Consider the following 72,089-nt stretch of genomic DNA (forward strand, 5'->3'; position numbering starts at 1 on the left):
CTGTATGAAATATATGTATATGTGCTATTCTGGATCTGCATGAACGAAACCTGTTGTGCTGTTTGAATATGTCTTCTGTTGGTTGAAATGCATGTTGAATTGGATTCGTATGAAAGGTGTATGACTATAGTATAGTTGGATTTATTAATGTAATGAAATCTGTATAGTATGTAAATTAATGTGGATATGAATTTATAAAGTATGAATCGTATGAAAAATGTTAAAGTTAAGAAAGTTGGAAAATCTGGATATGATAAACTCTCCCTATGATAAATTACGTTCGTCAATCTTACGGTCTTATACCGTTCGGTTTTTCCCCGAAAAAGACTTAGAGTAGAATTCTTTCATTTGGGAAGAATTCGGTTTGAGAACGAGCGTCCTTATTTGAATTACTATGTTTGAGCGTTCGGCTCAGCATAAAGTTATCGCACGCCTTAAATTAAACAATACTAAAATAAGTAACGTTCGGTCTGATACCGAACGTTCGTCCTAAATAGCGTTCGGTCTGATACCGAACGTTCGTCCTTAATAGCGTTCGGTCTGATACCGAACGTTCGTCTTAAATAGCGTTCGGTCTTATATCGAACGTTCATCCTGAGTAGCGCTCGGTCTTCTACCAAGCGTTCGTCTCAATTGATGCTCGGTCATCTACCTAGCGTTCGTCATAGTCAGTGCTCGGTCACATACTAAGCGCTCGTATTATTGAATAACCACTTGGATAAAATAGCGTTCGTTCAAGTATTTGAATATTCACATTCTTACGTTCGTTCTAATACTAGTATCGGTCTTCCATGTGCAAATTTCTTCAAAGAAAATTTCTAAGTATTATTAACCATCCTTCTTATATTGAATCTGGTTCAAGATCTTTATTATGAAATTTTCTAAGTATCAGTACTCCTTCAAATTGAGTCGTTTCATTTAACTGACCAAACAGATAGTCACGTTCGTCCATCCAGTGCCTTATTTGAACGTTCGTCCTAATCCTTCAAAGGACTGAACGTTCGTCCTTTTATACTCTTAAAGTTAAAGATGAGAATGATGATAAATGATAATAAATTACAGAGCGAACACTATATTGAGTGATTTTATGATGATGGAATTTGAACGAGCGTTCCATGGAGGAACGTCTCTTATATATATATTTGAATATTAAATTTGGTAAAGTATGACTGTGGATAAGCTACGCCAGGCTTGGTCCATCCTGATATTCCGTGACACTCATCTTCACGTAGAGGGGAGTAGTTCATGTGTGGGAATGGCAGGAGGTCCTTAGTCCATAAGTTAACATGGGCGACGTAAGAACGGACTAACCTCGAGTGACAGCTGATTAGGTATATCCCGGCTATTACATCACTCGAGTGCGAGGACGCCTGTAGCTACACGGTTTCATACAGTCCGGACGGTCGTCTTATATATATATATATATATATATATATATATATATATATATATATATATATATATATACAATGTTACATGATGTTATATGTTAAACTATGTGATTGTGTGGAATGACATGTTCATTGTATGTGTTGATGTATATCTTAAATTATATAAGCTTACCCTTTCGTTTTCCTTGTGTTGTCCATTGTACCTGTACGTTTGTCCTGTCTTGCAATGATCATCCGTGTGGATGTGAGCAGAAGGCGAGGCCACTCTAGAGGACGTTATTGATGAAGAAAACTTAGTCGAAGTTGAAGTGAAATCAGAGCAGTAGGACGTCCGTCCTTTATAGTTTTTGTTATTTCGCTTTTGAAGTAGACGTTCGGTTATTTCTTTTTGTAAAACCGTTCGTCCTAGATCTGTACTGTTTTCGTTTAATGCTTGATATTTCTGTATTAAAGCCGTTCGGCTTTTGAACCTCGTTTCTATTAATGTAAAGACTGCCTTATCTTACTGTTAATGGTAATTAATTCTGAATTATGGTAATTACCGTATTTTTGGGATGTTACATTAGTGGTATCAGAGCAGTTTTGTTCCTTAAGGAACGCTGTAGGTTATGAGCATACTATGTTTGTGCTGTGTACTCAACATTCGTTTGATGAGTGTATCAAACCGTCAAAATTTAACTAATAATTATTTTGTCTGCTTATCAGAGAGAACAAATGACACCAAGAGCACATCCTCAGCCTGCCGAACGTGATGCGTCTGACCACATCATTTTTTAAATTTTATATTAAACTGGGCAAAAAAGTGAGTGAGAGTTGTTTCAAGTTATGAATTCGGCTTCTAGTGACTAGTAAATATATCTATCTTAAGAATTAAAATAGAAATATTTGAGTAATTTATTTTAAATGAGTTTTTTGTAGGAGAAAATTATTAAAATTGAGTCCACATCATCCCTGTATTATGTTACTCTACGTCAATGTTGGCATGCTACCAAAAGGAATTTAAAATATTTTTACATGCTCAGCAAAATATTTTATATAATTTACTATTTATTATACTATTTTTTTTTGTGTTTTTCCAATTCTCTTCTTTTATATTTTAAAATTTTTGCCGTGTTTTTGGTGACAATTTTGTTTTTTCCCCTGGAATGTATGCACCAAGAGGGAATTAAATAAAAAAAAAAAAAAAACGCCATAGCAGTTATACTGGGTGGGGGAAAAAAGAAAAACCAAGAGAAAGTAGTATGAACAACAAGAACGGAAAATGATTTGAAAATGATGATTCAATTTAAAAATAACGACTTTGACTTTTGAAAGCACCCTTATATGATCGATTGAAGACATGAACCAAAAACCAAAGCATTTTGCGAGTTTCGTTATTATGGCTCAAAAACAAGCACCTTCTTCTGCTTCTTTTATGTCAAAATACAGTTATGATGTTTTTCTTAGTTTTCGTGGTGCAGATACACGTTTTGGTTTCACTGGTAATCTTTACAGTGCTTTGAGTCAAAGAGGAATCTTTACCTTCATCGACGACGAAGCTCTCAGAAAGGGAGAAGAGATCACACCTTCTCTTCGCAAGGCAATCCAAGAATCCATGATATCCATCATCGTTTTCTCCAAAAACTATGCTTTCTCAGCATTTTGTTTGGACGAACTTCTCCATATCATTGAGTGCCACAAAAATCAGAACATGTGGATTTTGCCAGTGTTTTATGACGTAGAGCCATCACAAGTGCGACATCAAACAGGGAGTTACCAAGAAGCATTTGCAAAGCATGGTGAAAGATTCAAAGATGACATTCAGAAGCTTCAACAATGGAGGCTGGCTTTGCGTCATGCTGCCGATTTGGCTGGTTTTCCTTTCAAAACTGGGTAAGTCATCTCTGTTACAAATTATCAGTATATAGCAATAGTCTCTCTGATTTGCCAAAATGAATGTGACAGTGGTTTGATTGCTCTTGTATGAATTGTAGTAAAGAGTATGAGTCTGAGATAGTGAAAAAGATCACAGAAGAGATCTCCACTAAGCTTAATCGACCTCCCTTGCATATTGCTGATTATCCTGTTGGTTTGAAAGTTCGGATGCAACAGATACAAAAACTCATGGGTGGTGAGTTTGATAAGAAAGTGACTATGCTTGGGATTCATGGAATGGGAGGAATAGGAAAATCAACTCTTTCACGTGCGATGTACAACTTGATGGCACATCAATTTGAAGCTTCGCACTTTCTTGCTAATGTAAGGGAAAAATCAGATAAGGATGGTCTGGTGCATATCCAAGAGACAATGCTGTCTGAGTTGGTGGGGGAAAGAAATATCAAGCTAGGAGATGTGCATCGTGGAATTCCAATACTACAACACAGACTTTGTGGGAAAAAGGTCCTCCTTGTGCTTGATGATATTAGCAAAAAAGAACAATTGCATGCAACTGCTGGAGGACTTGATTGGTTTGGCCCTGGTAGCATCATCATCATAACAACAAGGGATAAGCATTTGTTAGATGTTCATGGAGTTCAAAAACAGTACATGGTTGGTGGAATTAACTTTATGGAAGCCCTTGAATTGTTTAAGTGGAATGCTTTCAAAAACAAAGAAGTTGATCCATGTTACAAGGAAGTCACAGAGCGTGCAATGTATTATGCCAATGGCCTTCCATTGGCTTTGGAAACGATAGGCTCGAACTTGTTTGGCAAAACCTTGGATGAATGGGAATCTGCGTTAGAAACTTATGAGAGAATTCCAAATAGAGATGTTCAGGAAGTTCTTAAAGTTAGCTATGATAGTTTGGATGCTTATGAGAAAGAAATATTCCTTGACATAGCTTGCTTCTTTAGAAGATGCTCTCTTGGATACGTTACAGATAAGCTTGAAGCAAGAGGATTTCCTCCAAAATTTGGTCTGAGAGTGCTAGAAGAAAAATCTCTCATTAAAATTCGGGAATGTCCACATGAAACTGTGACAATGCATGACATGATTCGGTGTATGGGAAAAGAAATAGTTAGACAACAAAAACCTCTGCCTCACAAACGGAATAGGATATGGTTTTACGAGGACGTTGTTTGTGTGTTGGAGAAAAACATGGTAAGAGTCCTATTCCTTTCCGTTTCTTGTATTACATCATGAGTTGAATCTGTACACATTTCATGATTCTTAACTCTCGATAGTAAGAGCCAACAAAGCATTTACATTTTGTGAATTCTAAATTTTATGGCTCCTTTTCTGCTTTTGGCCTGAAAGGAAAATGATAAAATTGAAGCGGTGATGTTGGAGATGCCAGAACACCAAGAAGAAATGCAATGCACTCCAAAGTTTGGAAAAATGAAAAGCTTACGGATGCTTATTATAGAAAAGAAGGTTAGCTTTCTTGGAAGCCCTGCTACTCTGCCAAACAGTTTGAGAGTGCTGGAATGGCGTGGATATCCTGCAACTTCTTTACCGAGCAATTTTCATTTCAAGAATCTTGTCATACTCAACTTGTCACACAGTTACTTTGGATGGTACAAACCACTACAGGCATGTACAATTTTATTCGTCATCTAAAATTAATTTTAGGTTTTGGATTAACACTTGATTCTTCAAAAAAACCAAACTAATAACCGTAGACTTGTTATTTTGCAGAATTCAAAGGTTTTGAGACACTTGATTGTCGTAGGTTGTAAGAATATTAGACGAATACCTGACATCTCTGGTTTCCCCAATTTGACAAAACTTTGTGTTCGTGAATGCACAAATCTGTTTGAGATTCATGATTCAGTTGGATCTTTACTTCATCTTAAAGAGTTTTGTGCTGAAGGATGTACCAAGCTCACAATTGGTCCAAGTCGCATAAAGTTGATATCTTTGGAGCATCTGTGCTTTCGGGGCTGCAGCAGTCTTGTCATGTTTCCAGAAGTATTGGCTCCAATGCACAAACTAAAGTACGTTGACTTGGGAGGAACTGGCATAAGAAATCTGCCACCATCAATGCAAAATCTTAAGGGTATTAAAGTATTGTCCATGGGGAAAGGCCAAATGCTTGAAATTAATGAATCGTCCAATTTCTTTCAAAACCTGCCAATGTTCTTTCCTAATTTAGAAACATTATATTTACAAAACTTAGACATTACAATCCTTCCTGCCAGCATTGAAGAATGTCACTCTTTGAAATTTCTGCACGTCACCAACTGCAAGAAGCTTCAAGAAATTAGAGGACTTCCATTGAATATTAATCAGTTCTACGCAGCAAACTGTTCTGTTAAAGCCAACTCTTTGATATTAAAACTCAGGCAGGTGGGTGTGTCTATCTTCTTTGAGTGATTCCATTAACTAGCTATGACTTTCTTTTTCCAAACTCACGATGCATATAACATGACCCGTTTCACAGGCCATTGATTGTGGTGCAATGGGAATCTGTGTTCTTCCAGGTCGGAAAATCCCAGAATTGTTTGACCACTCTAGCAGGGGAAACTCTGTAAGTTTTTGGTTTCGTAAAGAATTGCCCACTCTGGCTGTGTGTGCTATTATTGGAGTCTGGGATAATGTCAAGCCTCCTTTCGTTGCCTTCTTTAGGTTCGTTGTTGGAGTAGAAAAGAATATTTATAAGTGTGTTTGTTGTTTCCGTTGTCGTAATATACGTTGGACAACTGAGGATAGTCACATAATTATACTCAACTCTCGAAATGATTTTCAACATACGTTGAATACGGATATTCAGACAGTGCTTCTGACGAATGAGTGGATTCCTGGGAAAATACTGTTGACGATACGTCCAAAAAGTGATTTAGGTAAGTCGGGAGAAATCAGAAGGACAGGAGTTTATGTAAATCGAACACTTAGTAGCATGGAGGATGTTCGATTCGAAGATCCTTATGATCTCAATAAAGCAAGCACTATGGAAAATAAACTTGTGTTGCTTGGTGAGGCATCTGATACACAACAACAAGCACAATCCTCTGCTTTATTCAACCTCACAACCTCATTAGAATCTCTTATTGGTGAACAACCTTTGAATTATGAGTACAACAATTCATATTCAAAAGAATCGGCATCCACTGTTGACTCCAATAACCAAGGTAAAATGTACTTTGTCCTTCCTTTCTTACTCTTTGATCAAATTACTTCTGCTTCTATTGATATTATCCTTTGGTTCTGAAGGAGTACTTGTAGATGATCAACCAATATTAGCTCCAAGTTCTGCAGAGACGCAAAATGCTGAGGCCAAAAGAGAAATGGCACAACTGATATCGGAAGTTTCAAGTGAGTTCACAGCTCAAGTAAGTATGAAAATTGAGTCAACAGCATCCCAATCACCTAAAGTTGATGAAGTAGAAGCAGGTTTGGAAACTCAGAATCAGTTCAGAAATACTATGGTTTTGGAAAACCAGATACACCAAAGGCTGACCAGGATTAAGAAAATGAAAGAAGAATTAGGAGAGAAATTCAGTGCTATTAAAGCCGACATCTCTGCCATTGAAGCTAACAACTCTTCCATTAAAGCTAACATCTCAGACATTAAAGCTATATTTTTGCAGATTGATCAGAGGTACAACAATTGAAATAGAATTTCTATGTAGCATGTGATGGATGAAAATAATATTTTTCCAATTTTTCAGAATCTAAAATTTTAAGGTTTGATGTGAGTTTTGGATGTATCTAAGTATAATAAAGATGTTATTTTGACAATATGGAATATCGAAATGCTTATGGTACAGGTATGATGATGATACACTTGATTCAGTAGTTTTTTTGTTTTCAACCCGTTCTCAAATTTTATTTGGAAAGTTTCAGTGTGTTGAAAAATTGAAAGGTGGTTAATGTTCGGTAAAACTGAAACACAGATATTGTTTGTTTTTGGTCACTACAAAAGGCCTCTTATCAATGAAGGTATGTTATGTGTATATAAACTTATGTCCATCTCTTATTTTATCTGATGTGAGACTTTGTTTGTATCCAATATCCTCCCCTCAAACAAAGGACTATGGTTCTCTACCTCCCCTACAGCAGAAGTCTTTTTCTTATTCTCAAGTACACCATGATCAATACTGAGCATCTCTTGTCCTCTTTCACTATCCAAGCACTCAAGCTTTATTAACTCTAATATTTTATATTTTTTAATGCGCTGTACCATTTTATATGTGATAGTTGGGGAGGCTGGTAGTGTGCTTTAAGTATTGCACTTGTTTCAGAAATTTTTTTAATATATATGTTCATACTTTCTTTCTATAGGTTCATACGGTGAGGTATACAATGCAGACATGAATGACACAGTGAGTTCTTTAATTCCTTTTCATATTTGCTGGGAATATTATTGTTATAGATTGAATTGGAAAATTCTTTTATTGTCATGTTCTTAATTATGGTTATTATGTACTTCTGTATGCATGATTCAGAAATATGTACTCAAATAAAAAAAGTTTTTTTTTCAGTCAAACTGAGGCATACAAGGCAGCATCACATCTAGCAAGTGCCACACCACCTCCTGTTGTGCTGAGTCGTGGTATTGGTTGGCAGGTACTTGAAATTTTGCTGAATGATCTTTTTGGAATACTCACTAGTTCTACAGTTTCTGTGTAAGTGGTATTCTGCATGAAGTGAATCATGCTTTTCTTTCACTTTTATGGGGCACAAATTGATTCTTGTAGGACTGATAGAGAGAATGTGGAGCTTCTAGGAAAAACATGTATTTTCTGAAAGTAGAAGTGGTTCTTGCGCTTTCGGTTTATTTATTTTTAGTATAGTTGAATTGGGTTAGTTAAGTTCAGTTTTTTTCATATTTAATACAAGAGAAACTTTATTTTTTCATTCATTCTTTCACATATTTCTCGTTACTCTTCTGAAATTTAGTTATTATTGATACTTATTATCCATGGAAAAATAGCTCACGCTATTATTATCAGAAGATTAATAACAAAGGTTAAGTGATATAGTCTTTTCTTTAAGTAAAAGAAAAAATGAATGTGTAGTTGTAGAAAAGTTGAGTGAGAGAGTATGAATTTGGTTTGGGAGATTTGGCACATTATACTTAGGTGCTACATTTTGTATTATCCTCTTTGGTTGGCTACTGTTTGGTACCACATAGAAATAACACTACAAAAGTTTATGTAATGTATATTTAATTAATTTTTTACTTTATTTCTTTTTCTCTCGTGGTGTTCCCTTCCTTTCAGGACGATGCCCTTCAAGTGCTTTAATTTTGACCAAAACAAAATATTAAATTCCTCTTACAATTTTAAACTCGAAATTGTATTCACTAGTTCACACCTTTAATTCTTGAAACTTTTATTGATTACATAATCATGTGGATCTTAAATATTTTAACATAAATATGAATAAATATTTAAATTGATTCTTAAAAGATAAATAAAAAGTGTTTAATTAAACATATCATAAATAAGTTGTTAAAATTTCACAAGTTTGTCTTTTTTTTTCATGTAAGTCATAATAGAAATTTAATTCAACTAAAAGAAATATTTATACCATTATTTTACTTAATAATTAAACAATATTTTTAATTTATTAAGATATACATTTTTTATTTTAAATATAAAAATTTATTAAATTCACAGTGCAAACTTTAAAAAGTGAGTTTCATGTCCAGACAACTTTAATCTTAACAAGGATGGTATATGATCAACAAAACATACACCCTAAGTCACAAAATAAAGTTGGAAAGCTTTATGTACAGGACAATCTACCCTGATGTGTAGAACCCATAACATAACTCCCCACTTATTTGAACTATGCTCCCTTAACTGTATTGAAGTTATATTTATTATTTTTGAACATCATTTTGTGACTTAGGGTGTATGTTTTGTTCATGATAGATCATCCTTGTTCAAATTAAAGGTGTTAAGACATGATAATCAATATTTGAAGTTGGAAAGCTTTATGTATAGGGTAGTCTACCCTGGTGCGCATAACCCATAACGTAATTCCCCACTTATTTGAACTATGCTCCCTTACGTGTATTGAAGTTATACTTCTTGTTTTTCAACATCATTTTGTGACTTAAGGTGTATGTTTTGTTCATCATAGACAATCCTTGTTCAAATTAAAGGTGTTAGGAAATGATAATCAATATTTGAAGTTGGAAAACTTTATGTACATGGTAGAGCTGTCAAAATGGGTCACAACTTGCTGGCCAACCCGGCCCACCACATGTTTGAGCCGGGTTGGGTTTGAAAAAATTATATTTTTTTATGCGGATCAAATTTAAACCCGGCTCATTTAAACTCGGCTCATTTAAATCTGACTCATGCGGGTTGAACCCGTGGTGGGCCGGGTTGGCCCACCAATCCACCTACCAAATTTTATTTTATTAAAATTTAATTTTAATTTTATAAAAAAATGTTTATTATTTTGTTTTTGCTTGAAAAAATTATTTAAGTTCCTTATTTTCAAAATTAATTAAACACCCATGTTGGGAGTGAAATTTGTTTAGATTTAAATTATAGAAAGTTTGTAATTTTTTTATTTTAAAAAAATTGTAATTAAGTGAGCTAGTGAGTCAACATGTTTACCCACTAACCCGTGGTGGGTCGGGCCGGGTTCGGATTTTTCTGGCTCGCTAATAAATGAGCCGGGGTTGGGTTGGCTCACTAAGTGACCAACCCGTGGTGGGCCGGACCGGGTCAATGGTGGTTTCGGCTTGAACAGTGCTTCGAAATGGTGGAACGTTCGGGCAGAACGATGGCGGACACAACTCCGGTGAAAGGCAGCAGTTCGGTGAACGTTCCTTTGTCGGTGGATGATCAGTTGTAGTCAAGAAAGGTTTATGGGTGTGAGGACATTCTCTCTCGTGAGTTCTCTCTCCCAAATGAGATCTGCAAGGTTTGAAACCCTTAGAAAAATGAAACCAACGAAAACTCCTGCAGCTCCAAACCTTGCATTTCCATGTCATTTAAAATTATTTTAATTTTTTTCACATGAACCAATCAGAACGCAACACTAAGTGGAGTCAAAATGTTGTTAAAAAATGTTGTCAAAGTATCATTATCCTTATGAAAGAACCCAAATTTTGGAGAAAAAGAAAGTAGAATTTTGGAAGGGAATGCTTAAAAAAAGAAAGTGAGGAAAATGGAGAAAAAGGTATTATAATCTATTAAGGTAACCAATCTCTTTAAAAAGAAATCAAAACCTTTGTTGGCTTGCAAATAATTTATCCATAATTATTTTAGATAATGTTTATTTAAGGGAGTTTTAATAACCTCCCAAAATAATCCCTACTAAATATAATTTTTTTAGTGTAATAATTAATTGATCAGATTACTATATATATCTCATTTTTTCTTTAGTGGATAAACGAGAATGAAAAAAAAACTACAAATTTTAAAATATCATTAGAGTCAAATAAATACATCCACTTTAGTAAATAAATAAAAAAATTATTCCTTCTAGAAGCTGTTTTTCCTAAACAGCCCGTGGGAAAAAAATATTTGAAGGTCAACTATGGTTATATTTCTTAATCTCCACCAAATCAAAATCATTAATTTATTTCAATAATTGGCCCTAAAAATTTAAATAATAATCCACAAAAGACATAAATAAAATAAGGAAATGATACCTTTTCTTTCTGGAGACATGGAAATTCTCTTAAAGGGTAAAATGTGATGTCTATCAAAAGAAAAATGAAGCATAATTTTATAGGTCAATAAGCTACATTAAATAATTTTTTGGGATCCACCCACCAGCAATTATAATGCTAAATTAATTATATTTTAAAACCACATACAACCATCTTCCTTTGGTAGATAAATACTTGTTAACTATAGTGTTTATCTCTAATCACTACACACTAATCACTCTAATCTCCAAATTTATAGTGTCACAAATATGAGTGACGATGAAAATGCAGTGCGTTTTGGCATTCTTGGCTGTGCTAACATCTCCATCAAGCTATGCAAAGCCATAAACAAAGCACCAAACTCCAAGCTCCATGCCATAGCCAGTCGTTCGGTTGAAAAGGCTGAATCTTTCGCGACCGAGCACAACCTACCTAAGACGGTTAAGGTTTATGGAAATTACGAGAATGTGCTGGAAGATGATGAAGTGGATGCCGTTTATATTCCTCTTCCGACAGGTTTGCATGTGACATGGGCGGTGAAGGCGGCGGAGAGACGGAAGCATGTACTGCTGGAGAAGCCGGCGGCGATGAGCGTGGCGGAGCTTGACCGGATTCTGGAGGCTTGTGAGGCTCATGGGGTGCAGTTCATGGATGGCACCATGTGGATGCACCACCCTCGAACGGCTAAAATGAAGGAGGCTTTATCTGATGCTCAACGCTTTGGTCAACTCAAATGGGTATGTGCATATTAATAAATTCATATTATATTATATATTATATATATATATATATATATATATATATATATATATATATATATATATATATATATATATATATATATATATATATATATATATTTATTTATTTATTTTGGTGTTCTTCATTTTTGTTTCTTTTTGTTGTGAAGAATATAGTTTGAATTGGGATTATATATTCTTTCATCCACGAGTATATATTTTTATATATCACGATTGATTTATTTAATAATAAATTTTGTTAAAATATATTATGTTTTATGGTTTTGATATTTATGTTAAGAATTAAAATATAAATTTAATTTAATTTTATAAAATTGTTTATAAGATGATATTTGTATTTATTTATATGTTATAAATCTTTCTTATTTCTAAATAATATGAGATATTTTATAACTAAATTTAATAAATATAACATTTTTCTTTTTTATTTGTTTTTTTTTTTGAAGTAATTGGTGGTATTTTAAGGTTTATTGAAATGATTTGTGAATTGGACTAGTCAGATGAAAGGATTTGAAGTTTTTTTTTTTCTATTTTGAGGATTTATTTAATTAGTTTGCATATATTTATCAAAGCTTAGCACAAAAATCTCACCGTATATTAACAAAACTTTTATACATGGTAGGCTCTTTCTATTTTATTTTGTCAATTTTAGAATATCCTTTATGTTCTTTTTATTTCTTTAAAATAAAAGAAGAAATTTTATGCTTTCCTTATTTACTTTCTTTAAAGTTTTCTACATTTTAAAACACTGAATACTTTCTTTCACGTCTTTTATTTATTCTAAAAACTTTTACACACGCGTAGATGTTGGTCCTTTGTAGAGCTAGCTTTCTACGAAAAACACAAATACACTTAATTGTGATGCTCGAAGTTAAGAGAAAGGTAAATCTAGTAAGTATAGGTTCATATTATTTAATTAATTAATTAATTAATTTTGGTTTTGTTTACGAAGTAAACTGAACACGATTAAACTTGTCTTTTGGTGTGAAAAGTTTGCCACCACTTTACTCGACACAATGTTATAGAACTTTAGTAGATCGATAAGAATGCTCCATATTTAACTATTTCTTCCTAATTTTTACACGTGACCACACTTTCACATTTTGTTAAATAAAATACCTTTTTTTCTTTCTTGGTAGCAAAGGTAGGTTTGGTTCCAAAAATAAACATGTATCTAAAATAGATTAATCACATGTCTCATTTATAAGTTTTAAGCTTTTTACTTCGTGCATTTCCACCATTTTTTCATACACTCTTCAAATTTTTAAAATGATAAAAGTGACTTTCAAATTACATATTTTAAACATTTTCTAAAATAAAATTTTCAGAATAAAATTTTTAGAATGTATGAAAAATATATTTCAGACATATTTTTTAAAGCACGTGTAATAATGCCTTCTCAAACCAATTTTCTAAAACACCCCCTACGAAATGCATTCTATAAAGAGTTAACGCAACAATGGCGGAGGATAGTTTAGTCTTTTTTTGTTACCATGGAGTGCTGTTAGTAATTGTGAGGTGCAGAAAGCAATAGCTTAAGTTTTAACATCATTTTGGGCCATCAGAGGGTTACTCCCTACACCACCCCACATTATTTCCTGCACCACCATATTTTTTTTAAATTTCAAAACTATCCTTTATATTTTAAAATATTCTACTCTCTCACCTCTTTTCTTCGACGAATGTTAATATCCGTTGAAGAAAAAATTCTTCAACGAATGTGCCACATCCTTCTTGAAACAATTATTATTAATTTAATTTATATATTATTATTATTTAAATAATAATTAAAATATTTTTTATAAATGTATTAAAATTTTGTTTTAAGTTTTTGTTTTTTAAATTAATATAATTTAATTATTTTAAAATTATTACTTAATTATTTATAAATTTATTTTATTTTATTTAATAAATTAATATAAATATTTTTTTACAACTTTTTGATAGTTTATGATTACAAACCAATAAAACAGTGATTAATAATTTATTGACAAAAAATTATTAAAAAAGTTGTTACCATGTATCATAGTAGTCCGTGATTAATACTGTGTTTTGCACGTGTTGTTGTTGTTCAGATACACAGTTGTCTGACGTACAACCCTGGTCCTGAATTTCTGAAAAGTAGCATTCGCGTGAAGGCAGATTTAGATGGTCTTGGTGCCTTAGGAGACTGTGGTTGGTATTGCATCAGAGCCATCTTATGGGCTGTGGACTATGAGCTTCCAAAATCAGTGGTTGCATTCCCAGGAGCCATTCTCAACGAAGAAGGTGTCATAATCTCTTGTGGTTCTTCCATGCATTGGGAAGATGGAAGATCTGCCACCTTTCACTGTTCCTTCTTATCCCACCTAACCTTCGACGTAACAGTTTTGGGAACAAAAGGGTGCCTTCGTCTGCATGATTTTCCCCTTCCCTTTGAAGACAACTTAGGGTATGCCACCTTTTTGGAGGCCTCAGAGTTGGATTATGCCAACATCCAACCAGGAATGTGGTGCCCTAAGCCCAATCAGCATGTTGTTGAGACACAGTTTTCTCAAGAAGCTTGCATGGTTATGGAGTTTGCTGATTTGGTTCAGAAGGTTAAGAGATGTGAAATGAAGCCTCAGAAGACTTGGCCAGTTTTTACCAGAAAGACTCAACTTGTGTTGGATGCAGTCAAAGACTCCATTCACAAAGCTTACCAATCTGTTCAAATTGTGAGTTAAAAGATGAATCATATATAGCAATTTTTTCACAGCATTTGTCTAATTTTATCTCAGTAAAAATGGAGTTAAATAATATTAACCTTTTCATAAATCATTGGTGTGCAATTAATATTTCTTATCAACCGTCTTAAAATCTATATGAAAGAACTGCTCACTGATTATTTATGATGGTGTTGTTTAATCTCATTCCATTTTTTACTTTGAATAAGTTAGATAACTTCTTCCTGTATACCTACAAAAATGAGAATTAATGTTTTTAACAAATTGCAACTTCTGATTATTGAAATTGAATTATGTTATCTGTGAGCAATTTATTTATAGTTAATAGTTTCCCCCATATAATAGTAGATAAAACTGTTATGCATTTGCATACATAATAGTACAAAAAAGATAGAGATTTTAACATTTATGATGGTGCAAAACCAAAATATGGGGTGCCAAAAGAAGTCCATTAATATTTGGATCCAATCTCCATTGCTTGCGGTTGTCACTCACTCAAACGAGTGTTTCATCCTACACCTTTAACATATCATCCTGCACCTCCAAAAAGTTTATTTTTAACCTTTTAATATTTTAATCTACATCTCTAACTTTTTCAAAAAATATATTTTAACTATAATAAAAATATTTTTTTTCTTCTCTTTCATGTTAAAGACATTTTAATAAATATTTTTTTATTTTCTTCTCTTTCTTACCAAAGTTACCACCTTAATAATAATTTAATTTAATTTAAAATTTAAATTTTATTTAATATAATTTTATATTTTAATAATTATCAAATATGATTTATATTATAATAATAGTTATATTAAAAAATAAAAATAAAATATTAATAATAAAAATGAAAAATGAAATAATAATAATAATATAAAATTTGATTTGATAGGTTAAAATATATTAAAATATTAAAATAAATTAAACAATTATTAAATTTTAAATAAAAAAAATTTAAATATGCTAACGGTTTTGTTTTTTGTTTAAAATTTAATCAATATTTCATTTAAATGAAAATTATAATATTATTTATTATACTTTTATATTTTAATAATTATTAAAATATAATTTATATTTTTATAATAGTTTTGTTAAAAAATAAAAATAATTCAAATAATAATAAAAATAAAAATAATATTTAAAATCACATTTAATATATTTATTTGAATGTATTAAATTTTATTAAAATATTAAATTAAATTAAATAATTATTAAAATTAAATAAAAAACAAAATTTTGAGAAAATTTTTAGTGGGGTATCCATGTCCGAATAATATATTATCGGATTTCCTTATCCGATTAACAAATTTTAATTTTTTTTATTTAAAATTTAGTAATTATTTAATTTAATTTAATATTTTAATATAATATAATAGATTTAAATATTTTTAATGTGATTTTAAACACTATTTTTATTTTTATTTTTATTATTTTTATTTTAATTATTTTTATTTTTATTTTTACTTTTTTAATAAATTTATTATAAAAATATATATTATATTTTAATAATTATTAAATTATAAAAATATAATAAATATTATTAATTTTTAGTTAAATTAAATATTTATTAAATTTTAAATAAAAAACAAAACCGTTAGCATATTTAAAATTTTTGTTTCTATTTAAAATTTAATAATTTTTTAATTTATTTTAATATATTCTAACATATGAAATCAAATTTTATATTATTATTATTATTTCACTTTTTTTATTTTTTATTTTTATTGTTATTTTTATTTTAATTATTTTATTTTTATGTTTTAATATAACTTTTATTATAATATAAATCATATTTTAATAATTATTAAAATATTAAATTATATTAAATAATATTTAAATTTTGAATTAAATTAAATTATTATTAAGGTGGTGCAAAGTGACTTTAGTAAGGAAGACAAAAAAATAAAAAATATATTTATTAAGGTGCAGATTGAGATGTCAAAAAGTTAAAAGTGAAATTTTTGAAGATACAGATGAAATGTTGAAGGTGTAGGATAAAACCACTCTGAAATGAATTAGCTGATGGCCCATGCATATGTACAGTCATTTTAGCCACCGTAGATGTAATTTTAATTTAGTTGTACAAAAATTAATCAAAATTACTTTAAATATATTTTTTATTTTGATTATGTAAAAGTTAAATAAAACTACTTCTATTGTAAAAGTTAAGGATAATGATACTTTGACAATAATTTTTTGATAACATTTTGTGATTGGTTCAAAATTATTCCAAAATCAATAATAATAATCATAAACACTAATATAGACCAATACTAGAATGACACGATGATGTTAAATTATAAAAAAAAATATTGTGAAATCATCAGAAGTTAATAACAATCACTATCCACTTTTAATCTGGTAGTTATAAAAAATGTAAATACATTTTTTTAATTATTTTCTTTCAAAACAATTACTTTCTCTGCAGCCGGTTGTTTAATATTCTTTCAAAGAACCAATCAAATAAAAATACTTTGAAACTTTCATTTTGTTAACATACAATTTCCGAGAAAAAAATAAAAAATACAAATCACATAATAATAAAATATCTTTTTTTATTAAATTTCAGTTTACAATATATTTTTATTCAAATTTATATTTATAAACTTTAATCCAGGGACACATTTTGGACTAGAGTTACACATGATGTTAAATTGAAGTTCCACATCGGTTTGTTTATATTTTGAACTTCAAATTCCTATTATATAAGGGATTTAAATTATATTTATAAAATTAATTTAAAAGTTTAGTTTTAATATTGATATTATTTCATAAAAAAATCAAGAGAAAAAAGTTAAAGATTTTTTCTTTTTCCTTTAAGATTAGTTTCCTATTAATTTTTACTTAAACTTTAAAATATATAATAATTTTATTTAAATAATATATTTTCAATACTTAATTTTATTTATTTTTATTTTAAATAATAGTTTCTTATTATTTTTTTTTTACTTAAACTTTAAAATATATAATAATTTTATTTAAATAATACATTTTCAGTTTAATTTTTATTTATATTTTATACAGAATAACTTTAATATGTAAAATAACTATGATAGTAGCATTCAAAGAATTGATACTATTTAATTATATATCATGTTTGATTAGTTGAGAGGATAGAAAGAATAAAACAAGATAATAATAATAACATTATAATAATATATTCTACTATTGTAAATTGTAAAAAATTCTCTAGAATGAGATGAAAACTTTTCCTCAGTAGCTATATGTGCCCAACCACGTGGTGAACCGAAAAAACACTGAACCACCAATCAAAATTAGCTTAGCTTTTAAATGTCATACCATTGTCAATTCTTGGTTGCATTTTCCAAACCGAATAAATTCACCGAAAGCAGAGGATACCCATAAAGACATATGTGTTAGATTTTCTCATTAATATTTCAGAAAGTGTTTTTGACCTGATCCAGACATAATATGTTGAGAATGTTTTTCATGTCTTTTTATCAAACATTAATTATAAAACGTTCAGACGTTTTTAAGACATGTTAAGAAAGAAATATATTAACTACACATTTATTCGAAAATATGATCCGACATTTATTTATGTAATTTTATTATACATTTATTATAGAATAGGCTACTTCAGAATGGTCATATGTTTTTATTACACATATTTAGTCCAAAAAGCTATAATCAATTCCCATAAATTTAATTGATTGATTTTTTATTTTTTTTTAACTTTATTTAAGTAAAATGATCTTAAAATTACAATTATTCTACCAGAGCAAACAAGATTAAAGATATTTTTCATTTTATCTACCTTCAATTTAAAAATATTTTTGTCTTTTTATAATTTAATAAATATATAGTAGTTTCTAAACCATTTACATACAATTTATTATGTTAAATGAAAAGACAAAAAAAAAGAAAAAAATAATATTATAGTGAAAGATATCTAGAGGTACTTTGAGTTGTTTAGAACAACTCTTTTATTTAATACTACCACGTAACATTTCAAAAGTTTCTCCACATAATTACTGACAATTCAACTTTAAAAATAAGAAAAACACTGCTTTATTATTTGTTACAATAAATTTTATTTTAAATAATAATTAAATTCAAATTTAAAAATACAAAATTACAAATGTTTAATGTAACATCCCAAAATACAGTAATCACTGTAATTCAGAATTTTATCACAATTAACAGTAACAGTAAACAGTCTTTTCATAAATAACAGCTGCTCCCAAAAGAAAACAGCACGTAATATAAATAAACAGTACAGTACAGTAAATTACAGCAGAGTTTACAGTGTTCAGAATTTCAGCAAAATACAAAACAGATCTACAGGAACAAATCTGCAGAATTATATACAGACTGCCAAATACAGCACAGAAAAATTAACTAATGCTGCTACTACAGAACTAATCCCTACTGCTCCGATTTTACTTCAACGTCCACAAGGTTGACATCCTCCAAATTTTCTTCTTCCAGTATTTGCTCAAGGGATGCACCACCATCTGCTCACATCCACAACGGATGATCATTGCATTTTTACAAGACGGATTATACATGGACAGTAGACAACACAATGGAAAATGCAAGGGTAAGCTTATGATATTTAATTTATACCATCATCACATACATTTACATTTCAGTCCACGCATACAACATACAAGCTCATCAGTTAACAATCATATAGATACGTATATAAAAGACAGACCGTCCGGACTGTATGAACCGTGTAGCTACAGGCGTCCTTGCACCCGAGTGATGTAGTAACTGGGATACCCTCAACAGCTGCCACTCGAGGTTAATCCTTCGCCCCTGCTAAGTGAGGGATACGAAAGACCTCCTGCCATTCCCACATATGACTACTCCCTTCTACGTGAAGATGAGCATCACGGAATATCAGGATGGACCAAGCCAGCATTAGCATGCCCACAGTCATACTTTACAAAACTCAATAATCAATCATATCTGAGACGTTCCTCCTTGGAACGCTCGTTAAAATCCATTTCCAATAATTCGTTCACAACATCGTTCGACCATATTAAACGGTTCTCATATTCACATTTTCATTCTGTTTTCCACTCTCTTAAATTCATTAACGTTCATCACTTAATCAATAGAGACTATCGTTACAGTACTCCTACATCCTCGTTTCTGAACAAAAGAAACGAACCATTTATCCACTTAATACATTTCAACACTTCATAATTTGAAAATACTGATCTTTAAAAGATATGGATGATACTTAGAAATATTTTGAAGGTAAAGAATCCAGGTAGAATCCAAAGGATAAAACCCGTAAGAAAATGTTTAGATAAACAATCAATATAATTGATTTCAAAAAAAAACAACACTGCCAGTCAAAGAACGAACGTTCATTAACAATTTGGACGAACGTCAATTACGTTCGCTCAGAATTCAATGGTAAGGACGAGCGTTCAGTTATATAAAAAGTAACCGAACCCTCCTTGAACGAACGCTGGGTCAATGACCGAGCACAATCAGAACGAACGCTTGGTATAAACCGAGCTCAACTTAGAACGAGCACTTCAGTATAAGACCGAACACTCTGTAGAACGAACGTACAATATAAGGTCGAACGACAATAAGGACGAACGACAATAAGGACGAACGCTCAACATGAGGCCGAACGTCAATGAGAACGTACGCTCGACTTAAGGCCGAACGTCACTTATTTATAAAGTTTTAAATATTTATCTATACTGAGCAGAAACGAACGCTCATTCACTCAATTGGGGGACGCTCGTTCTCGAGCAGAATTCATTCCAAATGAATGAATTCCAATCTAAGTCATGTTAACCAAAAACCGAACGGTCTAAGACCGTACAGTGACGAGCGTCATTTAGCAACAGAGAATGATCAGAAATTCAGAGTTTTCACACTTAGTAGAAATTTTTCCAGATTTCCATTTTTCAACTTTATACTTTCATTTCCAGATTTAATTCCCTTCAGACACCATCATCATGCAAATTTCAACATTTAAATCATTCCAACCACACAATAACCATTCTCCATTTATCCATAATCAACTCAATCATGCATTTAAATCAAATTCATCATCAAATAAAATTCATATAAGCCGTATCAGTTCATGACAGATCCATCCAAACCAGAATACATATCAGATATCAGTAAACGTTCTAAATACTCAAACATCATGTTTTTCTTATATGAATCTCAGATCATAAATCAAACAGTATAAATTAAACATATAAGCTTCCCTTACCTGGTCTAGCAGTAAACTTTTAACAGTGTAACTTGATTCTGTCCAACTATGAATTTCTACCCAATCAGCTCTTTCTTACGCTCCTCAACTAGATTTAACCAAAGAGACTCAGAAACTCAGATTTTATTCTTTGCATGCAACTGAAACAGTGTTCCTAGAACTTCTAGAATTAGATTATGGTTTGGAACTTACCAGTTACAGGATCTAAAGAGGTTCGGATCAATTCGAAGCTTACTGCCCCGTGAACGTTTCTATGGTTTCAGAAAACTGATTGGAGTTGAATGAAGTGAGTAATGGTAGAAGGAAGATGAAGGTTCGTAGAGAGAAGTTTGGAGAAGATGAAAGGTGTGGTTTTCTGAGGAAGACGAAGTGTGCGTATGAGTGAGAGAGTTTCTCAAAACTCAGAATTTTGGGTGGATTCCACGTCAAACAGGAGAGCGTCTCCCAGTCTGCCACCTGCACATCAAACTCTGATTTGGAATTCTCTCCCGTGACACTTGGCGTGTGTGCATGCACAGATTGGTGCGTTTTTAATGCACTGAATGTGTGCAGTGGTGCGTGCTTCAGAGCGCGATGTGGCACTGTATTAGTGCACACCATAACAGTATATATTTCAGCAGATTTGAAATGGGATTTAATAGGATAAGCATTTGATTATACTTCATAAATCTGGTTTAACAAAGAATTATCATTGCTAATTTTATAGGGTCTTACATTCTCCCTAACTACAAAAATTTTCGTCCTCGAAAATTCAGAAATTATAAGCAAAATAAGTGCGGATATAAATCCTTCATTGCACTCTCCACTTCCCACGTTGAATCTCCAGTGTTAGCATCCCACACTACCTTCACCAAACGAATATCCTTTCCTTTATGCAGCTTGGTGCGTTCATCTTCAATGCGGATTGGTTGTAGCTCCAACGTTCGGTCTGGATGCAGTTGAATGTTTTCCAGTTCCAAGACATGGGAAGGATTAGCTATATACCTCCTAAGCTGAGACACATGGAAGACTGGATGCAGATTTGATAGTTGAGGAGGCAATGCGAGTTCATAGGCTACTGGTCCAACCTTCTTCAATATTTGATACGGCCCTATGAACTTGGGAGACAGTTTCTTTGGACGCACAACTCTTCCTACTCCAGTGATTGGATTTAGTCTCAGAAATACATGATCACCTGCAGCGAATTCCAGTGGTCTTCTCCTCCTATCAGCATAGGATTTCTGTCTGCTCAAAGACGTTTTCAACCTGTCTTGAATCAACTTAACCTTCTCGGTTGTTTGCTGGATGAGTTCAGGTCCAGTTAGCACGTTCTCTCCCTCTTGAAACCAGCAAAGTGGCGTTCTGCACTTCCTCCCATAGAGAGCTTCAAACGGTGCCATTCCAATGCTAGACTGGAAACTATTGTTGTACGTGAACTCCACCAGAGGCAAAATCTCATCCCATGCGCCCAAATGGTCTAGGACACACGTCCTCAATAAATCTTCTAGCGTCTGGATGGTGCGTTCGGACTGGCCGTCCGTTTGCGGATGATATGCTGAACTCATCTGCAATTTGCTCCCCAACTCGCCTTGCAGGGATTGCCAAAACCGAGATGTGAATCTCGTGTCTCGGTCAGAAATGATGCTTGAGGGCACTCCATGCAGACGAACGATCTCATTTATATACAACTTGGCCAAATTAGACATTGACATCTTCAGATTCACGGCCAAGAAGTGTGCGCTCTTCGTCAATCTATCCACGATCACCCATATTGAGTCATGATTCCTAACCGTTCGTGGTAGATGAGTCACGAAGTCCATGGAAATGCTATCCCACTTCCATTCAGGAATTTCCAGTGGCTGAAGCAAACCACCTGGTCGTTGGTGTTCGGCCTTAGCACGTTGACATGTCAGGCAGGAAGCTACAAAACGTGCTATATCACTTTTCATTCCAGGCCACCAAAACGATTTCCTAAGATCTTGATACATCTTAGTCATACCGGGGTGTATGCTAAGACGACTATGGTGTGCTTCCTCCAATATAATCCGTTTCAGTTCACCATCATTAGGAATGCACGTTCTGCCCATGTAACGTAACATACCATCCGTTCCAGCATTAAACTCTTTGGCTTTTTCTGTACCGAGTGCGCCAAAGATCTTCCCCAGCTCCTCATCCTCACGTTGCTTCATCCATATACGATCAAACACATTGCTTGATATTCTAAGGTTGCAGCACTTGATGCTGTTCGGTTCTAATTCGAACTGCAACCTTAGATCTCTGAAGCTCTCCACCAAATCCAGCTCCTTCACCATCATCAATGAGACATGTATCGCCTTCCTGCTTAGAGCGTCTGCCACCACATTTGCCTTCCCAGGATGATAGAGCAGCTCAAACTCATAGTCTTTCAAAAATTCTAGCCAACGCCTCTGCCTCATGTTCAACTCCTTCTGATCAAATAAATATTTGAGGCTCTTGTGATCACTGAAGACTTGGAACGTGGATCCGTATAGGTAGTGCCTCCAAATCTTCAATGCAAACACGACCGCTGCCAACTCTAGGTCGTGTGTGGGGTAATTTTGCTCATGAATCTTTAATTGGCGAGACGCGTACGCTACTGGACGTCTCTCCTGCATGAGCACACAGCCCAGACCCTGGTGAGAAGCGTCACAGTACACTTCATATGGCTTGGACGTGTCTGGAATAATCAAAACTGGCGCGCTCGTTAGTTTCACCTTCAGCTCCTGGAAACGTTCCTCACATAGATCAGTCCAAGCGAATGGTTGGTCCTTTCTAGTCAATCTAGTAAGAGGAGCCACTATCTTGGCAAACCCCTCTATGAAACGTCTGTAATAACCTGCCAGTCCCACAAAACTCCTCACTTCCGTGACTGAACGCGGGCTCTTCCAATCTAGCACTGCTCTCACTTTAGAGGGATCCACTGAAATACCTTCAGACGATATCACATGCCCCAAAAACTGCACCTCCTTTAACCAAAATTCACACTTGGACAGCTTTGCGTACAACTCTTTCTCCCTCAACACGGTTAGTACTGTTCTCATGTGTTCTTCATGTTCGGCATTGGTTTTGGAGTAGATGAGAATATCATCTATGAACACAACTACAAATTTATCCAAATAGGGTCTGAATATCCGGTTCATGTAATCCATGAAGATGGCTGGAGCGTTCGTCACTCCAAATGGCATTACCACGTACTCATAATGCCCATAACGTGATCGGAACGCTGTCTTCTGGATGTCGTCCTCCTTCACCCTGATCTGGTGATATCCTGAACGCAAATCAATCTTAGAAAACACTGTTGCCCCATGCAGTTGATCCAACAAATCATCAATCCTTGGCAAGGGGTACTTGTTCTTGATGGTCAGCTTGTTCAATTGTCTATAATCTATACACAGACGAGAGCTACCATCCTTCTTTTTCACCAAGAGCACAGGCGCTCCCCATGGTGACACACTCGGTCTGATAAACTGCTTCTCCATGAGTTCTTCAATTTGCTTCTTGAGTTCAACCAACTCTGCAGGCGCCATACGGTATGGTTGGACTGATATAGGGGCTGCCGTGGTCACCAAGTCTATGGTGAATTCAACTTCTCTAACAGGAGGCAACCCTGGTATCTCATCTGGAAAAACGTCCAGAAACTCCTCCACAACAGACGTTCGTTTTTGTTTCAAATTTCCCAGCTCTTGGTCCTCATGTGTCATGATGAGAAAACAAGCCGCGCCTTCCATAATGTCTTCCTTTAACTGACCGAGTGTCACTCCCAAGCATTCCTCATCTTCTTCAGGAAATACTAACTCCTTCTTGCCACAATCTATGAGAATGCGATTGGTATTGAGCCAATCCATTCCCAAAATTATTTCTAAATCTTTGAGAGGCAAACAGATAAGATTCACCTTGTACCTACGTCCTTCTACCTCAATAGGGCATCTAACACACATGGTAGACGTCCTAACTTCCCCCGCAGCCGGTGTTGACACCACCAAATCAAAATTCATCTCGCTCACAGCTATTCCCAACTTATCAACGCACGCCTTCGATATGAAGGAGTGTGTTGCCCCCGAATCAAACAGCACACAACAAGAGGTACCAAACACAAGGCAGGTACTGATGATGAGTGTACCTGAATTGGCTGCCTCTGCACCAGTAATCGCATATACGCGTCCAGCTGCTTGGGCTCGTCCTCCTCTAGCCTGATTTCTGCCAGCATTTGGTGGCCTCAACACAGCTCGTCCACCCATGTTGCACTCATTCTCCAAGTGCCCACTTCTTCTACATTTCGTGCAGAATTTTCCTCCCGTGAGTTGAGGGCAAGATGAACGATAGTGTGGCCCTCCACACTGGAAACAAGTGACGTTTCCTGGCTGTCCGGCAGTGATTAATGCTCGTGATCCACTTGCATTTGACTGACCTGGGCGAGCGTAAGGAGTACTTCTCGTGTTGGCAGTACCCCTGGATACAATCGACCCTCTAGTCACCTGTGTCTGCTTCTTTTGTCGTTCCACTTCTGCCATATTCTTCTCCAATACTTTGGCTCTTTCCACCATTGCAGGAAATGACCGAATGCATAAACTTGATATCAACACCTTCAGGTCGCTTCTTAATCCATTCTCAAATTTCCTACACTGCCACTCTTCACTAGTGGCCATCGTATTAAACCTCAACAACTGTTTGAAAGAATTTGTGTACTCGGATACAGATTTTCCCCCTTGCACCAGCTGAAGAAATTCTACTTCCTTGGCATAGCGAACGCTGTCTGGGAAATATTCTTCATAAAATTTGTTTCTAAAAACCTCCCAGGTGATAGGAGCATGAGTGTCGGCCAGGATAGCCCTCACACTCGTCCACCAGTGGTTGGCCTCACCAGTCAACAAGTACTCAGTAAACGCCAATCTGTTGTCGTCAGGACACCTCTTTGCATTATAAATCTTCTCAATGTCCCTCAGCCAATGATCTGCCTCATCAGGAAGACATTTGCCACTGAACTTGGCAGGGTGATGCTGAAGGAAACTTTCCAAACTCCATTCAGCATTTGGTTGAGCAGCGTTTGAAGAAGATGCTCCAGGCGCACCTCTAGTTGCAGCCAAGATTTCCATCAACTGCCTTTGCGTGTTTTCAGAATTGACACGCGAGGCCTCCAAACCTTGCATAGCAGCTTGGTTTTGCTGCATCAGGGTGGCGTTTTGCTCCAGTAACGTGGTATTCTGTTGATGCAGTCTCTCCACCACGGTTTCCAACAATCTAGTGTTGCTGGACGTTTCGGACTCATTCGGTTGAGGAGGAGGAGGAAGTCTAGGTGCCATTTGTTCTCTGGATGCAGAGAAAAACAAACGAGCATTAGTTATGTCCAAGAGTTAAAACAATAATAACTCATTAAACATGCAATAAGCACACAGCAAAAACACAGTGCACTCATAACCCTACAGTGTCCTTTAATAGAACAAAACTGCTCTGATACCACTAATGTAACATCCCAAAATACAGTAATCACTGTAATTCAGAATTTTATCACAATTAACAGTAACAGTAAACAGTCTTTTCATAAATAACAGCTGCTCCCAAAAGAAAACAGCACGTAATATAAATAAACAGTACAGTACAGTAAATTACAGCAGAGTTTACAGTGTTCAGAATTTCAGCAAAATACAAAACAGATCTACAGGAACAAATCTGCAGAATTATATACAGACTGCCAAATACAGCACAGAAAAATTAACTAATGCTGCTACTACAGAACTAATCCCTACTGCTCCGATTTTACTTCAACGTCCACAAGGTTGACATCCTCCAAATTTTCTTCTTCCAGTATTTGCTCAAGGGATGCACCACCATCTGCTCACATCCACAACGGATGATCATTGCATTTTTACAAGACGGATTATACATGGACAGTAGACAACACAATGGAAAATGCAAGGGTAAGCTTATGATATTTAATTTATACCATCATCACATACATTTACATTTCAGTCCACGCATACAACATACAAGCTCATCAGTTAACAATCATATAGATACGTATATAAAAGACAGACCGTCCGGACTGTATGAACCGTGTAGCTACAGGCGTCCTTGCACCCGAGTGATGTAGTAACTGGGATACCCTCAACAGCTGCCACTCGAGGTTAATCCTTCGCCCCTGCTAAGTGAGGGATACGAAAGACCTCCTGCCATTCCCACATATGACTACTCCCTTCTACGTGAAGATGAGCATCACGGAATATCAGGATGGACCAAGCCAGCATTAGCATGCCCACAGTCATACTTTACAAAACTCAATAATCAATCATATCTGAGACGTTCCTCCTTGGAACGCTCGTTAAAATCCATTTCCAATAATTCGTTCACAACATCGTTCGACCATATTAAACGGTTCTCATATTCACATTTTCATTCTGTTTTCCACTCTCTTAAATTCATTAACGTTCATCACTTAATCAATAGAGACTATCGTTACAGTACTCCTACATCCTCGTTTCTGAACAAAAGAAACGAACCATTTATCCACTTAATACATTTCAACACTTCATAATTTGAAAATACTGATCTTTAAAAGATATGGATGATACTTAGAAATATTTTGAAGGTAAAGAATCCAGGTAGAATCCAAAGGATAAAACCCGTAAGAAAATGTTTAGATAAACAATCAATATAATTGATTTCAAAAAAAACAACACTGCCAGTCAAAGAACGAACGTTCATTAACAATTTGGACGAACGTCAATTACGTTCGCTCAGAATTCAATGGTAAGGACGAGCGTTCAGTTATATAAAAAGTAACCGAACCCTCCTTGAACGAACGCTGGGTCAATGACCGAGCACAATCAGAACGAACGCTTGGTATAAACCGAGCTCAACTTAGAACGAGCACTTCAGTATAAGACCGAACACTCTGTAGAACGAACGTACAATATAAGGTCGAACGACAATAAGGACGAACGACAATAAGGACGAACGCTCAACATGAGGCCGAACGTCAATGAGAACGTACGCTCGACTTAAGGCCGAACGTCACTTATTTATAAAGTTTTAAATATTTATCTATACTGAGCAGAAACGAACGCTCATTCACTCAATTGGGGGACGCTCGTTCTCGAGCAGAATTCATTCCAAATGAATGAATTCCAATCTAAGTCATGTTAACCAAAAACCGAACGGTCTAAGACCGTACAGTGACGAGCGTCATTTAGCAACAGAGAATGATCAGAAATTCAGAGTTTTCACACTTAGTAGAAATTTTTCCAGATTTCCATTTTTCAACTTTATACTTTCATTTCCAGATTTAATTCCCTTCAGACACCATCATCATGCAAATTTCAACATTTAAATCATTCCAACCACACAATAACCATTCTCCATTTATCCATAATCAACTCAATCATGCATTTAAATCAAATTCATCATCAAATAAAATTCATATAAGCCGTATCAGTTCATGACAGATCCATCCAAACCAGAATACATATCAGATATCAGTAAATGTTCTAAATACTCAAACATCATGTTTTTCTTATATGAATCTCAGATCATAAATCAAACAGTATAAATTAAACATATAAGCTTCCCTTACCTGGTCTAGCAGTAAACTTTTAACAGTGTAACTTGATTCTGTCCAACTATGAATTTCTACCCAATCAGCTCTTTCTTACGCTCCTCAACTAGATTTAACCAAAGAGACTCAGAAACTCAGATTTTATTCTTTGCATGCAACTGAAACAGTGTTCCTAGAACTTCTAGAATTAGATTATGGTTTGGAACTTACCAGTTACAGGATCTAAAGAGGTTCGGATCAATTCGAAGCTTACTGCCCCGTGAACGTTTCTATGGTTTCAGAAAACTGATTGGAGTTGAATGAAGTGAGTAATGGTAGAAGGAAGATGAAGGTTCGTAGAGAGAAGTTTGGAGAAGATGAAAGGTGTGGTTTTCTGAGGAAGACGAAGTGTGCGTATGAGTGAGAGAGTTTCTCAAAACTCAGAATTTTGGGTGGATTCCACGTCAAACAGGAGAGCGTCTCCCAGTCTGCCACCTGCACATCAAACTCTGATTTGGAATTCTCTCCCGTGACACTTGGCGTGTGTGCATGCACAGATTGGTGCGTTTTTAATGCACTGAATGTGTGCAGTGGTGCGTGCTTCAGAGCGCGATGTGGCACTGTATTAGTGCACACCATAACAGTATATATTTCAGCAGATTTGAAATGGGATTTAATAGGATAAGCATTTGATTATACTTCATAAATCTGGTTTAACAAAGAATTATCATTGCTAATTTTATAGGGTCTTACATTTAACATTCTTTATACTTTCGTATACTGAAGCAATATTAAGTACAATTTATTTGATTATAATGTAATATAAGGGAATTAAAAGTTATTATTTTTCAATATATAAAGTAATTAACTTAGTTACTTTTATTGAAAATATCCTAAAAAGTATATAATTATTTTGTTAAAAAAAAGTTTTTTACTATATTTCATATTCAGGTAAATAAGCTTAAAAAATATATTAAAAAAAAGGAAGCGAAAGAGTAACAAATACTATTTCCATTTCAACGCTTTAGTTCAGGACACACAAAGAAACTATTAATTATTATATTTAACAACTAAAACAATCCATATCTAATGTAAAATATGTATAAAATTTATATACTTTAATCATGTAAGGTATATAAGAAACAAACTATTAGAAATGTTAACTGATTTTAAAAGAACTAGTCTTAAAACCACAATGTATAATGTCAAATCATCACACTTCTTTTTTTTTTTTAATTTGTGCTCACATCAATTTCCTTGTTCTAGTTAAAATACGCATTTACTGATAGGATGAGACGCTAACTTTGTTTTAAATAAATGGTACATTTATGAGAAAAAAACTTTAAATTGTAACTATAGTGGGCAAAAGGACTAAGAAAGAAGTCTTATAAATTAAGTATTTCCTCCATTAGATTTTATACTTCTATTTTCCGTAAGCTTTAATCAATTTGCAAGTATTATTTATTATAATGTAAAAATGAAGAAAGAAAACAAAGAACTTGAGAATTCATAAACCAAAACAAGAAAAACAAAAAAAGTGATTTTTCTTAAAAGTATAGTTTTGCTACGATAGCCTAAAATAAAATCTAAAAAACTTTTGTGAAAGAAGTTGTGGAAAAGCAAGAAAACATATTTTCTAGGGGCGAAAGGTATCATGTGACTTATGGTCCTATGTTAATGTTAGAGAGTGAGGTATGGTATGCCATCTCAGGCTTTTCCAAGCACTATCAAAAGCATGAAAGCAATTTGTCATAAAGCAAACATGGAACCATAAGGCCAAAAAAGGGGACACAAGCCCCACAACACCCCATCATAGATTCACTTTTTTCTTATTCATGATCGATACCCATCATCAAACATTGTCAATTTTCAAAACCTAGACTCGTGTCCTATAATCTCTTCTCTTCCATGCATCTATATATCTCAACTATTTCTTCCTACTTTTCCTCTCAAATCTACATTTTTCATCTCCACATGTAGATGTGAATGACGTGTAAAATTTAAGGCCGGGTATTCTTGATTTCAACTTTCTAGGTTGTTCTTTCAAATCTTGTGCAATGGATCGTAGTTTCATCCTAAGCATGCAAAAAGGTCAAAATGATAGTCACCTCATGCCACCGCAATCACTAGACAACAAAACTTTTCAAAGAATTGATTTTTTAGGTGATTTTTTCAAATCTTATACTTTTCATTCGAAGTTCTTTTGTAAATACTGTTTGAGGGACTTGTGTTCTCTTTTGCTGCATTCCAAAAACTCGAGAAAAAAGAAATTATGATATCACCGTGTGAAATATGTTCATATTGTTGATTCACAAATGTGTTATTTTCACCATAATTATCGCAAAGGTTATATTATTGATATGATATAAGGATTGAATGAGAATGTAAGATGTTTTACATTGTTAAGAGTACGAAAAAGTGCGTATACTACCTTCTACATACATATTAATATTTACAATATTTGCAATTTTTCAATCTCTTAATGTTAAGTACTTCTACTTGTAATATTTTCTACTCTTACTTAACATACAATCATAATAGATGAAACTATGATATAATAAAATAGGATAAGTGCAAATATTTTTTATAAAAACATAACCATTTATAAAATAACCATTGTAGAACATTAAATATTTTCACATCACATTTAACACCTACACAATATCATTAAAATTAAAATGCAATCACTGCTGGCAATATATTATCTTTCTGAAAGATTCTTGAATTAATTATACTCATATATTTTGCACTTGTCATATATGACTATTCACTCACATAAAAATTCTTATAAATATGAGATACTATTTGTAACATCCCAAAAATACAACATAAAACCATATCTAGAATATTTACATATTAACAATATTACAGTTCAGTTCTGAGGTTAAGAAGTACAGTTCTGGCCGAACAGCCTAACCACAATACTACAGAATTTAAACTTTACAATTCTACTGCCTAGACCGAACGACTTCCAAAATCACATATATCGAAGGGTTCTACACAATAGAAGCAGCAATACTAACCGAACGGTTCTAAGATTCGACCTTCACTTCCACTTCTACCAGAGCTTCTTCCAGCAACTCTTCTCCTTCTGCTCACATCCACATGATGATCATTGCAACAGGACAATACGACCGAACGGACAAAACAGACCAGACAGGAAAAGTACAGGGTAAGCTTATGTAATTTAATTAATTCTATAAAACATGTATTTCACATAAATTTGATATACAATCAAATAGTTAATCATGCAATCATCAAATCATACACTTCCAACCAAAATCATACGTCAAAGCATGCAATGAGCGACCACTTTACTCTGACTGTAAGGACTGTATGAATTTTGTGTAGCTACGACGTTTTTGCACCTGGGTGATGTAATAACTGAGATATCCTCAACAGCTGCCACCCGAGGTTAGTCCGTTCCGCCCAAATTCACCTTATGGTCTAGGACCTCTTGCCATTCCCACACATGAATTACCCTTCTCTACGTGAGAACGAGTAATCACGAAATATTAGGATAAACGTCAGCTAAACTTTGTCCACATTCATACTTTACCATTCCAATACCATTCATGAGATATTCCTCCTTGGAATTCTTTTTTACATCCATACCATTCCATTCATATCACATTTCCATTATCATCATACTTTAACATTAACACATTCAAATTGAATTTAAGAAAGACATAACCCATCTGTGAAACAAGACCGAACGAAAGACCATCTTTAAAACTAATCTAACAAAACACTTAGTGTAAAACCGAGCGATCTTCCACTTGTACACAAAACAGGACCGAACGGTCCATGCGAGATAAGGTTCATAACCAGCCAAACACTCTTAATAATATTTGGACGTTTACTTGTAACTCGACAGTTACTACAAAACAATATTTCACTGGACAGAAAACCTAAGAAGGTAACAAATACTAAAGAATACATATGATTTTAGACTTAACCGAAAATTATAATAACTTTTGATGGAACCTGAGAACTTAAACCGAACCCTAAAAGTTTTTTCCGAACACTATTAACTTGGACTGGACGTTTTGGAGTTTAACCGAACACTCTTAATACCTAATGCAATTATATTAAAGAATATTATAAGATAGAGTACTTGGTCTATGACCGAGTACTACTTAGACCAAGAACCAGGTCTATGACCTAGTACTGTAGAGACCGAACGCTCTAGCAAATATAAATATACAAGGCCGACCACGGAAACAACCTAACATCTATTCACATACTGAAAACGACTATAATGTTGATTACTTAACTCATTTGAATATTCTGACTAAGATGATAACTAAGTAGAAATAGAAAACTAAACATAACTAATTATTTAGTGTGTTGACCTACCAAGAGAGCGAACGGTCATTAACTGAAAGTCCCTTTAGAAGGAGAATCCAGTTAAGACCGAAAACAAAAAAGGAAAACCAAACAGTCACTAATGACTCTCGGTTACAGTTTACATAATTTTGCAGATTATTACAGAATGATTCTCAGACTATATTCCTACCCATTTCATTTATCAATCATCAACACTTCCAAACAAACATGCAATATTTCAACATCAACCAAATCATCAAACAAAACATCAGTCCAGTAAGTAAACAATCATCAAACGAGATTCTTAATTAAATTATAAGATTTCCTTACCTCTAACGTAGCCGAACTCTCAACGATACAAGATATAGCTCACCACTACCAAAGACTTTAGCGTTCTATAGTCACGCTTTAAGAAACTAAACCAAACAGAAGACCAAAAATACTCAAAATAAGATGATCCACTCATGCAACCAGAAATCTGGGTTTTCATTTGAAAGAAAACGAACGTTCTAAGGAGGAAGTAACTCACCGGCTTGAAACCACAACTTGATCAATTTAAACGAAAGCCCTTGATGCTGGGAGAGTTCAAACGGTGTCTGAGTGATGATCGGAAGAAGAAAATGATGAGAATCCTTAGAGAGAAGGTGGAGATGGTAGAGAGAAGGAGGAGATTCAGAAGGTTGAAGATGAAGGGTGCATGCAGAAAAGTGGCACGAAGTTTGAAATTTTGCCTTAAATACTTCTGTCACTAAAATCGATCGGTCATTCAGTGTTGCACACCTGTCTTCCACTTTCTGAAAATCTGAACTCTTTCTCCTACACCTGACTTCTACTAACTTGGGTTTTTTTAATGAGTTCTGACACTATTTTTTTTTCATTATGAATTCCATATTTAAGACTGCATTGACTCTCGAGATATCTTTCTCATGATAAAATCAAAATAATATTATCAGGAATCTCCATTTAATACATATCATATCATCACATAAGATAACATTTCTTCATTAAAAATAACTATATTAATCATATATATAATAACTATCAATAAATTATGATACAAATCCTAATTTTACTCAACTTCACATATTTCTAAGTAGATTATCGATAAATTTTAACTTTACTCAACTACACATTCACACATTTCATCTCAAAATTCAAAGCATTACTTATTATATAAAACATTCCTCCCTCACTCAACAAGCATATAAGTTTGCCCAATGAGAAAGCAATAGGAGTTATGAAAAGTACAAGACATACTTGTTCAATTTTATCTGCTAGTTTGGATTTTTCATAAATCATTTTTACTAAGGGAATTGACTCTCCCAATGACCAAGTATTAGAGCAAAAGTTTAATAATTTTGTATAATGAGTCTTGACTCGTCTAATGACCCAACTACCTTGAGATCTCTAAATTTTTAATAAAATATTTTTACACAATAAGTGTTTTATTTGTCAAACGACTAAGCCCTTAAAGTCTTTTTCACAAGGCTCATCAAACAAGTCAAGGCTCACCTAATATGTTGTCATAAATTTCAATAAAGGTATCGATTATTCAAAATGGTTAGAAATGAGTATGTCTAATGCTTTCTCAAGGCAAAAGCAATATATTTGAACTAAAATAACCTTTCACTACTACAATATTTGGTTTTAAAATCGCACAATATACATCATTTCATGTGAAAACCGCTGTCTATCAAAACGCGGTGGCAAAAGTGAAATTAAGAGGACCTTATAGACCTCGGGTGCATACATGACTGAAACAGAAAAATGCTACGACCTCGGTTGCTGAAAAAACCGGTGCCTAAAACCCACCTACCAGTTGATATACCTCGGTTGCGTACAGAACCGAGGCATAAAGCCTTTGTCACACCTGCAACTCACGCATTGAGCACGCTTCTACGGCATCGGTCCCTCTTGGACCCGGTGTCAAAAGCTACTTCGGCCTCGTTTTGACCGAAGCATATAATCTTTGGGCTTGGACATCCGAAACTTCTCCCCAAATGCTCTTTCAAGCCATGAAAACCCAACATACCTCTCCCATTTTTCTCTACGCCACAATCGCTCCTTGAGCTGCCTGCTCGTTGCCGCCGGAGCCACCACCATCTCAGATCTACAGATCTGAAGAGTAAGCGATGGCCGGTAGCGGTGAAATATCTCAGATCTACAGATCTAGCTCGGCTTCCGCCCGTAAAGACCCCTCCTCCATCCCCAACATCTCCGAAGCCATAGCCTCACTCAACTCTACCCCAGAAGCGAACTCCTTGAGAGAGAAACGTCGTTGCTTCTTCGCGCCACTTCTTCGCCGAGGCCAGTCATCGGAGCCGCCGTTGCTCACGTTGGAGGAAGTGACGCCCTGTTTTTTGCTTATTGGTGATTTAGGGTTGATGACGGCGGTGCTCTGTGGTGCGAAGGAGAGAGAGAGAGAGAGAGATTGGTGGAGTCGCAGTGGTTCGGTGCGAAGGAGAGAGGGAGATTGGGGGAAATATCGCGGCGGCGTCCTGGTTTTCTGGTGGTTTTTTGGTGGTCTGATGCCTTTTTGTTTCCCTGTTTCTGGTGCCCTCTTTCTGGTTCCTGTTTCTGATTCCTCTTTCTGGTTCCCTCATTTCTATTTCTTGCAGGTTGCATCTGGAGAATGTCGTTGGAGAAGAACTAAGATGGAAGAACTAAGATGCTGGCTTCTGAGGGTGGTCTGTTTTGGTGGTCTATTTTGGTCTGTTGATGGAAGAACTAATTGGGGTTTAAGGGAAACGTTTGATGACCGGAAAAATGGAGAAGGTGAAAACTCAAGAATGGGAGAAGAACTAAGATGGAAGAACTAAGATGCTGGCTTCTGAGGGTGGTCTGTTTTGGTGGTCTGTTTTGGTCTGTTGATGGAAGAACTAATTGTGGATTAAGGGAAACGTTTGATGACCGGAAAAATGGAGAAGGTGAAAACTCAAGAATGGGATGAGCAATGCGGCAAATTGGCTATGGAAAAAGCACATGAATTGGGAGTTGAAAATATGACGATCTCGTCGGCGGTGGTCGGCGGCGTCCTGGGGAAACCAGGAAGACCATACTGCCTCGGTTCAAAGGAACCGAGTTCTAATCCTATATTGCCTCGGTTCACAACAACCGAGTCATAAAAATGCAGACTTTTTACCCCGTCCATATATGCTTCGGGTCAATAACCGGTGCCTATAGGCTAAAGTAACCGGTGCCATTGCATTTGAGTGTACTAGTGTTTTATTGAACCAATTTGACTTAATGATAAATAATTTAGCTCATATTTAAACAAATCATTATGTCACTCAAACATCCATGTATTTTAACATAAAAAATAGACAACATTACCACTTATCAAAAAGAACGAAATTAATCAACCAACACAATAAAAGAATAATCAAATAGCTAACTTCATTTACTTGAACTCGAACTTCTAACTCATAAGCTAATAAAACTCTAGCTCTAATAGAATACTTTACCTCTACATAGGAAACTAAGATCTAAACACACCATAGCAATCAATCCTAGTGAAACAAAAATTCATTTTGAATCTTTGAGTCACATGCAAAAACCCCTTTACACATGCATACAAAAAATCCAAAAAATTGACTAAAGAAAGGAATAAAAATAAACTTACTCAAAATACAATTTTGATTAACTAGATCAGTTATAATCTTAGAGAAAATATAAAATATAAAATGATATAATTTTTAAAAATACGTAATATTTATAAAATAAAACTTGATTAATTATTTTTTATTTATAAATTTGACCTTTTAATAATAAAATAATCAAATTTTATTAAAAACTATTTCTACTTTTAAGCTATTTGTTAATGCTTGATCTTTTATATAATTCCTTTTAATATATTTTGTTGCTATTGAAAAAAAAAATCTTGTCGTTATTAAAACAAATTAAAAGTTTTTATTGATCAAATTATTTTATTGACATTAGTGCTGTCAAAATGAGTGAGTCAATCATGCTCATCACGGGCTTGAGTCGGGTTAGGTTTGAAAAAATGTAATTTTTTTATGCTGGTTAGTTTTCAACCTGGCTCACTTAGAACCCGGCTCACCCGGATTGAACCCGTGGTGAGCTGGATTGGCTCGCCCGGGTTGAACCCGTGGTGAGCCGGATTGGCTCACCAACCTACCTAATTTAATTTAATTATTTATTATTTTGTGTTTCAATATTATTAGTTAGCATTTTTTTTGTTATATTATAGATGGGGATAAAAAAGAAGAAGTTTCAAGAGAAAAATATATTATAGATTTATCTATTCAAGATTCTAATATTATAAATGGACATATGACACAAAAATTATCAATCTTACAAACTTTGTTGTCTTTTGTACTTGTTTTTGGATTACGTTTAGATTGTATGATGTATTTTTTTTTTTTGAATTGTCTTTGGAATTGAACGTTATTTTAGAGTGAAATTTATTTAAATTTGAATTAAAAAAATTATAATTAAGTGAGTCAATGAGTCAACCCGTTTAATCCACCAACCCGTAGTGGGTCGAGTCGAATTCGAACTTTTTCAGCTTGCAAATAAATGAACCGGGTTAGGTTAGCTCACTAAGTGACCAATCCGTGGTGTCAGGCCGGACCGGGTTACCCATTTTGACAGCTCTAATTGACATGTTGATTTAAAATATCTATATCTATATCTATATAATATTAAATGATTTTAATTATATATGAATAAATTTTAAGATTTAATTAGTTAGCTAATATTTCTAGTTGGATGAAGTTATACACATTACTATTTTCGTGTATAAATTACTCAATTATAACACAAAATATATTTTTCAAACAACATAATACAAAAATACAGTTTTTTTTAATATTATAAAACTATAATAAAAAATTAAAGACAAGTTGTGCAGTTAAACATATTTCGTTTTGTTATATTTCTAGTTATTATTACTTTTAGTAACATTATATCATAAAAATATATATTTAGTTTTCCATTTAAGTTAGTGTTAACAAAAATAGATGTCGGGATTAAACAAATGTTTATGAAGATACTATGTTGAAATTGCTATCAGTGAACACGAGTTTTGTGAAAATTAGTTCTATACAGCTTCACCTTAAAAATATTAGAAAATGTTAGGGTATTGGAGAACTTTATTATAAAAGTATATTATTAATAATAAAGTTAGAGGTCCGTGGAAAATCATAATTAGGGCAGGAGGATTCGCCGCAAAAACCTGTCGGCGCTGACAATTGTTGACCACGTTAATCATCAATTAGCAAGCTAAAAACACATTGCTCTAGGCCTGTCAACTCTCAGTTTAATATAAGTGATTTTGCACAATATTAGATTTTCTTCACTTTATTGTCATTAATAATACTTTTACTACAGTTTTAAAGTTAGTAATAATGATTAAAAACATTGTTTCATCTAATAAAATAAAATAATGAAAATACTAAAATAAATGTTATATATAAATGAAAAGTTTCAAAAGTGTCGTCTCATTCTCTTATTATATATATATCTCTTTAAATTTTTTTACTCTCTTTTTCTTTCTCATCTTTCTCTTTAAATTCTTTCAATCTCACTTCATTTGTTTAACAATCAGATCGTGTCTAAGCAATCTAGGAGTCAAGAACTTTCTATTTCACTGATCGGTTTTGTGTGTAAAGTTGGTAAGTTTCACTTCCTTGAGTCTTGTGCAATTCTAAAACTCTTTGGCACATTCAAGCAACAATTTGGGTTGCATGTGTTTATCAGCTTTGGTTGGTCTCTTCTCACAAATTAGTGAGTTATAGGTGTTCTTAGGATTTTCTAAAGGTGTGAGCAAATTTATGGAAGGGTAGAATATTTCCATTCAGTTAAGAGGTAAGAGAAGCTAGTTGATTTAATTGATTGTTTGATGATGTATGAAAATGTTGTTTGATGGTTTTGCATGTGTGAAATTGAATGTTTGAGTGTTCGACATTGTTTGTGTGGGATGATAATTGTTGTGGTTATTTGAGTTGTGGATTATGCAAAATTTGGAGTGAATTCTGGTTTGGAATTCTTTGAAATGATGTTAGTAAGGTTTAGGTAATCTTGGATAGGTGTAAATTGGCAAATTCTAGGGTGTTCTTTATTCTGCAGAAGTTCTGCAGAATTATGCAGAAAGCTGAGCGTTCCCTGTTGACTGCTCGACTAGGTTCAGGTACTCGGTCATTAATTGGGTTCGGTTTCTTTAAAGCCTTCCCAATTCATGATCGTTCGGTTTCGTATTAGTGTTCGGTCTTAGTATTGCTCGATTTCGAATTAGCGTTTGCTTTTAGTAGCGTTCGGTTTCGTATTAGTGTTCGGTCTTAGTATTGCTCAGTTTCGAATTAGCGTTCGGTCTTAGTAGTGTTCGGCTTTATTACTGCTTGATTTCGTACTAACGTTCGATTTAGTAGTGTTCGGTCTTAATATTATTCGGTTAATATCGGTGTTCGATCTTAACTACGTTAGGCCTCTTATGGGCCTTACCTGTTAATGACCATTCAGTTGTACTTTAGTGATCGGTCTTACCAGAGTATTCGGTCTAAGTTCTTAAGTTTTTGGCCTAAGTTACAAGTGTTTGGTTTAGCTCTGGTAATTCGATTATTCTAGTGTTCGGTCTCACCATAGTATTCGACCTTACATTAGAGTTAGATCCGTAATGGTGTTCGATCAATTCTTCATCCTTACCTATTATGGACCGTTTGGTCTTGTTCTTTGGGGTAGTGAGAAACCGTTCGGTATCCAAGGTCCGCAGCATGTTCGGTATTGCGTGTGGTTTCCATTGTTGTTTGATCACTTGTTTAAATTCAATTATATGAACATGGATGAACGATGGAGTGGATGTTGTTATAAGGTATGATGTTTCAACTAGTATGAAAGAGAATTTCAAGGAGGAATGTCTCGGTGATTGGTTATCAATGTGGTGGTAAAGTATGAATATGGACAGCGAAATCCACGGCGTTCATCTTGACATTCTAATGATTATCAAGTCTCAAGTAGAGATGAGTAAGTCATGTCGTGAGAATAGCAGGAGGCCTTAACCGAAGGGGGTCCTATGGTGAGTAATAACGGGTTAACCTCGTGTGGCAGCTAATGGGTTTCCAGTTACTACACCCACGAGTGCACGAATGGCCAAAGCTACATATTCATACTAGTCCGGACAGTCAAGTTAAAGTGGTCGGTCAATATGTGTTTATATTTTTTATACATGAGTATGATTATCTTATCTGTCTGTTTGAATCATATGCTCACATGACTATTAAATTACATTAGTTTACCCTTTTTTTCTGTCTTGTATATGTTGTCCGTTCGGTATTTCTTTCTTGCAATGTTCATTTTGTGGGTGTGAGTAGAGGATGACGAGTGTTCGGTGGAGCAGACGCTGGATGGAGAGGATCCCGCTGCTTAGACTAGGACCGATCGGTTATGTGGATAATTTTGTAGGGATTGATCAGTCATGTTTATAGTTTTGTATTAGGATAGGATTTTTGTAAAATTTAAAATTTATGGTTATTTTAAATAACTATAAGTTAAATTTACTTTCAGTTTCTGTTCTATCATATTATTTTGTGATTACTGTAGAATTCTATACAACTTGAACTATAGATCACAAACACTTAACACTTCTATGATTCATAGATTGAAAAGAAGCTTAAGTAGAGAAAGAGAAAGAAAGGAAAAAAAGTAAAACGTAAGATTTTTTTTTTTAACCAAATACTATGTGTGTTATGCTCAAAATCAAAATGAATATGTAAGCCTCACTCGCATGAACTTTTTCAAGTAAAACATAGAATAAACATGTATCAAACCAAATACTATGTACAATGTTATGCTCAAAATCCATTCTCTCCCTACTTTATATACAAAACCATGATCAAATAACTAAAGACATANAGCTACCATTAAAATATATAAATTGATTTTGTAAGTTAACTAAATATGCAACTAAGTTAAAGTATAAACAAAATTGATTTTATACGTTAATTAAAAATATAACAAAATGAGAGTATATAAATAAAAAATGATCACTGTAGAAAAATATTTAGAATTTAGAAAATATTTATAAATTTTCAGGTTTTCGCAGGATAAAATCTATAAAAGTTATCAAAACATAAAAATTTATTGTAAAGCATCACAGTAAACTTCCCAAAAGTATAAAAAATTAAATATAATCTATTATTTGAATGCACCATTACACAAATTGATTGTTGTCGTTGGTTAAGTTAGAGTGATAGTCGATTCTAAGAACCTAAAACTTTTCTCCAAGTGTTCGTTTCTTTAATAGCTTCGTACCAAGTTGCATTTAGGAGATATGAAAATGATTTTTCATTTTGAAACTATGCTTAATTGAAAATCCTAAAAGCAAGGAATATGTAAAAAAGCACAAAGAGCATTGTTTATGATAGTTTTCATTCGAACACACAGCATAATGATAAAACACTAGCTTTTATTCCAACTCTTATTCTGTCTTCCCTTACACAACAAACAAAACTGAAGGGCTTTGTTCATCTGAGAGAGAGAGTTCATCTTCCTTTTTCTTAGACATCATCTTTATCCCTGGACTTGCAAGGTTTGTGACAGAAATCATGAGTGTCAAGGCAATGACACTGGCCTGGCATTGATCGTGTACACATACAGGATTTGCAAGCCGAGTGGCATGAATTCAACCGAATATCTGCACATTGGCACTGAGGAGGTATTGATTTAGTGCAGAGGCATAAATCACAGCATGGTTCTGAAGACTCAGAAGGCTCATCGCTTGAGTCATGATGATGAACACTTCTCAGGTGTTTCAGATCCATGCCAGCAGCAGTAACCCCTACAAGGAAAAGTACCAACACACACCTTTAGCACCATCATCTTCTTGTTCAAACTTCTAAATTTTGTTTATGCAGTGAAGATACAAGAGTCCCAACGAGGCTTGTTTATATAAAATTTCCAGATGGAACACTGAATAGTTATATCGGTTTGTTGCTTTCTGCATTGCATCTGAAAGGTGGCACGCGTGCACGATATCATGTCTCAGTTTGCTTACACGATTGCTATATGCCGTGTCATATATGTAATATTTTAAAAGAAGATACGGTAACAATTTTTTTAATTTTTTTACAATAAATCATCTGTTATTATTTTATTATTCGTATATTTGAAATGAACAATAAAAAATATCACAAAAATGGTAGAATGGTGTCAAAAATCGATGTTATATATGTAAAATTTCATAAACCTTTTCTTGTTTTTCATGGTAAATATAGAAAGGGACACTACTAGCAATCGTGTAAGCAATCTGAGGCACGATATCGTGCATGCGCGCCACCTTTAACATTGCCATGCAGAAAACAACGAACACATCACTGTTCAATGCTCCATAATTCAGTCAGGGCTTGTTCCATCTGCAAATATTCTTATATAAATAACCCACTCGAGAGGCCTTTTCACAGCAAGAACAACACAATGGTGCTTAAGGCGTGCTTCATGCTACTTCTCCTTCTGGGGACTTGTACTGCTAGCTTGAAGCTGTCCGAGCAAGGCCAACTCATCAAAAGTGGTCATCATGATGAATCAACCGATGAGCCCTCTGAATCTTCAAAACCATGCTGTGATCAATGCTCATGCACAAGATCAATGCCTCCCAAATGCCGCTGTTCAGACATAAGGCTCAATTCGTGCCATTCAGCTTGCAAATCATGTGCCTGCACATATTCCATTCCTGCAAAGTGTTTTTGTACTGACATAAACGACTTCTGCTATGAACCTTGCAAGTCCAGTCATGATGATGACTGGGATAACTAACGAACAAGTCTTATGTAAGCTCTCTCTGAAATGGATGAAGCCCTTTCAGGCTTTGTTCCTTGTGTAAGGAGATTAATAAAAGCTCTTGTTTTCGTGCTACAAATCTATGTCTTCTTCGTTCTGATGCAACTTTCTGAGTTTATATTTCAGTTTTGGTTTGCGTTGTACCACGATTTTACGATTTATTATAAATAAAAAATGTAGAAGTTTAGACAATTTTCCTCGACCATTTGAAATTTTTATTTTTTATTTTTATATATATAACTTTCAATGAGCTCTTTGTGTAACATTATTTTAATATGAAAAAAATCCACAATGACCTCTTTTATTAAGTTTAGACAATTTTCCTCATTTTTTTTATATAACTTTCAATGAGCTCTTTGTGTAACATTTTTTTAATATGAAAAAATCGACAATAATATTGATTCCTTTTTTTTATTACTGATGGAGTACGAGGAAATTTTAATTGAGTTTTTTTTTTTTATAAATGGATAATTTAAAAAACAAAAGAGGATGCAAATGACGGAAATATTATAAAAATCAGATTCTCATCTACGTCAGAAAAGGCTAAATTAATTCAGTTAAATTCTTACAAAAATTACTGGGTCGAACCTTAAACAAAATTATATTACATTCTCCTTCATATAATATATATACACACATATTTGTGCCATCTTCATGATTTCAAAAGTTATTAAATAGCTTTTTGTGATTACAAATATGAGAATGTTGAGTGTTTTGTGTTTTAAATTAGCTTCAAAAGTGTGAACTATGTGTCAATTTACTTAATTAGTTCTTTATAAAAATAATTGATGGTTTAAATTGTATCTGCTATTAATTAGTTCTTTCTTAATAACATAATTGCAAATATGTTTTTGGGAGGATGTCGGGGCATTTTTTTGGTGGTTTTATTGAAAACGTTTTTGCTTTTAAAGCAAATTTTGAGACCTATTGCCTTAAGAAGAGCCTCCGTATGATATTTTTTTAGCGTTGCTCCCTCTTTCAACACGGCATGCTCTTTGCGCTTGCGCTTACTCAAAATTTTCTATTTCCAAAACTATTATTAGGTTAAAATTTTTTATTTTTACCATAAATTTTTAATTTATTTTTCAAAACTCTAATTTTACTTTATTTATATTCACTTAATGCAACAGTTGTACCCTACTTCTATATTAACTCAATCTTTTTCTAACTCAATCTTCTCAAACGAATTTTTAATTATCTTTTTTCTTCTACCTAATATCTAAATCAACTAATATTACGTATTCGATAATACCTAATAATTATTATTGAATTTTAGTTTTTAATTATCTTTTTTCTTCTACTTAGTATCTACATCAACTAATATTATGTATTCGATAATACCTAATAATTATTATTGAATTTTAGTTAATTAATCTTTTAAATTTAAATGATGAAAATAAAATTAATAATGAAAACCTATTAATCATTTAAGAATAATTTAAAATTTGTGTTCACATATTTCTATTTTTTTTATTTATTTTATTTAGACCTATAAAATTGAATTTATTTTGTAAGAGATTAAATTTTTAGAATTTATAATTTGATGCAATTAATTTAAATTTAATTTCTAAAAAAGGTTAAATTTATTTGCACTAATATTTCATATAATTTGATTTGAATTGTACTTAAGTTTTTTTAATCTAATCTAAGTTTATATTTTATTTTTTTTAAAATTAAAAATGTAAAATATATATGTGGATATCCAATGATATAAAAAATATACTACAATATATTTTTAGATACTCAACCATAACATGGTGACTAACGGATCTGTTAAATTAAGTATAACTAGATAGAAGAAGATTGAGTTGACATGAGGGTGAGGTGTAATTGCTGCGTTCAGAGAATATGAATGAGGTAAAATTAGAGTTTGAAAAATAAATTAAAAATTCGTTGTAAAAATAGAAAATTTTTAACCTTTAACCTAAAAATAGTTTTAAAAATAAAAAAATTTGAGAAGGTGAAGAGAGTATGTCGTGGCGGTGGAGGGAGCAACTCTCTTCTTCTATGATCATTCAATCCTTTAATAATCGTATTGTGTGTTGGTTTCGGGTGTTGCTCCCTCCACCACCACATCTTTCTCCCTCCACCTCCCCTTTACTATTTTGCCCCTCAGTAAAATTTTATTTTTAAGGTTATTATTTTTTAATTTTACCCATTCACAACCTATTTCACTAATAACCTATTCTAGTCACGTACATGAGTAAAATACTTTTCTTTCATTTTAACATTATATTTCTTTCTCTCTTTCTTTCATCGTTGTGAGATACTAAGGTTGGTGGTGGTGGAAAGAATTATCAATCAGTGTCGCTCTCGTGGTGCAGTGCATGGAGTGGTACAGTGCGTGTCATGCTTCCTCCAGGTGCGTATTCGAATAAACCTTGAAATAAAACCCTAAATTAAAAACGTAACCTTTAAACGGAGGTGACATCCTTCAACGGATGTCGACATCCGTTTAAGGAAAAATGGAACGGATGTCGACATCCGTTTAAGGAAAAACGGATATCAACATCCGTTTTACCTTAAACGGATGTTGACATCCGTTGAAGATGTCACCTCCGTTTAAAGGTTACGTTTTTTATTTTAGGGTTTGTTTTATTAGGGGACATCCGTTGAAGGATGTCACCTCCGTTGATGTTACTTCCTCACGTTGGTTGATGCTCTGGACGCTCCTTGATGTTCCTTCACACCACGGCGGCGACACTCCTTCACACCACGGCGGCGATGGAAGCTTTCAAACAAAAAAAAAACTAGAAAGAAAAAGGAATGGAAGTGATGGAGGTGGGGAGGTGAAACAGAAATGGAGAAAGGGAAAGAGAGTTCCGTGGATGAGTGCTGGGAAAGTAAAATTAGAGTTTCAAATTATTTAAAATAGGATAAAAGTAAAAATCCTTTTAACTTAAGGATATAATTGTATTTAAAATAATGTGGGGAAGTGAAGGAAGTATAGGGTGATGATGGAGGGAGCAACACTCGTTGGTTTGTCGTATATATAAACGGTATAAATGTTTGGGCCTCAATTAAAATCTTAACTTTTCTATTTCTCTATTTTTCAGAGATTCTGCAAGAATAATACTCTATTTTTCTGTTCTAATAAATAACAAATTTTCTAGGATAAATTTTTACCTTTGTTAAAAAGACATTTTCCTATTTTGTTTTACGATTTCTTCAAACTGCAAGTTGTATTACAGAGCTCCTTTATGCTCTGTTTTCTTTGTGGGAAACATAATTTTTCATTCTTTCAATAGATAAGTTTCACATAATTCTAATCTTATATTAAAAATAAGGATGATAAAAAAGTTCAGGACGGACTAACTTATCATGTCTAAAAAAGTTTTGGATTGAGAAAAAGTTTTTAATCTTAACCTAGTTTGTCAAATTCTATAGCTCGACAGACCAGCCTAGTATGTAAAATTCATATGCTCTGGTGTTGTAGACACCATTTGAAGGGATATGAGAAAAGGAAATCGTTGTGGTGTAAAGAGGAATATTGTAGAGACAAGAGGAAGAGATCTATGATACGTATAAACCCTTGTTTATTTTCAATAATTTAATTTTTTTTTGTCGATAATTTGTTTTAGGAAAAATCAGAGTCATGACACTAACTTTTTAATTATTTTAATATTTTCAATAAAAGTTGAAGAAATAAATTTAAACATTAAAAGAAATTCACGTGCTTACGTATGTAGGACCATATACCTGCTATGATTTTCATGCTTGATGACATACATGGCTTCTTGATATTTCATTCAATTTTGCTTTTTGAGACTGAAACAAAATGCATGTATGCAGAAGTTTTTGTCAATAAAAAGAAAGTCACGAAATGGTAGGAACGTGGTTTATGATGAGGCTATTTGATGTGAGGCATCATTATAAGTTACAATGATGGTAGATTTTGGTGCATTTTGCTTTGGAAAAATAAAATGAAAAGGAGCATCTAGGGTTGTGATTGTTTGCATGGCTTATCATGAAAGGAATGCACCAAATACGTGCTTTGCACGATAAGGACTTTCTTTTTTGGAAACTAGCTCTTTTCGGAAAATATTTTTCTCTCAAATCATACCTACTGTATGTGTTTTATTTTATTTTTAATAATTTTGCAAGGAATTTTATTTACTTAATACCTAAATGTGATATAGGTTAGAAAAGTTATACTCAATTTATATTTATCATACTAGTAATGGTCTTTGAGAAATAATTTAGACGGTCAAAATAATATTTTCAAATGTAATTTTAATGTTTAATATTATGTAAATTTATATTTATCACATGGTATTTCTTTTATCTAAAATGAATCAAAAGCCTCTATCAATACAGGAATCATATTTGAATATGTGAAGATATGTAATGTTGTTATGTGTTAGTAAACTTCAAGAGGGTAGTTTGAGAAAATGCAAAAAAAAGAAAGAATGCTTCTTAGTAATAATTATGAAGTTTATTAAATTGTACTTTAATAGCAATTGGGTGGCTGTGTTTAAGACTAGAAGTTCTATTTTGGTAGTAGTTAGCTAGCTATATTAATTGTATTTTGGTAGTAGTTGAATTTATTGTATGTGGTTGAAAGGTCAAGATTGAGAGTTTATAAATAGTATGTAATAGTCAAAGTTTAATAAAACAAATCATAATATGAGTGAGTTATTTAAGAAAGAATTATTATCAACAAATTGACATTAGAGCTAGAGAGCTTGAGTTCTTGATTATTTGAGAGTTAGAAAGCTTGAGTGAGATGGTCAATTGTGTAGGAGTATGATTGAAGGCTCTTCTTGACTCCTAGGAAAATTGGAAGGGGTTTAAACATGGTTTTGAAGAACCAGTCAACATCACAAATTGGTCAAATGCCCAATTGAAAGCATTAAAAGAAACATGTGTGAAGGACAAGGCAACTCTGTACATCTTGTACCAAGTCGCGGACGAGTCTGGCTTTGAGAAGATTGAAAGTGTAAAATTTTCAAAAGAAAAGTGTGACATTCTAGAGAAGGCTTAAGGAATCATAAGGTGAATTAGGTTCGACACCAAACTCTCAAGGAAGTGTTGGAGAGCATGATCGAGTTGAAACAGTAGCTAACCAACTTGGAAAGAAATGGAGAAACACTGTCCACTAGCCAAGTAATGGAGAAAATCTTAAGGTCATTAATCAATGACTTTGAAAATATAGTACACACTTTCAGGAGTCCAAAGACTTGTCAATGGTCTCAGTTGAAGAGCTTGTCATGTTACTTGAGGCGCATGAGCAACAAAAGAAGAAGAAGCGAGAGTCACTTGATTAACTACTCAAAATAAAGAGAGAAGCTCATAACACTTAAGGCCAAGAATGATATCAAGGAGGTATATAGGAAGCAATCCTAGTGGTAAAAGTCATGGACAACAAGAAGAGAAGAACCATCCAACCAACAAAATTGCATCAAAAGAGGATAAGGTCAATGGAGAGGAGGTTGGTCAAGCAACTCTAGCGTTGAATACTTCAAGTGTGGCAAGTATGGTCATTCCGCAAAGGAGTGAAAATCTATTAAGTGCTTCACTTGTGATAAGGTTGGACACTTTGAAAAAGACTACTGATCTGAAAATGAAAGAGAGGAGACAACCAATCTCGTCGAAGAAGTTGAAGAAGAAGCAGTGTTGTTGATGATAAGATGTAGCCTAGACAACTTGATGTGGTGCCTGGATAGCTTAGAAAGCTTGGCAGAAAGTTTGGAGATCTTGGGTAGCCTAAAAAGGGACATAGAGAACTTGATGGGAAGTTCAGATAATTTAGTTAAGTCGGTGGAGCAAGTGAAGTGCTTAGATAGCTCACAGGAGCAAGTAAACAACTCACGTAACTTAGTGGAGTAGGTGAGAAGCTCAAATAATTTGGTGAAACATGTAGATAGTTCGAATAAGTTGGTGGAGCAAGTGAAGAGCTTGGATAGCCGAATAAGCCATATGGAAAGCTTAATGGTGTATATATACAATTTAGATAGCTCAAACATGTGTGAAGACGAACTTGTTATTCAAAGGTTAGAATTTACAAAAAGTGATTTGCAACAAAGAACTAAAAAAGAGGTTAGAGGCAATGCAAAGTTATAGACAAAGAAAAAAAAAGATAAGCTTTGCTACAAGATTCATTAATTATATTTTGGTTGACAAATAACTATATTAATTATATTTTAATGATAGTTGTATTTATTAACTGGGGTTCAAAAATCAAGACTAAATACTTATAAATAATACATGAACTACTCAGTTTTATACAACAAATTTTAATATTAACGAGTTATTAAAGAAAAAAAAACTTGTGATCAACAATATGAAATTTGAATCAAGATCTTCCCATTTGGTTGAGTAAGTGGGAAGTTAACTTTTGAAGAAAGGGTTATCATCTTCTTTTTCTCTTGTTGGGAAGAACAATAAAAAGTTATAAAGAAAAAAACACATTCACGATTATATTGATCAGACACGTATGTTATAATATCAGGGAAACTTTTAGCCATGGAATCACATAATAAAAAAAAAAAATAACAAAGTGAAATTTTAATATATACAAATCCAGCATAATTGAAATTTTAATTTATAAATAACATTTAGTTTTTTTTTTTTCATTGGATGCAAATATGTATTTTAGAAATTAGTATGATCATTTAGGTCTAGTTCATATACATACAAACCATTCCTTTGGTGTACCGAATAACTTCAAATAATTAAAATACAAATGTATAATTTAATTCCATTAGAATATATTGTTTGCGTTGACAAAAAAAATATTTTTTGTTTTAGCTTGATATTTCAAGATTTATACAAAAATAGAGTTGATGCGGAAAGGAAGGGTTTAATAGAAATAATTCAGAAAAAAGTTATCTTAATTAATTTTTCTTGTCAGTAAAAAAAATAATTGCAGTTAAAACTATGATGACAATTATTTATGTATTTAAATCAATTTAAATTATTAGATTCATAATGTGTTTTCTAAAGGATGGTGGTCCTAGAAAAAAAAAGATAGAGACAATCACTCAAATTGATGCAATTGCTTAATAATACTTTAATTTTCCTTTTCTTTTTAATTGTTAAAACTTTAAAATTTCCTTTCGATATTACAATAATACTGTTAAAAAAATTTCTCTTTAAGAAAATTTATATAAACAAAAAAGAAAAGAAAAAAACAACTATTTCACTTATAGCAATTTTTTTATGTTATAATAAATTATATACGTAATTTGAATAAAATAAAATAAAAATACGAAATCAATTATTTAGAACACTATTTAAAATTGTATATTCCCTTTTGCTTTAAATAGAAACGACAAAACTGGTCCAATTGAGTGGTTTTTCTATATTATAAAAGCATGTCCATCACCTTTTTTATGTTCCATAATTTATATTAGAAAGGGACACATATTTAATCTTCTTCCACTTTGTATCCTTTTGACCATATTTCTTTATTAGTCTTTCCAATACTTTGGAAAAGTAAGATGTAAGATTAGATAAACTGAGACATCCTTAATATTATCAAATAACTCTAACACAATCTAATAAGTAGACTATGAAGTTGTTTGAATATAATGACAACATATAAAAAATACTTTATTAAAGAAAGGAAAAATTATATATGAAATTATTTCATATCTTAAAAGATTAATCTCATATAATAATTTCGGTTATGGAAATGTTTTATTCTAAAAACGAACACCCATTTCTGTTGACGTATTTGGTTTCGATTTTTAAAATTTTGTACCGTTATATATTGAATATTTAGATATATTTTTATTTGTTTATGATTTGATTCATGCTGTATTATTTGGATGATTTGATTATTTATTTTATTTCACTAGTTTAAATAGAGTTGAAAAACTAATATCAAATTATGGTTCAATAAAATCATTTTCTACGTTTAGATGCTATAAATAGATTTAAAGTTCTAAATGAATAAAAAAGTCATGTACTTAAAGAGAATGTTTCATTCAATCAGAAGTTTGAGGAATCACATTAGATTTAAAGTCTTTATATTATAAATATTAGGAACATATATAGAATTATCTTATGACACTTTCATAATATTGAATTATTTGTATAGAAGAAAAAAAGATGAAATCCAATCTCAACACATTTTTATCATAATATTTCTTAAATCTTAATTAGTCTTGTTTTTATGTTCATTTCAACCGCATCAAATATTGTTTATTGAGTCCAATCTAGTTTTGAATATTGGATAATTTTAAACAATTTCATATAAATACGATACTTGTTTTAATACTCTAAACTATACTTGCTGAAATTGATTATAAAAAGATAATTAATTAATAATGTTTTATTATGTTTTGTTTTTGAATTGATTGTTATTTAATATTTTCTTATAGTGAAATATATCTTATTTTAATTTGGTTGCTATTTAATTAATTGTTTCACAAAGAAGCTGCCCTAAAATAATTGTTAATGCAAGAAACTTCACAGTTAAGTGGTAACAAGTCCAAACATATTTTTTAAATATCAATGGGCAAAAAAAGGATATTGTCTAAGGAATAAAAACATATATTTAACCTAAAATCAATATAACTATTTTTTATAGTATAAGAAGTTTGACTTGTAAATTGTAATAAACTTCTTTAGTTTAATTATTTCTGTTCTGAACTCTCCATAGGGTGCAATGGAAAGTTCAAGAAGCAACCAAGTGAAAGTTCCGTTGAAGTTAATCAATATTATATTAGAAGTTTGGTATTCTCATAATATAAAATATGCAAAAGTTTTCAAAACTTTCTCACAGCTATAATGAAGGGCTTCTTTTAATGGCAGCAAAACCTAATTTAATTGAATGTATGCATCAAAGCATTTCTAATTGGAAAATGATACTTGAACAACCATTTTTGACAACATTTAGACACGCGCACACGTGTCAAAATCTGAGTGGTCCATTTTCATTTAATTTTTCCAATTGAACCACTCAGATTTTGACACGTGTGCGCGTGTCTAAATGTTGTCAAAAATGGTTGTTCAAGTGTCATTTTCCTTTCTAATTTTAGGCTATAGTATGGAGAAAAAGGCATATGCACTTATTTGACTTTTGAGATTAAGATCTATTCAGCACAAATTCTCATAGCTATATCAGCACTTTTTAAAGTTATGCTATGCATGAATAAACCATAATCAATATTCTAATTAATTAAATGCATATTTTAACACTTTAAAGTTAATATAAATATAGGTTGAAGGGTTACTTTAAATCCACACAGAAACCAAATATTCTAAGGCAAATACATTACTACAAAGAACCAATTAAGAAACGAAAATGGAAAAATCCTTCAAACTTGTGAATAATCAAAACCATTATAAAAAATAATAAGATAAAAAGAAAAAACTAGTTTATTCTTTGGCACTTCTCCTTTAATTAAACTATTATTCATATATACATACATAAAACAAATTCTTATAAAACCATAATGTTAATATCACATTGAATAATCTTACACTTAAGAATCAAGATAAAGCGTAATTTAAATATTTTTTCATCTTTTTATTTTTTGAAATATCTTTTAAAAATAAAATCATGATAAAATTTCATATTCTAAAATAAACAACAAAATCATGACAAAATTTCGTAAACAATACCTCACACACTGACTGATATTATCACTTGGCAAATTTAGAATCGAAATTAATATAAAAACTACAGTTTCCCACAATTCCATAGATGAGAAGGTATATGAGAACATAATTACTTTTTTGACAAATAAACCAATTTCAACAACGGAAATAAAGGGTCATAATTTCATATAATTAACCTTAAAATCACATTTTGCTGTTGTTTTATTCTTGTTTATTATTAAATTAAGTTAATGCATATATGAAAGAAATTGTGCAAAATCTCAGCCGTTCAAAAACGCCAAGTGTTCATAATCTTGACTTAAAAGATCTCTGTTTAGTTTTGAAAAGAGTGGTCGCTGTTGGTGGGTGGGTTGTTCGAATTGGATTCCTCTAGATTCCATTTTTCCAATGTCCCTACATTCCAAAAACAGAGAAATTTTAATTTACTCTCGTGTATTTTTCCAGAACTTTTTGAATAAATAGGAGAGGAATAAAAAAAAAAGACTGTAAAACAAAAAAGTTACGTAAGAAAAGCTATAATAAACAATAAAAATATGAAAACATTAATTAAAAATATCATAACTTATTTCAAAAGCGCCCACAATTAGATGAATAATCATTTAATATCTTTTTTTTCATAAACATACTTTATTTTTTATTTTATGAAATTATTTTGGATATAAAAAAATTTACATCGAATAAATTCGAAATAGATATGAGTTTATATATGTTAGATAAAATACCACTTTGGTAAAAAAAATCTTATGAAATAAGTAAAGTAGATTATCGATTCAAAAAGGCCGAATGTGAGAAAGATGCACAAAAAAGATTTTGAAATTTCTATGCTCAATTAATGCCATTTTTAAGAATTATGTTTTTCTCTTCCAATAAAACGTTGTTTTATTTTTTATAGATTATATTTTAATAGAGTTTTTCTTTTTGTTTTTGACCGTTTAACATACAGATATTCAAACATTAATTTAAAATAAAAGTAGAATTTCATTAAAATAATTTTTCTGAGGAAGCACTAGCACTAGCAGCAGTAGCCTCTGGTTGCCAACATATCTTTTTGCTTTTGATGTTGTTCCACTCACACGATTTTCCACTATATATATAGAACCCTTCTGGCTGGGAGAAAGAATCCAAAAGGATCACGGCATATATAGAAGCAGTAGCGAAGCACACACTCACAACACATAACCCTGTTAAGCATAGAAAAGAGAGAGAATAGCAGAGAAATTTTACAATGGAATGGAGATCGTATTATCTTGATATGATGCTTGTGCCATTAGCATATCTGGTAAACGTTGCTTATCATCTTTGGTTATGGCATAAAACTCGCACGCAACCCTTTTCCACCACTATTGGAATCAATGCTCATGCACGACGCTTCTGGGTGCCCACCATGTTGAAGGTAAACCTAATCATCTCCATCAAAACCTCAACAACAAAGTTAAACTTAGAGTTTTGTTTCATCTTTGTTACTATGAATGAAACCATAGATAGAATGATATGTATCAGTTTGTCTTATTATGTTTGTATTCATGGCAGGACATTGAAAAGAAGAACATCCTAGTGGCACAAAGTCTTAGAAACTTGATTATGGGATCAACCCTTATGGCCACCACAGCCATTCTTCTCTCAGCAGGTTTGGCAGCAGTGATAAGCAGCACCTACAGTGTGAAAAAGCCTCTTGATGATGTTGTGTATGGTGCTCACAGTGAATTCATGATAGCACTGAAATATGTGACACTCCTCACCATATTTTTGTTCTCGTTTTTTTGCCACACTCTATCAATAAGGTTCCTGAATCAGTTGAGCATCCTTATTTGCACACCACAAGATGCTATGTCCTTGGTGACCCCAGAGTATCTGACAGAGATTTTGGAAAAGGGAACTGTGTTGAACACTGTGGGGAACAGGATCTTCTACTCAGCAATTCCTCTTTTGCTTTGGATCTTTGGGCCAGTGCTTGTTCTTTTGTGCTCTGTTGCCATGTTGCCTGTGTTCTACAACCTTGACTTTGTTTGTGGGAAAGTAAAGATGGTGGTGAATGATAAAAGTGACTTAGCTTGATTTCCTGGTGTTCGCTTCAGCCAAGACCAAGAACATGGAATAGATAAGATTGTTGCGTATGTGTTGTTTCGAACTTGTAATGTAAAGGTAGTATAGAAGCTTTATCGAAATAATTCAAAATGGCTTTTGATAAGTGGCTTTGAATAAGATTACCATTAGCCTTTTATGTGTTTCCAAAGCTTTTTCTGTGTGGCACTAAAAGATCTTTTCATTTGGCCATAACAAAATGTATAATATTTTTACTATAAAGATCTTTTCATTGCTCAATGAAATAGATCCATGACATTATGTATTTAAAAAATTTACATTTACTGTCATAGCTCTAACTCTCTTATGATATTAAAACGAGGAGGTAACATTCTCAAAGCAGGGGATAGTGAGCTTGTAAATATAAAAAGGACAATTTATTACTTTGACACCAAACAAACTTTTACATCCACTTTACATTTATTATTTTACTTTTCATTCTTTCTTTCTCTTTACAGATATAATGATTAACACTTTTAATAAATGAAATTATGTTCGTATTTACATATTTGAAAGCGAGAGAAAATAAGGATCTGCAGGATTGAATGACTTTTTATCTCTTCTCAATTGTGCGATTTGAGGATATTATGTAAGAAAATATATTTTTATCCTAAATTTTGTTTGTTCATGAACATGTTGCTCTTTCGGTCTGGTAGAGAATCCTTAAATTAAAACACGCTTTCTTCATGCCTTTGGGGTGAGTTATTTGTCTTGGGTTGAATTTTGTGTGTTTGTGTGATTGATGAGTAACCAGAAGAGAACAATTGAGGTGATAGATGGAGGTTATGGTTGAAGATGAAGAAGTAAACAAAAGGTAACTGATTCCCACTAGACTAGAATGGATTCCATGAAGTGCAAAAGCAAAAGGGAGCTAATCCCCATAGCCTTGAAACCGATTCCAATGAGAGAAAGAGGAGATTATTTTTTGGTTTACTTTTTATTAAGAATAATAATAAGAAAAAGAATAAATAATAATAATAATAAAAACAAGAATAATAATAATGATAATAAACAATAAATAATAAAAATAATAAAAATATTTGTGTGTGCGTGATTCATGGTTCATAGTTTTGTGTTCACCGGTAAGAAATGTATTATCGAGCTATGAGGTGTATTGCAAAAATGTAAGGTATGTTGCTAAGCTTTAAGTTGTGCTGCCGTGTGAGGTGTGTTGGCAAGATGTGTTACTGAGCTTTCGAGCTGCTTATATTTTATCATTCACAGCTTCCATGATGGTGAAGAAGCAAATGTACCAAAACTCATGATTGAAGATTAATGAGAGGGAACTGATTCCTCTTCCGGTGGAATCGATTCCACCATGTAGCAAGACGAAAACTGGAATCGATTCCAGCAAAGTTTGCCACCGATTCCAATAAAGTTTTCAATCGATTCCTGCAAAGTTTGCAACCGATTCCAGTAAGGCATAACTGATTCCAGCCACAACGTAATCGGTTCCAACACACATGGAAGAGCTTGGAATCAATTCCGTGAGACATTGTATTGTATTATTTATTTATTAATTTTTTGTTAATTTTATAATTTTAAATAATTTTTTCAAAACATATGTAACTCATAAATATCATTTAATATTATTTATAACATTAAGAACAATTTGGTAATCTACATTTTTTTCTATTAAAACATTTTTTAAACTATCACATTAGTCAAATTCTTCATAAATTTTCCGGATATTTACTTTCAAATCCATCATCTATCACCTCCAAATCCCTTCAAAAGAGCAACACACTTTATTGTGAAATCCACTCAAATCCATTTACATACTCTTCCTCAAATCCATCTTAAAAAATGAATACATCTTAAGGGTGTGTTCACTTAAAGGATATAATTTGAGGGAGAGGGAGAGGAAGAGGAAGAGGAAGATGGGGTCGATGAATTTGAGGGGATTTGAGAGTAAATTATGTATTATTTTTTTTAAGGGATTTAGAATGGATTTAGAAGTAAATTTCTAAAAGTTTAGGTAGGATTTGACAAATGTAATAAATAAAAAATGTTTTAGTGGTAATAGTAATATAAAATGATATTTATAGATAACATATTTATTGGTAAAAAATATTTTAAGTAGTAGAAAAAAATAAAAATTATTAAAAAGATTAAAATATTATTTTATTTAAGTAAAGGCAAATTTTTCTGATTAGATTTTTTTTAAATATAATTTTATTTAAGTAAAGGAAATTATTATAAAAGAGATGAAATATGAAAAGAAAAGAAGATATAGGAGAAAGAAAAAAAAGAGAGAAGAGATTGAATGAGCACACAAAAATAATTATAAACTATATTATAAATTATTTAATTACAGTAAAGTAATCTATTATTCAAAATCAACAATATTTTAATTTATTCAAATTGAGATATTAATTTATTAAAAATTTAAAAAATATTGATATATTTAAAATTTGAAATTAGCTTAATCAATCTTATATTAAATGGGCATATAACATCACTCTTGAAAGTTACATTAATAAATTAACATTTATGAACTTAGAATTCATTTTATATCCCATCCAAATCTAACATTATTAATTAATTTGTGTTGATTTTTTTGTTAAGTTTGATTTTTGGTTAATATTAAATGTTGCTTTTATTTTAGTGATATGTATAGATAATTCATTATTTTAGAATGATTACTTAAGGACCCTAATTTTTCATTACTGGATAAAAGAAAGTAGAGAAGCTATATATCTACATAGCTCTCCCACTTTAACATGAACTTTATAATAGTCACCATGATCAGGCTATTTTTCTTATATTTTTGTGTAGTCCACTCCACAAAATCTCAAACTCGTTATATATATATATATATATATATATATATATATATATATATATATATATATATATATATATATATATATATATATATATATTCAACTTCTTTAGTATGAACACCCCTTTGCCCCCATTTTTGAAATATTATTTCCTCATTTCTTTTGCCAAACATGTTTAGAAAATGTGAAAATATATTTAACGTGTAAAACTATCTATATCTTACTAATCCTCTCAATCGTGTTCATCTCTCCCTCAAGGTGGAGGTTATGTTGAAAATGATGTTTTTGTTGACTTCATCCTCCTTAATTAATGAACATTTTGTTTCATTTGAAATTTAATTATTTGATATATAAATTATAATATATAGAGATATTCATATAATACTGTTTTAATACGTTTGTTATAATAATTTTATTTCTTAAAATATAATAATTATTTTATAAAATGGATTAATCCAAAAACTTATTATGAATTAGGTTTGACTAAATTATGCACACTGTAGAGTAAAAAAACAATTCAATGTAAATTACACTTTTCTCCCCTAACATAACCTATTACACAAACTTTTTAAATTGATTGATGGGTCACATCTATTTTAATAGTTCTATATTCAATTTATTAATAAATTTTGTGTAAAGTCTAGACACTATTTAATCTCAACCTCTAAAACTATGATAAATGAGAATATGCTTCAAAAATAAAACAACACCACCCTTTAGAATGCTTCAAAATGCTAAATAAATGTGAAATTAAATTGATCTAGTGTTAGGCTTTTCATAATACCGAACCCTACACTTCTATGTTGAGTGTCACCTCTTCAAATTTTGAAATAAGCATTATATTTTCTTCCAAAAGTTTCCAAACTTCATCTCATCCAAACTTGACTAAAGCCTCCTTATTTAAACTTTATTTGAAAAATTTTCCTCCTTTACTTTATTTTCCTCTCAACACAAGCCCCTGCTTTATATTTATGAGTTTTTTTTTTCACTAAATAAGTGTAATTTTTTTTATTGAAATAAATAAATTTTAAAAAATTATGTAAATGGATAAATAATGTCTGAGAAACATGATTTCAAAATAAAGAATTTGAAAACACGACTTTAAGTTAATGATAAAGAAATCATATTCTTAAAGAACATTTTCAATTTTTTTCTTAAAAGAAATTATGTTTTGAATATACAATTTTTTATTTTTTTATATATTTGCACATAATTTGGATTTACTATACAAAACTTCTTGTTTTCAATTCCATACATCTTTTACCTTCTTTTCGTACTTTTGTATTTTCGTATCAGTTATTTCTATTGTAATGTTTTTAGTTTTTTTTTTATGTATTCTAAATTTTTATATAAACATCTTTCTATTTTATATTTTTTAATAATTAATTGGGATTTTCAGATTTTGTATGCTTTTTAAAATTTAAATGATTATCTTTTTATTTTGAGATTTTTTTAATAATATGACTAGTTAAGTAAAAGAAATTTTTTTCTAATTTTTTTACACTATAAATTTGTTATGCTTTGCTTGTATAAAAAATATTTTTATTTTAAGTTATTTTAATAATTTGATTATTAGAATTATAAATGTAAGTTCATTTACTAAAAACATATATGTGATTTTAAAAAAAAATTAAAGTTGTTGAATATAGTTAAAACTATGTATCAGATTAATTTTCTTGTGTTAAATATATACCTAGGATCCTCTATTTATAATAAAAGAAATATAGGTTAAATCCAAAATACAAATAAGAAATAATAACAAACAAACTAAAAATAAAAGATAAGTATAAGGATATAATATATCTAATACTCTCCTCAAGCTAGTGTATACAAATCTTATGCACCAAACTTATTACTAATATAATCCGTAAAGACTTAGTGAAAATATATGCTTCTGCACTTGAGTGACACAAAATTCTTAATGATCAAAGACGACATAGAAGACAAAATATTAATCCAGAAGACTAATAGAAATCATTTTTGTCACGAATGGTTGACATCCAGTGGATAAAGAGGTAATTGTTGAAGAGTCACTATGTATGCTATATATAAACTAATAGAAACCATTTTTGTCACGCGAGAAAAACATACATGGACGAGTCAAACACAATATTGACAAAAGGGAGGTCAAAAGAGACCGTTATTAGAAAGTGAGTTTTTAAACCTAACTCAACCCCACAAAACCAGGTTTGTAGGGTGAGGTTTGCATCCAATTATAAACTATGAATTGGCCTTATCTCTAATTGATGTGGGAATTCCAACACACCCCCTTCACGCCGAGGTATAGACATCTCCTACGTGATAGTATAAAATTGGGTGGTCCAATAACGGCCCGATAGCGGGTGGAATAGAAGAATAGAATGCCCACTTAGAACTTGCTAGGATAGGCTCTAACCATGGCTCTGATATCATATTAGAAAGTGAGTTTAAGCCTAACTCAACCCCAAAAAATCGGTTTATAGGGTGAGGTTTGCACCCAATTATAAACTTTGAATTGGCCTTATCTCTAGTCGATGTGGGACATCCAACACACCTCCTTCACGCCGAGGTATAGACATCTCGTGCATGATAGTAGAAATTGGGTGGTCCAATAACGGCCCGATAGTGGGTGAAATAGAAGAATAAAATGCCCACTTAGAACTAGCTATGATAGGCTCTAACCATGGCTCTGATACCATGTTAGCAGTGGACTTTAAGCCTAACTCAACCTCACAAAACCGGCTTGTAAGGTGAGGTTTGTACCTCACTTGTATATTATAATTTGACCTTATCTCTAGTCGATGTGGAACTTCCAACACACCCCCTTCACGCCGAGGTATAAACATCTCGTGCGTGATAGTAGAAATTGGGTGGTCCGATAATGGCCCGATAGCGGGTGGACTAGAAGAATAGAATGCCCACTTAGAACTCGCTAGGATAGGCTCTAACCATGGCTCTGATACCATATTAGAAAGTGAGTTTAAGCCTAACTCAACCCCACAAAACCGGTTTGTAGGGTGAGGTTTGCACCCAATTATAAACTTTGAATTGGCCTTATCTCTAGTCGATGTGGGACATCCAACACACCTCCTTCACGTCGAGGTATAGACATCTCGTGCATGATAGTAGAAATTGGGTGGTCCAATAACGGCCCGATAGTGGGTGAAATAGAAGAATAAAATGCCCACTTAGAACTAGCTATGATAGGCTCTAACGATGGCTCTGATACCATGTTAGCAGTGGACTTTAAGCCTAACTCAACCTCACAAAACCGGCTTGTAAGGTGAGGTTTGTACCTCACTTGTATATTATAATTTGACCTTATCTCTAGTCGATGTGGAACTTCCAACACACCCCCTTCACGCCGAGGTATAAACATCTCGTGCGTGATAGTAGAAATTGGGTGGTCCGATAATGGCCCGATAGCGGGTGGACTAGAAGAATAGAATGCCCACTTAGAACTCGCTAGGATAAGCTCTAACCATGGCTCTGATACCATATTAGAAAGTGAGTTTAAGCCTAACTCAACCCCACAAAACCGGCTTGTAGGGTGAGGTTTGCATCCAATTATAAACTATGAATTGGCCTTATCTCTAGTCGATGTGAAACTTTCAACACACCCCCTTCGTAGAGGTATAGACATCTTGTGCGTGATAGTAGAAATTTGGTGGTCCAATAACGACCCGCTATAGAATGCCCACTTAGAACTAGCTAGGATAGGCTCTAACCATGACTCTGATACCATGTTAGTAGTGGACTTTAAGCCTAACTCAACCCCACAAAACCGGCTTGTAAGGTGAGTTTTGCACCTCACTTATATATTATAATTTGGCCTTATCTCTAGTCGATGTGGAACTTCCAACACACCCCCTTCATGTCGAGGTATAGACATCTCGTGCATGATAATAAAAATTGGGTGGTCCGATAACGACCTGATAGCAGGTGGAATAGAATAATAGAATGCCCACTTAGAACTCGCTAGGATAGACTCTAACCATGACTCTGATACTAATAAACGTAGTGAAAAGCCATGGATGAACATGAGAGAGAAACCTTAAAAGAGAGTAGAGGAGACGAGACGTATCACACGTGCGACATAAAAGAGAGCAGATTCACAAAGCGTTGAGAGTGCGTAAGAGCTCCAATGAATTTGTCATGGACGACACAGTGGTCGTCTGACCAAGATGATTAAAACCGTGTGATCATAATTCAAAACTGAAACTCCAATAGTAACATCAGTAAACGTGGCAGTAGGCGATGACGTCACCACAACAACAACAATATTATTATTATTATTATTATTATTATTATTATTATTATTAAAAGTGTTTTATCGAATTATATCTATGGACTTTTTATTTGTATTGAAGTTTTTTCACATTACAAAACGGTGTGTTTTTCTTTTCTCTATTTTGTGCATCTATTATTTTATATACTTTTTGTATAAGAAAAAAATTATTTGTGTTTTAATTCCATTTGATATTTTTGTTATCTTTCTAACATATAATCTTTTCAAGTTTTCAGGTTCTTATTTTAAAATAACTCTTATATATATATATATATATATATATATATATATATATATATATATATATATATATATATATATATATATATATATATATATATATATAGACACTAGTGTACTAAGTGACACTATGAGAATAATTCCGCAATTCATCTTAACCCAAAGAATTAAAAGGTCACAAGAACTACATTTTCCAATGTAGAGTTATGTTTTTATCTTAAAAGGTTATCATATCTCGAAAAACATTAGTTTAAGCACAACAAGTTTTTTGTAATTAAGAATATTTGTGGACATCTGAAAATCTGATGGTAGTACTATAGTAATAAATGTAATAAGTTATAAACCAACATGCATGGTAGGTACACTTTGCCTGCCAAAGAAAAAAAATGAGGAATATTATGGAACAAAAATTATCGTGAAGATTCGATAGAGATCGAACAAAAAACTAAAGATTCCTTTTTTAACCGTTTTTAAATGGTTTAACAAAAAATTGAGCTGAATATTCTACAAAGTATTTGTTGGATTGTTCCTTAATTTTGTTCTCTTCAAAGTAAACACTGAGATTCTTTACATAGATTTAAAAAATATTAGGGAACCAAATTCCATTAAATAATGTGAGTGGTATGCTTCACACATACAGTGATGTCATGTTAGGTGTGTAAAGGACAAATTTGCGAATATGTAACATGGACGTCCTTTGGAACAATAACCAACATAATGTCATAGGAGAAAATTGAAAATTCCTTATCATTACACCTAAAAAGTTTTTCTAAAAAAAAAAGTTATGTTGATACAAATTTCTTACTTAACATTTCAGTAGTTCGAGTTGTAAAGATACCTATAAAAGAAATTTCGATATTTAAGTTATTGTTTAGTTATATCAATTTTAAAAAAAAACATATAATAAAATATTAAAAAACTCACATTTGATAATTACTTATTTATAAGGTTGATTGGTGAGTGTTGTATTAATTATGATTTAATATTAACACAAACATGATTTAATTATGTTTATCTTAATTATTCCGTAATAACTTTCATAATATTATTGTGTTGTTGTATTAGTATCGAACTCTTTAGACCAGTTGAGAGTCGAGACTAAAAACATATCGGTTTGAAGATTTTTTTTTTCAATTTGATCTATCCATTGACCATACGACTTACTTAAAATTCAATCCGTTCAAAACACAAAATAGTTTTTATAGAATACATGTTATTCATCAGTAATATGGTATTATTTCAATTAATTATAATAGTTTTAGACATGTTTTCAACTTAAAACATAAAAGAATGAATTTATGATATTTTTATATATTATTTAATTTTTTCTTAACGTGGAGTCACATCTTAATTGCTAAAAATTGGTAACTAATATCACTCGAATTTTAAATTAATTGTGGGTACATTGTACTTAATCTATGTTTTTTATTATTATTTTCATCTAGAATATTTATCTCAATATATCCTAGCACACTTTTAGAATCCATGCCAAACTAATAATCTTTAATGGGTTCAGACCCAGATTTTAATTCCTAAAATAGGTAGCCAATATACCTCTGGTTTGGATTAATTGTGGATACATTGTACTTAATCTATGGTTTATTATTATAATTATTATTTTCGTTCTAGAATCCATGCCAAACTAGTAATCTTTTAATTTCAAATGGATCTTGGTTCATCTAAGATCCATAATTTATTCAATAAAGAAATGAGCTAAAATATTATATAAGCTATAATAGATCTACGGGAAGCATGTTCGGAGAGTTAAAACGAAGGTTTATTCTTAAACCAAAGCATTTCGGAATCATCGCATAATGCTAAGATCCACTTTCTCTCTTTTTGTTAAACAAAATTGGAATAGAGAATATATAAAGTAGAATGGAATATATAAAGTTGTTAAAATTCCCTACTAGTATATAATAAGGAGCTTCTTTCACAACTCATTGGTGGAGAAGAAAAAGACAAAGTCATCAACATATATATAGAGAGAGGCATTGTTCACCAAAATTAAAATATAAAAGACTCATTTGAAATAGGTAGACATATATAGATGCATATGGAATGGAGAACATTTTATCTGGATGTGACGCTTATACCCTTAGGGTTACTCATAAACCTTATCTACCATGTTTGGTTATGGTACAACGTAAGGACACAACCTTCCTTAACCATCTTCGGAATAGATGCCGATGGCCGCCGTTTGTGGATTCCTGCCATTATCAAGGTATATATATGAGTTTTTACATATTGTAAATTAATCAAAAATCATTCTCTTCATATAATTTTCAAGTTTTGTTGTGTATATGGAAGGATATTGAAAAGAAGAACATTGTAGCAGTGCAAAGTGTTCGGAACATGATGATGGGATCGATCTTTATGGCGAACACAAGCATTGTTCTGTGTTGTGGGCTTGGAGCAATGATAAGCAGCACTTACAGAGTGAAGAAGCCTCTAATTGATTCAGTTTACGGAGGACAAGGCGAATTCGTTGTGGCACTAAAATATGCAATCATCTTTACAACATTCTTGTTCTCTTTTTTCTTTTACTCTCTATCAGTTGGGTTTCTCACCCAGTTGAGCATCCTCGTTTGCTTACCACAGCATGTCATCAGCTTGGTTACTCCAGAGCATCTGACTGATCTATTGAGAAAAGCTTCAATTTTCAATATTGTGGGAGACAGACTTTCACACACAGGACTTTTCCTTCTTCTATGGATCTTTGGACCTGTCATGGCATTCTCCTGTTCTGTTGCCATGTTGTTGGTGTTTCATAAGGTGGACTTTGTTGTTGGGAAAGAAAAGATGAACTTAGAAATTCGTGAGGGAAATAATGGCGCATAGATTTGAACCAGTTTGAGTTAAATTTTTTTTACAAATTTTGATACTAACCAAAATTAGATTTCGTCTACTAAGAATTTGTTTCACTTGATTGAATCCATCATGAATCCGATTAAAACATAAAAAAATACACATACACCTACCTTTTTATTACTTTCTGCACCTCATTATACAAATTTAAAATAAACTATCTTTAGTTATTGTTTTAATGTATGATGCACAATTAAAGTCATTACTATTTATAATAAAATATAACCGTAATTACTCAATTACATACAAAAAGTCATAAGTATCATATGTTATTCTCTCTAATTATACTATCACGTTTAAAATTAAAAAAATGAAATTAATTGAATTAAAGAAAAAATTATAATTTTTTTTCAGTGAACTAATTCATTTGACCTATTAATATGTTATGGGTTGGATTGAAATCAAATTTTTTAATCTCATGAATAGTTGAGTTAAATTGATTTGACTCACTAAATAATTAACTTGTTGTTTTGACAATTAGATTGAGTGATCTCTTTTAACAGTTCTAATAACACACCCTTTGAACTAGGTTTTCAAGTTTGACTTGAAAGTTGTATTACGAGAAGTATTCTGCAAAATCTCATTCGACTTGTATTATATGATGATACAAAATTTTTAGGACTATTTGATAATTTTCTGAGGCTTAGGGGGTACATCTGAATACAGAAATATTTTATAATTCGAAATTCATCTATGGATTTGATAAAATGCTTCCCGTAGTAGCAATTTTATTCTTGATAATTGGTAGTGCATGGCCAGCCTAATATTATTCTACCTAAGTCTATGGCTTACATAAATTCCACCCTTTCATAGATCCCATTAGAATACTCTAATAAAATACCCTTTAGGGTACTCTAAATTTGTACCTACAACCCTGTAATACAAGTTTTAGGATTCATTCATCAATGAGAGATCAGAAGTTGCATTAATTTTTTTTGCTGGTAATCTAAGCTTACATTTAGACATGTTTAGAAAAAATTTCTCTCCCTCTACATTTTCATTTTAAAGATAATACCATTCTTATGGTTTTATATTTATATCTTTATTGTGTATGTTGCTTTATTTTTATCATTCAATAAGACTATATATTATAAATAAAATATTTTGAAGTGCTCTAATCTTTACATGATATTTATTATAGAAATTGTCATGGTAAGCTTACTTTAATTACATTTTTCTAACATTGAGCATAATATTTGCATATAAAAGATAGATTCTTTTTTTTACCTATTATTCAACCAAACAACATGTCTAACCAAACTCCAAATATTACAAATAAAAATTCAAATTATAAAAGCTAAGTCAGTAATTGTATTATGTCAAAGAGTACATTATAATTTTTTGGGACTAAACCAAATTTTATGAGACACCATTTATGCAACACTTATTAAAATACTGCTAGCTATATTCCCTAGCATAAGATTTTCTTTCATAAGAGTTCAGTTATCATTTATAGTACCATCTTTTCTATTTATTTTGTACTTCTTCATAGTGAATAGAGCTCTCTTTTTTTAAGTGATATAGTTTCAAGACACCTTTATAGAAGTTAGATACAAAAATTATTTTCAGTGTTTTATATCATTCTCTCTTCTTTTTTATATATATAAGTGTATGTGATATGATATAAATAAAGTCTTATCGAATAAAACAAGATATAAACATGAATTTATATATAAATAAAATACTTTCTATGATGAAAGGTTTTTTGGTATGATATTATAAACAAATTCATGAAAACTTGGTTCAAAGTGAATAATATCTTACCATTCTAGTTCACACATAATTATATTATATCTCTGTATACTACTTATTATAAACACAAGTACAGAAGAAATTATTAAATATTTCTTCCACCATTTCGCACATAACAAACATAAAGTTATCTATTTGGATGCCTCTTTCTCCTGACTTAACTTTCGGTGTTATTTTGTTCAACATAACTTTTCTTATACAACATGCATTGGTATAATGAAAAAGCTGTACAGAAGAAATCTGTGTCCTCTCCTTTGAAATTGATTTTCCTAACTATGTATTAATATCTGGATTGTAAAGTTTTCAATGGAGTTGGCTTTCTAAAAAAGACAATTATTTGTTGACCTATAAGGTTTATTTTTTTTATATTTTCTAGCTTTCACAAATATTTGTTTTTATTTTTTGCAAGTCGCCACTTCTATTTTACCACTAGTGTTTCGTTGAAAACTTTCAAGTATTTTATTTTTAGCCCATCATATTCTTTATAAAATTACCTCTTATCGACATTTCGAAGTGAGAAAACAAAAAAAGCTATCTCTCTAGTGAAGAATAGTCGCATGTCTTATGACAAACACTTTGGTCGAGAGAACTTTGATGACCTTTTTATCGTAACCACCAAATTCTTTAGTTTTGTAGATTGTGTCTCACTTTATCTATCCAATTTTCCTTACTTAATCTAACACTATAATATCTTATATTTTCCTTTACTACCAAACTTAACATTTGAGGAAGAACATAAAAAAGAGTAATGATATTTTTATATCCAAAAATATTTTAATATACTTTTCATTTTTTTTTATAAATACACAAAAAAATGATATTTTTGACACATAAATGTTTCACATTCATTTGACATTATTTTTTCTTACTTTTTACTCTCTTCTTTCTTGAAAAAATACAAAAATTCATTTTTTTATGACTATTTTACTCTTGTATTATTAGTCAAATAAATCAAAAAGTGTGTAATCATACCATTACTCAATACAAAAATACATTTTTTATGATTATTTCCTATAATATGTTGTCAAATGAATGTAATGTGTGTAAAAATAACATTATTTGGTAATAATTTGACACACACAAATTTTTTATTTTCATTTGACATTACTTTCATTATTGTTTTTATTTTTACAAATACAAAAAGACCACTCTTTTATAACTATTTTACCTGTACAATGTGTGTCAAATGAATATCAATGTCATCCTTTCACCCTAAAAAAAATAAAGAGAAGAGTCTACATAACCAATATTATTAACTTAACAAATTTTTATTTTGTTAACCTCTTAATTGTTTTTTAATCACAATATCCCATCATGTACTTTTTACAACCACCACAAAATGTTATTTAACCTCTTAACGAAATGTTTCCAACCACCACAAAATGGTGAACTCATACATGTTGAAGTGCAATGTTTTTTATCAGAAAATGAATATTAATCCGTTTACATATGAAAATTTACATAGTCTTAAATTGTTGCCCACACATGATACCATTCCCAACAAAATACATACAAGAGATATTCATTTACGTGTACAGAACCCTCACATTATGCATACCAACCCCACCAAACAGTTGCAGAATTATTGCTGTTGCGAGCATTGATCCTTCATCATCTGCATAATAATAAGCATTGACTTTATAAACAAGTTCTTCAACTAAGTGGTTTTCTTTTATACCGATTGAGACACATTGGACTTTTTCCCTTTTAGCAGTATATCAGATTGTCCATACTTACATTCCTTATCAGATTCTATTCAGAATCCTTTTCCAAATTAACCGATCATCATGAAAAACCTGCATAAAAACTAGACAACAGCACACAAGCTTCCTTGCACTCCTCACTGTCTATTAATGTTGTGTGTGTTATTTCCTCAGCATGTAGATTAAACTGTATGCAACTACATGCACTCTTTACTTCTAATCTTTACTTACCTATGCTTGCACATTTAAAATATATAAATAAAGCCAAATTACATTTTACAAAGAAATTTTATGAGATTAAATTAGGTTTAAAATTTACCTTTTAACAATTTTTATACAAACACTCAACCAAATTCACATGTTAATAAATGGACTTTAAACTTAATTTTAACTCTATAAAATCGACTTATAAAATAAAATTTACGTAATATTATAAATTGACTTTATTCATTTAACAGTGAAGCTGTACCAAACAAGCATAGCATAATCAACCACAAGTCAACCAGACAGATGAAGAACATAAGACCTCTGTTGAAGTGCATGTTACGATGGGATAGATTCTCAGACATAGTCACTTTAACTTTTATATCCTTAATCTCCTCATGTAATGTGATTTTTCTCTTGTGCGTATATTTTTGAGTGGACGATGATATTTTCTTTTGCATTGTTATTTCTCAATTCCATTTTAGTTTTCTCTCTTTAAGCCCGAGAATATATACAACCTCGATTATGTTCTAATGTACACCCCAAGATTCTTGTCTCTTTTGCATTTATGTAATAATGTATCATTTGGTTTTAGAGGATGAAATGAGCGACATCGATACAGTCATGTCATTACTTACATAGTTATTTCATTAATTTTTAAATAATATTAACATCAAGTTGATGAAACTTGGTATAATTTTAAATAAAATAAAATGAAAATTAAATTAATAGCAAAAAAATTAAGAATTCATACTGAATTGAAAAAAAGCATATTAAATATAAAAGTCATATGAATTAAAGCACATTTTTCATCTTTAAAATGAATATTTTGATTAACAACTACCAACGGATCTCGTTTCATATAATGAAGATATATAAATTTATAGTAAAAAATTGACGTTAATTTAAAATATATTAACTTAAATAAATAAAATTAAGTTTGATCTAGTAAACATTAACATGATATTTTTTTAATACTGAAATTCAACACTAAAAGTTTTATAAAATATACTATTTATTAAATAAATATTAACTTTTTTATATTAAATAGTAACTTGTTTAAATAAATTTAAAAATTATTTCATTCATATTAAAAATATTTTTAATCATTAAATAATTATAAAAAGATAATGTTGATTTAAAGTAAGCTAAATCCACTAATATTTAATTAAAGCGCCTAGTAAATTTATCATATTGCTGTCGAATTAGCTTACTCAAACTTTTTTTAATTGGTTTAATACCTCTTTTAGTCCCTCGAAAGGGGCCAAATGTTCAATGTGGTCCTAAGTTTTTTTAGAAGTTCAATGTGGTCCAAACTTTTGTAAAAAGTGTGCAATTAAATCTTTTTTGGTAACGGCGTTAATTTTTTAACGGGCCAGCTGACAGGGTGGACTAAAGTTTGCTACGTGGCTGTATGAGGGTAATACGTGGCTGTGAGAGGGTAAACGTGTGTATATTACTGTGGTTAAGAAATCAGAGGTTAGGGTTTGAGTTGTAGAGAAATTGGTCTTTGAGCTACGAATGGCTTCTTCCGAAGGGTGTTCGTCGTGTTCGAAAAGTTGGGACAAAGGATCTTCTGGGTGGTCCCATGGTTGTGGTGTGAGAGGAGGTGGGATAATCCCTACTTGTTATTGTGGTGATGTTGCTGTAACCAAAGTGGCGAGAACTACGAAGAATGTTGGGAGAAATTTTTGGGGTTGTCCACGTTACAAGGTTTGAAGTATATCCTTTTGAGTTAATGTTTTTTTGAATTGATGCATTTGTTGATAGATTCCCTAACTTGGTGAATAACAGGGTGGATCTTCAATTGGCAGCTCGTGTAACTTTTTCAAGTGGTGTGTTGAAGAGAACGTTGATGAAAAAGATTGCACAATGGTGAGGAGGATAAGTCAGCTGGAAAATGCAGTGAAGGACTTGCAGAAAATGATGAAGATGTTAGTTGTAGCTTTGTGTGTGTATTGTGGTGTGCGTTGTCATGTTCAGGTTCTGTTTAGGTTGATTTAGTTAGATTGTAACATCCTATGTTTTGAAAGGTGTAAGATCAATTATGCAATTCAATGTATTACGTTCCATTGACTATTTTAATGAGTTAATTTGAGGGTATAATGTTCAAATCAGACCCTCTTATGTTTTAAAAATGTTGAAATCAGTCCCCCATTTGCTTTAAAACTGTTCACATAGGTCAACCCAATAATGCATATGATGATGAATAATGGCCAAAATATCAGTTCACTAAGTTCATAAAACAGGACATGTAACAAACAATATATATTACACCACCATGTAACATCATCAAACCACTTTCATTCATTACGACACATAAAACAAAGACATAAAGACATCAGTTCACTAAGTAAATTAAGTATCTAATTTTCAGCACCATGTAACAAACAGTACATATTACACCACCATGTAACAAACAGTACATATTACACCACCATGTAAGTTAACTATCTAATAACCCAATTCATCTAAGTATCTTTTCTTCTGACTTTGCATTTTGTTGGCTGGGATGATTGGGGACTTGGTTGCTGTGATGGTTGAGTGGTCGAGGAACTTGGAGGAGGCTGTGATGGTTGTGTTGTTTCTGCTGGCTGGGGCTTTAAAGGGCAGTTATTCTTGTTGTGCCCCCTCTGACGACAAATACTACATTTTTTCCTATGCCCACCAACACGCATTTGAGTGTCATCCTTAGTTAGCTCCCATGCTTCCAACCTCCTTTTTTTCTTTGGCCTCCCAGGCATCTTCCTCATCAGTGGTGGTAGTACATCATTGAAATTTGTGGTTTCCCATAGTAGGTGGCCATTGAGTGGAAAAATTATGGACGCATACACCTCTTCATAGGTGGATCTTGTGAACACAGTGGGGACATAACTCTGTGGATCAACGTTGGAGAAGTTCATTGCTGCAATTGCATGACAGCATGGGATGACACTAATCATCCACTTTCTACAGCTACACTCCTTTGTGTCCAGGTCTAGTGTGAACTTGTTCCCAACTGATGAAGTATGTCTAACCTCAAAAATCTTTCGTGCAGACCAGCTGAAAGAAATGAAGCACATCAACGATGTAGATAAATAACAACATAGAGGTTCACTTTCCCCAAATAATTAGCCACCTTTATCATGTTCATAGCTCCTTTATCATCATCAAGCTTATGTAAAACATGTTGGATATTGTAATATAATTCTTTTACTTCCATGTAACCCAGATCTTTAAGTGAACCTAATACTCCAAAATAACACCATTTATCGGGATCTACGTCCCAATAAACTATCTCCCCGCCCATATACTTAAAGGGGACTTCTTTGATCAAGGTCCCACCGTGATGGACCACAACCTGAAACATGTCATTACACATCCCTACCCGAACCCTGCAAATGCAAACGGGGACCACTAATTTAAGTTAAACTAATATCTATGGGACCACTATCAACCATCAAAACAAGACAACTTTTCACCCCTACTTAAACCCCCTATAAAGCGACAACAGTGATAACATATACAACAACTACATTTCATAAAATTATCAAACATAAACCCTAACCTGATTTGCGATTTCTAATTTGCGCTTCAGATTTGCGGTTTCCAATTCGCGCTTCAGATTTCAACACACTTCCTCCACAATGATAAATCCCAAATTACCAATTTCTCTGCAACCCAAACCCTAACCTCTGATTTCTTAACCACAGTAATATGCACACGTTTACCCTCTCACAGCCACGTATTACCCTCTCACAGCCACGTATTACCCTCACACAGCCACGTAGCAAACTTTAGTCCACCATGTCAGCTGGCCCGTTAAAAAATTAACGCCGTTACCAAAAAGGATTTAATTGCACACTTTTTACAAAAGTTGGGACCACATTGAATTTCTAAAAAAACGTAGGACCACATTAAACATTTGGCCCCTTTCGAGGGACCAAAAGAGGTATTAAACCTTTTTTAATTTGATTTTTTAAAAGAAAATAGTGTTACACAAAATTTTCTTGAGATAAAAGGTAATAATTTTTATAATAATTTTATGTTGTTTAACTTTAATTTTAAATCATCTGGTTCTTTTATTTGAAAGTTAATTTTTATTTTCTTATAGTAATATATATTAAAATTAGTTTAAGAGATTAATATACATGCCTCTATAATGTAAACTCTCTTTATATTGATGTGACTTCTGTCATGCTTGATGCTACTTTTCATCACAACCATTATAGGTGTGTAAATTGTAATAATCATTCTTATTATAAAAGTCACGATTCAATCTTTAAAACCAAAAGGAAAGATTGCAAAGGTAGACGAATGGGGTAAGTTTATTCATAATTTACTAGCTAGTTGACTTAAAAGTTATAATTCATGAATAAGATA

At 32.3% G+C, this 72,089-nt stretch overlaps 7 protein-coding genes across 7 annotated transcripts; 5 read left to right on the forward strand and 2 right to left on the reverse strand.

Annotated features, from left to right (window-relative positions):
• Window positions 1-2,726: 2,726 nt before the first annotated feature.
• On the forward strand, window positions 2,727-6,930 carry LOC148199744 (disease resistance protein Roq1-like). Its single transcript, XM_088111955.1, is given in 7 exon segments — window positions 2,727-3,263; window positions 3,365-4,472; window positions 4,629-4,904; window positions 5,010-5,660; window positions 5,755-6,442; window positions 6,525-6,893; window positions 6,896-6,930. Coding segments are annotated over 7 exon segments (3,660 nt in total). The 5' UTR covers window positions 2,727-2,730.
• Window positions 6,931-11,153: 4,223 nt separating this feature from the next.
• LOC148199745 (putative oxidoreductase At4g09670) lies at window positions 11,154-14,623 on the forward strand. The gene is made up of 2 exons (XM_088114555.1): window positions 11,154-11,669; window positions 13,769-14,623. The coding sequence occupies exons 1-2, from the start codon at window positions 11,202-11,204 to the stop codon at window positions 14,396-14,398; spliced, it is 1,098 nt and encodes a 365-aa protein (XP_087970681.1). The 5' UTR covers window positions 11,154-11,201; the 3' UTR covers window positions 14,399-14,623.
• Window positions 14,624-21,367: 6,744 nt separating this feature from the next.
• LOC148199746 (uncharacterized) lies at window positions 21,368-34,566 on the reverse strand. Its single transcript, XM_088112772.1, has 7 exons — window positions 34,496-34,566; window positions 26,214-26,292; window positions 24,727-25,603; window positions 24,013-24,417; window positions 23,321-23,526; window positions 22,690-23,014; window positions 21,368-21,618 (listed from the first exon to the last, which is right to left on the reverse strand). The coding sequence occupies exons 1-7, from the start codon at window positions 34,564-34,566 to the stop codon at window positions 21,368-21,370; spliced, it is 2,214 nt and encodes a 737-aa protein (XP_087968898.1).
• Window positions 34,567-40,810: 6,244 nt separating this feature from the next.
• Window positions 40,811-41,294, reverse strand: LOC148199747 (Bowman-Birk type proteinase inhibitors I-A, I-B, and I-A'). The gene has a single exon (XM_088111701.1). It carries the CDS (start codon window positions 41,238-41,240, stop codon window positions 40,977-40,979), a length of 264 nt encoding a protein of 87 aa, XP_087967827.1. The 5' UTR covers window positions 41,241-41,294; the 3' UTR covers window positions 40,811-40,976.
• Window positions 41,295-41,861: 567 nt separating this feature from the next.
• LOC148199748 (Bowman-Birk type proteinase inhibitor) lies at window positions 41,862-42,334 on the forward strand. The gene has a single exon (XM_088113774.1). It carries the CDS (start codon window positions 41,893-41,895, stop codon window positions 42,229-42,231), a length of 339 nt encoding a protein of 112 aa, XP_087969900.1. The 5' UTR covers window positions 41,862-41,892; the 3' UTR covers window positions 42,232-42,334.
• A 10,614-nt stretch (window positions 42,335-52,948) lies between these two features.
• LOC124842607 (uncharacterized) lies at window positions 52,949-54,052 on the forward strand. Its single transcript, XM_047319121.2, has 2 exons — window positions 52,949-53,218; window positions 53,356-54,052. The coding sequence occupies exons 1-2, from the start codon at window positions 53,051-53,053 to the stop codon at window positions 53,878-53,880; spliced, it is 693 nt and encodes a 230-aa protein (XP_047175077.1). The 5' UTR covers window positions 52,949-53,050; the 3' UTR covers window positions 53,881-54,052.
• A 9,113-nt stretch (window positions 54,053-63,165) lies between these two features.
• On the forward strand, window positions 63,166-64,041 carry LOC124821886 (uncharacterized). The gene is made up of 2 exons (XM_088112773.1): window positions 63,166-63,424; window positions 63,511-64,041. The coding sequence occupies exons 1-2, from the start codon at window positions 63,251-63,253 to the stop codon at window positions 64,039-64,041; spliced, it is 705 nt and encodes a 234-aa protein (XP_087968899.1). The 5' UTR covers window positions 63,166-63,250.
• Window positions 64,042-72,089: the final 8,048 nt, after the last annotated feature.

This window comes from Vigna umbellata, chromosome 4 (genome assembly GCF_029865625.1).
Source record: "Vigna umbellata cultivar VRB3 chromosome 4, Vumbellata_1.0, whole genome shotgun sequence".
NCBI lineage: Eukaryota > Viridiplantae > Streptophyta > Magnoliopsida > Fabales > Fabaceae > Vigna > Vigna umbellata.

Coding starts and splice junctions, on each gene's coding strand:
- LOC148199745 (XM_088114555.1), top strand. CDS start 11,202: ATGAGTGACGATGAAAATGCAGTGCGTTTTGGCATTCTTGGCTGTGCT. Junction 11,670..13,768: donor GCTTTGGTCAACTCAAATGG/GTATGTGCATAT, acceptor GTTGTTGTTCAG/ATACACAGTTGTCTGACGTA.
- LOC148199746 (XM_088112772.1), bottom strand. CDS start 34,566: ATGGTGGTGGCTCCGGCGGCAACGAGCAGGCAGCTCAAGGAGCGATTG. Junction 26,293..34,495: donor CGTAGAGAAAAATGGGAGAG/GTATGTTGGGTT, acceptor TGTATTTGGCAG/TCTGTATATAATTCTGCAGA. Junction 25,604..26,213: donor TGAACACTGTAAACTCTGCT/GTAATTTACTGT, acceptor AGTTTCCTTCAG/CATCACCCTGCCAAGTTCAG.
- LOC148199747 (XM_088111701.1), bottom strand. CDS start 41,240: ATGGATCTGAAACACCTGAGAAGTGTTCATCATCATGACTCAAGCGAT.
- LOC148199748 (XM_088113774.1), top strand. CDS start 41,893: ATGGTGCTTAAGGCGTGCTTCATGCTACTTCTCCTTCTGGGGACTTGT.
- LOC124842607 (XM_047319121.2), top strand. CDS start 53,051: ATGGAATGGAGATCGTATTATCTTGATATGATGCTTGTGCCATTAGCA. Junction 53,219..53,355: donor GGGTGCCCACCATGTTGAAG/GTAAACCTAATC, acceptor TATTCATGGCAG/GACATTGAAAAGAAGAACAT.
- LOC124821886 (XM_088112773.1), top strand. CDS start 63,251: ATGCATATGGAATGGAGAACATTTTATCTGGATGTGACGCTTATACCC. Junction 63,425..63,510: donor GGATTCCTGCCATTATCAAG/GTATATATATGA, acceptor TGTATATGGAAG/GATATTGAAAAGAAGAACAT.